At 43.3% G+C, this 60,948-nt stretch overlaps 4 protein-coding genes and 1 non-coding gene across 9 annotated transcripts; 2 read left to right on the top strand and 3 right to left on the bottom strand.

The window, feature by feature from the left end:
- Nucleotides 1-488: 488 nt before the first annotated feature.
- LOC147988619 (uncharacterized) lies at nucleotides 489-9,519 on the top strand. Of its 4 annotated transcripts, none has more exons than XR_015617410.1 (5): nucleotides 489-937; nucleotides 1,063-1,198; nucleotides 1,683-1,848; nucleotides 5,212-5,659; nucleotides 9,148-9,519. XR_015617410.1 is itself a non-coding variant. In XM_087544941.1 (5 exons), the coding sequence occupies exon 5, from the start codon at nucleotides 6,576-6,578 to the stop codon at nucleotides 7,518-7,520; it is 945 nt and encodes a 314-aa protein (XP_087401067.1). In that variant the 5' UTR covers nucleotides 489-937; nucleotides 1,063-1,198; nucleotides 1,683-1,848; nucleotides 5,212-5,456; nucleotides 5,535-6,575; the 3' UTR covers nucleotides 7,521-9,141. The 4 variants fall into 4 exon arrangements, 3 of the variants coding, with proteins under 3 accessions (XP_087401067.1, XP_087401077.1, XP_087401073.1); XM_087544941.1 differs by lacking the exon at nucleotides 9,148-9,519 and having other exon boundaries at nucleotides 5,212-5,456; nucleotides 5,535-9,141; XM_087544951.1 differs by lacking the exon at nucleotides 9,148-9,519 and having other exon boundaries at nucleotides 5,589-9,141.
- A 143-nt stretch (nucleotides 9,520-9,662) lies between these two features.
- On the bottom strand, nucleotides 9,663-11,811 carry LOC125543683 (Major facilitator superfamily protein). Its single transcript, XM_048707119.2, has 2 exons — nucleotides 11,655-11,811; nucleotides 9,663-11,556 (listed from the first exon to the last, which is right to left on the bottom strand). Exons 1-2 carry the CDS (start codon nucleotides 11,655-11,657, stop codon nucleotides 9,811-9,813), a joined length of 1,749 nt encoding a protein of 582 aa, XP_048563076.1. The 5' UTR covers nucleotides 11,658-11,811; the 3' UTR covers nucleotides 9,663-9,810.
- Nucleotides 11,812-23,583: 11,772 nt separating this feature from the next.
- LOC125543668 (receptor-like cytoplasmic kinase 176) lies at nucleotides 23,584-27,100 on the bottom strand. Of its 2 annotated transcripts, XM_048707105.2 has the most exons (6): nucleotides 26,540-27,095; nucleotides 25,219-25,535; nucleotides 24,994-25,129; nucleotides 24,776-24,918; nucleotides 24,559-24,682; nucleotides 23,584-24,266 (listed from the first exon to the last, which is right to left on the bottom strand). In XM_048707105.2, exons 1-6 carry the CDS (start codon nucleotides 26,595-26,597, stop codon nucleotides 23,833-23,835), a joined length of 1,212 nt encoding a protein of 403 aa, XP_048563062.1. In that variant the 5' UTR covers nucleotides 26,598-27,095; the 3' UTR covers nucleotides 23,584-23,832. The 2 variants fall into 2 exon arrangements, with proteins under 2 accessions (XP_048563062.1, XP_048563054.1); XM_048707097.2 differs by having other exon boundaries at nucleotides 24,776-25,129; nucleotides 26,540-27,100.
- Nucleotides 27,101-31,242: 4,142 nt separating this feature from the next.
- Nucleotides 31,243-31,316, top strand: TRNAV-CAC (transfer RNA valine (anticodon CAC)). Its single transcript has one exon. It is a non-coding gene; the product is annotated as a tRNA-Val (tRNA).
- Nucleotides 31,317-48,540: 17,224 nt separating this feature from the next.
- Nucleotides 48,541-49,961, bottom strand: LOC125542404 (senescence-specific cysteine protease SAG12). The gene is made up of 2 exons (XM_048705475.2): nucleotides 49,410-49,961; nucleotides 48,541-49,336 (listed from the first exon to the last, which is right to left on the bottom strand). The coding sequence occupies exons 1-2, from the start codon at nucleotides 49,930-49,932 to the stop codon at nucleotides 48,741-48,743; spliced, it is 1,119 nt and encodes a 372-aa protein (XP_048561432.2). The 5' UTR covers nucleotides 49,933-49,961; the 3' UTR covers nucleotides 48,541-48,740.
- Between the last annotated feature and the right edge of the window lie 10,987 nt (nucleotides 49,962-60,948).

The raw sequence follows: 60,948 nt of genomic DNA, 5'->3' as shown, positions 1-60,948 counted from the left end.
TTGTTTTCAAAGTTAAAAAAATAATAATTCCCGTAAAATATCATGAATGTTGTTTTTAGCTTGATTCACATGATATTTGAGTAAGTATAATAAAAAACTTCTTCATTAGCTTATATACACATCTTGCACAAGCAACGTGTAACGGAGCTTCATGTCGAAGGACTTAAAATGTGCAACGGAAAATACTCATGGTGTTAACCGGACGAACTAATTCTTTATCATTCCACTAGAGCATAAAAAAACATAATAGCCAGACATATTTCTGCATTTCCTAAATTAGTACTCCCTCCGTAAACTAATATAAGAGCGTTTAGAACACTATTTTAGTGATCTAAACGTTCTTATATTAGTTTACAAAGGGAGTACTATTTTAAATATAGTGATAACAAAAATAAATATTGGTACTTTGAATGTCGAAGGTTTTGTAGTACATTTCTTGGAACGTTACAAAATTTCTGTGGTTTCCAGTTTTTCCCCTCGCTCACTCACCCACTCACTCAGTCGCCTCTTCACGCTCATTCCCCTCGCTCACCCACTCCACCAAATCCCTAGCCCGCGGCGGCGACGCACCTCCCCCTCACTCGCGTCGGCGAATCAACCGCGTCGCCGCCCTTCTCCTCAGGCGTCGCCGCCGGGCCTTCTCGTCTGCGTCGCCTCTCCCTCTTGCCCGCATCCTCTGCGTCACAGTCGAGCCAAAGTTGGATATTTTAGCGAGGTCGAGTAGGAGCGTGAGAAGCGCGGGCACGGCGGCCTTGTCCTGCTCGAGGAAGGCGGCGACGGATGCTAGCGCTCCTCGCCGCCATCGACCTGCAAGGAGGAGCGCCGTGTTGGACGCTGCCATCTCCGACGCTGCTGGTACTCCTCCGCCGCTACGAGTGCCCCGTCACCTGCGCCCAGGTCAAGCGCGAAGTCGAGCTCCCCATGCTTGACCTGCAAGGTTATCATCCTTAATTTTCCCCACACCTTTCCAATCTCTGGAGCCTAGGATTCGGGGAAAGGCAAGGAGAGATTTTGGAGCTGATTGTGATTGTGATTGTTGATGTGGATGGAATATGGATGTAGATGTAATGTGGTCAAGAACTGCTCTCTGCCGCGGGAGTAGATTGGAAAGGCTGCTGCTGCTCCTGTACAATGCGGTTGCTGCTGCTCCTGTACAATGCGGCTGCTACTGCCACTACCACTCGCCGATTCGGGCATGGTAAAGACCACTCGGTTGCACTACTCCATGTGTAGATGACTGAACTTGGGTGTGAGCATTTTGATGCCTCTGAATTTAGTAAACTCAGTACTCACAGGAGTACACTTTCAGTACTTAGGAGTACATTCCCCCTAGAGTATTTTGTACTACAGGAGTACTTTCAGTACTGTAGGAGTACTTGTATTGTTTCTTAGAGTATTTGCTTGGAGTAAATATTGTAGTTTAACTGAAATCAACATTTCTGAAAATCATGTTTATCAATGGGTTGTAAGTACTGAAATCAACATCTCTGAAATCATGTTTGTCATGTTGTAGTATTCTTTTTGTCAGGATTTTAGTACTCTTGCTTGGCTCAAACCAAACTGATTCTACTGTAATACTCATGCTGTAGTATTATTTTTATCATGCTGGAGAACTTTGATTGATCTAGTGGGCTCAAACCATACTGATTTTTAGAGTATACTCCATGTTACTTCCATTTCAGAGCACATTCTTGGAGTGGATCTGCATTTCAAAAAGTTAACAAGTGGGAGTACATGGAGTACTACATTTTAAGTCGAGGAGAAGATGGTAACTGCTCCGTGATGATGCCACCAGCACCTACGACTTCCTCGACCACCACCACCATGATGACGACTTCCTCAAACGTGGTGAGTACTCCTCCAATGCTTGTACTCTTATCAATGTTTACTGCTGTGATCATGGAGTAGTTAGCTGCTGTTATCATGGCAGGAGTAATGCACCATTAGTTGGTAAGAAATAATGTCAGTATGAAACCTCTCGACATTAACTGTTTTTTTTTGTGAGGAACAGTACATGGTTTCAACTTTATTTGCCCCATTCCATGTTCTGAAATCATTACCAAATCATACGAAGCATGATAACAATGTTCAAGCTGATTTGGTGAATCCGTAGATTACATCTTACTGTGTGTTCCCAAAATATTCAGCATTGCAAAACAAAGAAATATTAAATACAAGTTTCACTATGGATGATAGTGTGAAACAATATATCATATTTTCTTTTTCCTGGGAGCATCATGGACCAACTTGTCAATGTAACCTCGGTTGTATACTACATCTACATCCCTGTCAATGAACATGTGCACTATTGAACTATCTATGCATCTACATCTCTATGAAGATACATATACTACTGCATCTTGGATGGATACTATTGTCAGTTTACTCGCATGAGCCATTCAAGGAAAGTAGTCTCTCAGTTCTAGTGTACCTAGATGTACGATGAAACGAACTTGTGAACCAAAGCAATTTGAGTTGACAACCGGACAGAGGAAGCGGGCAAGAGATGATTTATTTATGGGCGATGATGATTTGCTACAAATACATATACTGCTACCTTCCATGCATGTCAGTATCTGATGCTACCACTTGATTCCCTGAAGATTGAAGAACCACCCCCTACCATTAACAAATCATTTCATATAAACTACTGTACCTAGCAATGTAAAAAATACAAAAAGGATAAAATCACTAACCTGTCATAGAAAAAATGGCACACTCCTGGCCGTCCTGCATGTTTTGGCTTCAATTTCCCTCGCCTTGCATGTCACTGCGTCCTTAAAAAAAAACACATTGATAATTATAATTAAGAACTTCGCCTACAACAAAACAAAACCAGCAGAAACTCATCGCTTTCATTGTCTTCAAGACCCTCATTGTCCTCTAATAATATAGTTTGAGAGAAGTCCACATTACCCCTCGAACTTGTCTTTGGCTTCACTTTACAAACCTCAGAATTGTGTTCGTTCAAGTTTCATCCTTCAACTTTATAAACCGTTATAAGGGGTCTGCTTCAGTATACCCAACCTTCTCTTATTTTATTTATTAGAACATGCCGATGTTACATTATTCTGAACTTCCCATCTTATTTATTAGAACATGCCGATGCCACTGAAAATTATGATTACTATATCCGCACAGCCTCATACCTGGACTACTTGGGTAATTCTCATCAACATTTCGTATGAAAGGCGCATCAAACCCTACCTGATTCCCCTTGTACGTATGATCAACAAAAAAGCCGTAAGCTGTATACAGAAACAAAGATGAACACCCATAAGCATAAACTGTTTCGTATGAAAGGCACATCGGGCAGTACCATTTGAATTTTCTGGTACATATGCACCATAAACATGTGTGAGATTACTCGCCGCCGGCAACGAAGCAACTTGATGCACACCCACCCGTAGCAAACTTGTTCCATCTGATTTGTTCTTGCCTGGATCAATACAAAGCCAATGATATATAGGCAACAAAGTATGCAGGCAACATTCTCAACATTGAGTAGCTATATCGTCAACATTTTCCTTTTCCCTTTTATCCTCAGCTACCTAAATACCCAGATAGAACTCTGCTTGCCCAACAGCTCCACATGCTCTGACTTCTTCTGTCTTTTTAGCTTCTCCTTGTTCCTCCAGCTCTCGGCTTCTCAACTTCTAAGATCTTTCTTTCATCTGTACATCATCACATGTGCGCTATAGGTGTGCCTAAAGATGCATTTTATTGCCACTAACAAAATGGTGAGCTATTCTAAAAACAGGCACACCATGATAATTAAGGTAAAACAAGGTTGAGTCTCATGGGCAGTACTACAGACAAATAGGAGTCCTTGTTTCCTGTAAGAGGTTCATATGAAAAGTTAAGGCAATGATAATTAGTAAGACTGACGCTCCGAATTAAAGCCGATTGGATGAGGTAATTCGTCAAAGAAGTACAATGCAAAGCTGAAACAATGCAAGTGAATTAAAAGAGGGGCTGATGGAAATTGAGCTTCAAGCGGCGACATCCTTCGTGGCATATGTAATACAACCGATTCAGTTCAAATATGTATTTATTATGTTAGCATGAAGGGTAAAACGAAAGGGGACAAACTAATCTTATGTTTAAGCATACAAAAAAAGTAAAATCTAAATAGTGATGTGATCACTTCCTTTTAAACAGCTGTTACGATCAGGTCAGAAGATTGAAAAACTATAATATTTATAACAATGGAATAGAGGGGCTACTACATTACACACTTATGTTTCTACTCATTCAGTTGAGGAAAATCCATGATGCACAAAACAAGATCAATTTCATCCATCTGATTGTTAATGACCACAAAATGACATGATACAAAAGAAAATAGCATGTGCATTTAATAGAAAGTGCTTGTGCATTGCTACTGGCAATAATGGAGATAACTGAATACCATGTGAATTTAACGCAAAATGAAGGTTCCAACCAAAGATTCGAAATACCCATCACCTCCATGACATGATAATTTAGAATGACATATGAGTGAATATCACCAAAAGGAGGACCTCCTATGGTGTAGGAGGCTTAAATCTGGTATATCAAGATCAAAGTCTTCTCACCATAATGGAGATAACTGAATACCATGTGCATTTAATAACACAAAATGAAGGTTCCGACCAAAGATTCGAAATAACGAGAATCTCCATCACATGATAATTTAAAATAACATATGTGAATGTATTTGTACTATAAAGTTATTCAATGTGCCATGTGATAGGAAAGAGAGAAAATATGCCTAGGTAGGTTCTTACTACAATTGTTGCTCCTGCTACTAATTACCAGTTACTTCAATCAATAGCTAAAAAGTATTTTAACGTTTTTCTCTGCCCTAAAAAGTATTTTAATGTTTTTCTCTGCCCCTGCTCTTGGATTTGATTGCAGACTTGATTAGCCTTACCGAATCTTAGAGTTGCTTCGCCAAGGCGTGTCGTTTTTCGCCTTACCATTGCATTCAACAAAATATTTTCCTATCACTCCCTTTAGCTGATGGTTCATCCCCACATAAGATGTACCTGATGCTCCCTGGAAAACCACATTTGTGTATCTTCTATTACATACATGAGATTCTCTAATGCGTGTTTAGGCAGGAGCTAGCATATTAGGAATGAAACATACAAGCCCAGTGAACACTGGATTCACGCACAACCACAGGAAATCCCTCCAAACTAAACTAACCTATGAATCCCGCTTCAGCGAGGCAGGTGAGGAGGAGGGTTACCAGAGGCTGGAGGAAAATGAGAGCAGGGACTGCCCACCGAGCATCCCCATCGCTGGCGAGCCGAGCATCCCCAGCCGGTAGCAAGGGACAAGGGAGCAGTAGGCACTACGTACCTCCATTATTATAGTTAAATGTCATGTCTGGACTGACCTTTCCTTCTTCCTGGGCAGCCAACACTTTGTAGTTGGAAATACTATCAGTTTACACTCCTGATGAAGTGGTAAAAATACATAATTGAGAAATAGATTTACCCTGATAATTGCTTGCACTGCACACTTCCTTACATTTGAATTTGCAGATGATTCTTCAAATGGGAGATGTTCCAAAATTTAGTGATTACCTGATGTTTCAGATGATGATCAGGATGATTGACAAGGAAGAAATGTTCCACAGGCTTGCTATCTGATTCATCGGGGTCTGGTGGTATGTTCCGTACAAGAACCTACAATAAAAACACATTGATGACTCAGAATCAAAAGAATAATCAGAGAACCATTAATCTAGATAAGATCATTGTTGTATGCAGCATTCTTTTTTCTAGCAAAGGGATCTAAACCGAGCTCATGTATAAGTTGCAATCACAAAGGGATCCCATGGCCTCAATCCTCATCTCCATCTCTCTATCCTGATCTGATTCTCTCCGTCTTGAACCAAATAGAGAAAAGAGGGGAGATGAACCTGAGGGAGGAAGGCGATCGCATGGTGGCGAACGCAGGAGGAACCGGAGGACGGGAGCATGGTGGTTGATGCCTAGGGTTTAGCGCAGGTCGTGGCGGCGTCTCCTCTGGGAGGTCGGCGGCGTGCGAAGGCGAAGGCGTACCTCAGCAGAGGTGTCCAGATGGCGACCCAGAGGTCCACAACGATGGCGGCGCCGCCTCCACGACCCCTCGGAGCCGGCAAAGGGATCCGCGGCTAGCGCCTGGGATCTGCCAGGCGGCGGCGTTCGCGTCGCGAATAGATCCAGGGGTCGTCGCTCCTTCACCTCGTACGTGCGGGCGATAGGTTCAGGTCTTTTTGTCGCTGGTTAATTTTCGTAGGTCTTTTATCGTTGGTTAACCTTCGTAGGTCTTTTTACGGTCGTACGTGCATGGGTGGGGGTTGGGGTCTCAGCACGAGGTTTTTTCGGTTTGTGGTGGCTAAGTCAGAGGTGGGAGGATGTACCAAAAAAAACCATAGGAGGTGGGACTAAAAAAAACCTGGAAGCGAGACTACCAACTGCTCCATTAGGAATAGAGATTGTCTTTCTGACTGTTAGGGCATCTCCAGCCGGCCCCCCAGGAAGCCCCCCAGGAGCTTTTTTTCAGCGCCGGCGGTCAAAAACGCTCCCAGCCACACCCCCATGGGCTCGTTTTGCGCCGGTATTAGCCAAAAACACGGCCGGCGCTCGCGAGAGAAACCCAACAACCTGGGGGTCGGCCGGGGCGCCGGCACTACTTTTTTGCATGCGAAACCCCACACGTCGGCCTCTATCTCCACATCTCTCTCTCTCCCCCGTCGCTTTCTCCGCCCCCACCTCCCCTCTCCCCGTCCACTCTTCTCTCTCTCCCCGGCCAAGCACTCCTTGCTGCGCTCCCGCCCGCAGCGTCGCCTCCGCGCCCGGCCGCAGCTCCCGCCCGCAGCTTCGCCTCCGCGCCCGGCCACAGCTCCCGCCCGCAGCGTCGCCTCTGGAGCTACGTGGGACGGCGCAGTCGACGCCGCCACCAACCGCTGCGCCATGGATCCCGACGCCGAGATCGCCTTCGACTTCCCGCCCTACCTCTGCCAGTACAAGAGCGGCCGCGTGCACCGCCCGGGCGGCGACGCCTTCGCCCCCACCGGCACCGACCCACTCACCGGCGTCGTCTCCAAGGACATCCACTCCAGCCCCGCCCGCGCGCGCGTCTACCTCCCGCCCGACGCCTCCGCTGCCACCGCCGCGGCCCCCGGCAAGCTCCCCGTCGTCGTCTACTTCCACGGCGGCGGCTTCGTGGTCGGCTCCCCGGCCCGCCCCTCCGGCAACGCGCTGCGGGGCGCGCTCCCGCCCGGCCTCCTCCGGCTGCGCCGCCTCGAGGCGTTCAACGGCAGCCACCCGGTGCTCCCCGGCGCCGTGAACCTCATGGCGTACGACGCGTCTGGCAACGGCTTCGAAGGCCCCGTGGACGCCGCGGCGGTCTGCGCGTCCTCGCCGGGCTCGTGCGTCGCGCTGGAGCCGTCCTCGCGCGGTGCCTCGGCGACGTCGGGAAGGAGCGGGTGGGGTGGGGGGGGGGGGGGGCAACGACTGGAAGAGATTGGAGCCCCAGAGTAAAATTCTCGCCGGCAGCCCCCCAGGAGGCGAGAAAAATGCCTCCTGGGGAGGCCAACGGCTTGAGATGCCCTTAGCCCTTACGCCTTTTGTGTGTGATTTCTCTCATGTATATTCCTAATCTTTAATGCAAAGGCAGAGCACCTGCCATTAGCCCTCAAAAAAAGCATGCTGTGAACTTGTTCATCTACGAGGCTTCTCACAACTCAAAAGGGTGGGGAGAAAAGGTAAGTGTATGTCGATATATAGATAGCACGGCCTTGTCATGATCAGATCGGATCAGATTAGTGTGAGAGCAAATCACCAAAAGCAATGGTGGTAGAGGTTGACATCCTTGTATGCATGTGAGTGACTCCACCGGGCCCAGCAGCTGCTACTCTTCTTCCTTGCTCATCATCTGGTGATTGTCTGACTGGTGTACATGTACGTGTTGACCAACTTGTGGGGCAACAAGAGCTATCTTATCTACACACGCTGAACTTAATTATGTTTTGTATGACCCAGCTGAGCATTAGGTGTTGGTTGCTAGAGATGGATCGACGATAAATTTTTTTAGAGTAATAAGGGCAGGAGTAGCATGGTTTCTGCTGCTCGGTTTCCCTCCTTTTCAGCTGGAAATTATAATCTCTAGCCTATCAGATGTCATTGTTGGTATTTATCCATAGGGACCATAAGACTCAAAGGTGATGTTAATTGTAATTAGATCAAGGGTCAATGGGAAGAGACTTAAATATTACATTGCTGGTGATCCAGTATGAGTGGAGGTAAATGTTTTGCACTTGATCACCCTCGAGAAATATTTTATCTATCTGTTTCTATCTATCATCTATAACACTATGCTCCCTAGTTTTTAAGGCCTCACAATCAATTGAGGTCTCTATCTTAAAATTGTGTCATCCGATTTTGACCGGGCCAACAATTTCTCAAGGAGCTCTCATTTTCAATTCTTGTAACTAGCATGGTGACCTGCCCATTTGGGCGGCTAGATTATATACATGTTCAATATCAATGGATACAATTATCTCAAATTTCAGCAATTTTGACATGCTTTTGAAAGCACGAGTTTGACCATTATTTATATATGAATATACCTTGATAAAATGTAAACAATTACTATGCGAAATAATCCATCTAAGTAAAATTATATACATCAACACCAATAGGTAACTAGAATACTAAAGCATGAATAGTTTGTTGCAATACTTATCAAATATCTTTTAGTGAAAATTTTCAACTAAGAGTTATAACCTTGTGCTATCATTATCCACCCGCGTCATCATTTCTAGTACTATTTTAAAATACATTATTTTATGTATGCTGTCGTCTCTGTGTATATAGATGCTACACTCATAAACATCTTATGTTGTCGCTTGCCCATCTAATTTATTGTATTCATTGCTACATATTCACTGAAATTTGATAATCCTATACTCTAGCTCATTACTGCAGCTTATATACATGTTGATCTTCATTACTGCAGCTTATATACATGTTGATCGTGCACATGTTGTCTAAGTCAAGTTGCATTCTTAGGAGCTACTAAGATGATGTATTATGCACTTGTAACGCTATCACAACACCAAGTTACTTAATTTGGATCCTAGAGTAACTCACGGGTACCCATATGTAGGCAACCAGGAAGAAGGACAATTTGCCGTTAAGACTGTTCACAATCGGCAATTTGCAGCTGAGATTGTCCACAATCCACGGTTGCTCATGGATATGAAACCCGACTCTACGCCAGGATTGGATGGGTCACTGGTCACCGTCTTTCAAAAGTTTTGGAAGATATCAAGTTGGTGGTCATGCCAATGTTCAAGGATATGTTTCGTCTTAACTTCAGTGTGATAACCATGATCCTCAAGATGTTATGGGGCAATATAAAACGGTAGTGATAACTAGTGAATGCCAGTTGGGAGAGGGATGGCATGCCAACATTTTTCTGTGGCAACTTTATCAAGTAGGAGGTGACAAATGCTGTTGTTTGAAAAAAATCTTACCAGAAATTGACATGTGTTTGAAGAAACAGACCACGCCATACGACTAAACTGAAATGACCAACCGTTCGTCGGATATTGCGACCCTATAATAAAACGGAAACAAAAACATATCTCACTCTTTCCACGGTCCAGAAACATTGGAGAAGATTCTTAGTAATTTTCTTCTTATTTTCAATGATAAACTGAAACAAACAAGTTCTTCACATACGGACGTACATGGAAGCTGCATGCATGGACACCCAGACCGGATGGACCTATATGCACATCCAGTAATGAACGATAACCTGCACCGGCTAGCATTTCTCGTCGGCTGCTGTCGCGGGATGTGGTTGCTCCGCCTTGCTGCTGGCGGCCGGCGTGGCCCACATGGCGCATAGGAGGTAGGCGGCTAGGTTGAGGGTACCAAGCACGGCGAGGAGCCAGTAGAAGTAATTGAGGCGGCTGTGATTGATGGTGTCACCGAGCCATGTGGTGGCGCCCCTAACGAGAGAGACGAGGGCGCTGCTGAGGAAGAAGCCGAGGGAGAGCGTGGTGAGGAAGAGACCGGTGCTCATGGTCTTCATGCTCTTGGGCGATCGCGTGATGAAGAAGTCCAGCTGCCCCGTGTAGATGAAGGCCTCGCCCGCGCCCACCAGCAGGAACTGCGGAATCAGCATGAATACACTGATCGGCAGAGTGGTCCCATTCGTGGCCGTGGAGGCGACGGTGAGACGCTTCTTCTCGCAGATGGCGGCAGCGACCATGCCGATGATGGAGAGGACCAGGCCGATGCCGATCTTCTCCAGGTTGGTGAACCCCGGCCGGCCAGTGAGGTTTCGGCATAGCGGGATGAACACGCGGTCATAGACGGCAAGGGTCAGCATGATGGCGCCAACGAAGAAGACAGTGAGCGACGCGGCTGGGATCTCGAAGCGGCCGATGCGCCGGTCCATGGTGGTCGCCTGCTCCACCGAGAAGGTGATCATCTGCGCATAGATGGTCCAGAACAAGATCGTCGTCGCCCACACCGGCATCAGCCTCGCCACCATCTTCACCTCCTCCACGCGGGACACCGAGCACAACTTCCACGGGTTCGGTGCGGGCCGCCCGTCCGGCCCCACCTCGTTGTCCTCCTCACCGGCCATCACGGCCGCGCTGTCCAAGCACCGGAACTGGTCGGTGTGATGGATCCTCGCGTGCTCGGGGCGGTCCTCATAGAGCGTGGCGGCGGTGAGCGGCTGCTTGAGGCCGCGCTTGCGGGCAGCGGCGACGAGGACCTGGAGGATGTGCACGACCGGGCTCCCGGAGCTCCGTTTGTAGCGGTACCTCTTGGTGCCCGAGAGGAAGACGGCGATGGCCACGAGCATGGCGCCAGAGCAGAGGCCGTAGGCCCAGCTCCGGCCGACATGGTCCTGGATGTAGACGAGGACGGTGACGGCGAGAAGTGTGCCCAGGCTGATGAAGAAGAAGAAACGGTCGAAGAAGTATCCCATGGCGGCGCGCTCGCGCTCGTCGCGCTCGTCGAACTGGTCGGTGCCGAAGCCGGAGACGCTGGACTTGAGCCCGCCGGTGCCGAGCGCGATGAGGTAGAGGCACACGTACAGCACGCCCATCTGCAGACCCGTGGCGTCCTCGCACGGTGCTGCGCCCCCGCAGGGTGGCGGGCGGAGATGGCGTATGGTCGTCGACACAGCGAGGAGTCCGGTGCCAAGCGCCTGGACGAGCGCAAAGATGGCGATGGTGAGGTAGCGGCCGAGGAAGGCGTCGGCGAGGAAGCCGCCGAGGAAGCAGAGGAGGAAGGAGGTGCCCATGAAGTCGGTGACGACGTTGGCGGACTCGGCGCTGGGCAGGTGCATGGTGTCCGTGAGGTACGTCACCAGGTTCACCGCGATGCCCATGGTGGCCAGCCGCTCGCATAGCTCGATCCCGACCACGGATGCCGCTCCCAGCCAGCTGCCGGTGTTGGACCTGTTGGCCGGGCAACCCCGGTAGTCGACCGCATCCTGAACCAGGTTGCCGTCCTCGCTCCACGATGACCTCTCAATCTCCATTTTTCCTCCCTGCACCACACCACACGTACAAACACACAGTTAATGAGACACATTTAAAATGCAAGAACATGCACAGATTAGTACATCAATCGGTCTCAATCACGAACCATTTGTGCTAGCTAGCTTGAGGTCGAAGGAAGAAGGACAAGATGGATGGATCGATCCTTCAGGAGAATATACCAGTGGAAGAAGAAGACGACTGCTAGTGCTGGTTAGTTCTTGCTTGCTGGATCGACGACCTCGCAATGTCCCATTTATAGGCGGGAGGAGGTGTACATACTACACGATCACAAGCGATGGAGACTGGAGAGGGACGTGCACTACAAGCCTGGAGCTTTCTCTCCATCTCTCCTGGTGGCAGCCAATGGTGGTCACACATAATAATGTATATCTCAGTATTATCATATTCAGGTGCTAGATGGTCGCAGGAGGAGAAACTGCTGATCCCTGAGACGTGGAAACTAAGGGAAGTGAACTGAGATGAGAAGAGGGAGTTCAGCTCGCAAGGAATGTTCTAGGAGCTTCAACAGCATCTGCAATGGGGCCCTTCCTTCCCACTAACGATCACAATAATGCAGATAAGATTAGCTAGCAACGGAGGAGAAAGAGAGGGCACTTGCAAAGGCACCTACCTCCACCTGAGTGTGAAGATCAGGACTAGGGACAAAGCAAAGGATCATGGTGTTGATCTGTCCACCTTTTTGATTTTTCACATGCAATTAATTCTTTAGGCTTATATCTGTCCATTCGGTCTGATATTGGTTGGTAATGTCCTCGGTTGTCGATCAACTTACTCCCTCCGTCACAGTTTAGAAGGCACAGTTAAATTTACGTGCGTTTCCACAATAGACAAGGTTTAGGACGCATTGCATTTATTTCTAGTAGCTAATTAGTACTCCGATATACAATTTCTATATGCATGCGTAGTGTGAATACTATTTTTTAGCTCATCTCACAACCAATAGATAACCACCTAGGTCCCAGAGAATTTTCAAGCGCGCCTTCTAAACCGTGACGGAGGAAGTATATAGTTTTAAACATACCAAATCTTTTAGACAAATAAAAGACAAGGGCCACTTTGTAAGGCTTGTTTGCCTCAAAACATTTATAAAAGGCATAAATAAGAATGTAGAAATATGATATTAGCCCTGCTGACTTCCCCTCCGGGACTTTCGAAAGTCTGTGGTGTGAGTATCAGGTACTCCCGTAGCATCTAAGCTTAGGTGCTCCAACACGAGCTCGGCCGTTGGATCTGAGATCCAACGGTCACGGTCAGAGCCTTGGACTTGGCTGTGATTACATGACTCCTGAAGGGTGTTTTTTTAGAATATTTTGGCGCTCCCGTAGCACCTAACCTCATCCGTTGGTTCTAAGATCCAACAATTCCTGTAGTGAAAGAAACTTCATGGGCACCTGTTTAAGCAAGACATCTCTTGTACCTTTGATTCATTGTTCTAATTCGTATTTTAGCTGCTCGCCGCTCAGGGTTTTGGTAGCCATCGGAATGGTTGGATTGTTGCCTTGTTACCACTGCAAGCACAAGAATAATGGTAAACAGATATCTCTCTGACTGCATCAACCACAAGCGAGGGCTTAGATAGGGCCACAGACCCGTTCTCTCCCATGCGTTTCATGTTGGTTATGCATTGTTTAGCCAGGTTGCTCAACTTGGGGTAGTCCAAGCAAATTATTTCCAAGCTTGGCTAACAGTTGATAAAGCGTAGAACTGCTCTTTATGCTGACTGTTGTTAGGGAAACAACTTTCGACTAGGGTATTTCTTAGTAGTGTGGTTAGTGAAATGTAGGCAAAAGGGGTGTGCACGGCAGCCTTATAGCCAAGGTTGCCATACACCTAAAAAAGTGACACAACAATGTTTTTTTGAATAGGTTCAGGCGCCTCATGGAGCTTGACCTACCTTCTATGAGGAGACACGACGATGTACATACTCTTAATTTGCATTATGATGGTGTGCACAGTCAAGCATGTCCTTTGTTAATTGGTAGACCATGCAAGTTCGTGGACCAGAAAAATCCAGTTTTTTTTCTAAAGGGTGGACTAAAGTGAATGTCTGGTTCAAGTTGTTGTACTGCGAGTGCAATTATCTCAAGTTTGATTGAAAGCTCCATCTGTTTTCTATTTTTGTAAGGACTCATTTTCATTCACGTTTTGGGTATCATGTTCTTTTTAAACTATAGAATAATTAATGAACTAGCATGAATTAACGATGAGATGAATGAGGATTGAGGAAATATATCACATATAATTGTGCTTGCATGCCATGTTTCATGCAATATTTATAAGTTTTCAAAAGAGGTGGAAGAAAATCATCGGTTATATTGTATCTTGTGCACAACAAAATTACATCAATGTATATCAACATTTGTGGCAAAGAACAAATGGTGTGTGAATAGCATATAGTACTGTTCACTTATGTATTTTCATTCTCGCGAAGGTCACATATAGTCATTTTTTTGGTGAAATTTACAGGTGCACAATACAACATAACCTATATATGTCCATGATTTATTTCAGATTTTTCTGAAAACTCATAAGAGCCACATGCAATATGAGGTAAAATTTGCATTTCCCTATCTCATGCAAATATGTACATCTTTTAGTTGTATATGGATCGATGAGTTAATGATACTCTCCCTTCAGATCAATGATCGTCTTCTTCCTCTAGCCATATATCGACCAATCGGTTCTTTTGCAGGGAGAGAGATCCCCCATCATGAATGAGAAAAGTAGCCTCCCTTTGCATCTCCTCCTCTAGTTTGCACCCCCACCTTTTGCACAAGCCTAACCCTTCTTTTCCTCCTTACACCTGGTCCTCTATTTTCCTGTCTATATAGTACAGGCCCATGTAAATACATGTACATATGGGCAGAACTATTTCAACTTTTCTATTCATGCGAAAAGGATCGATCGGCCGGTATCTTTTCTTGTCAAAACTCAATGAAAAAAGTAGCTAGGGAATCTTTCCCTTCTGATGCTGACAAGTTGACAAATTCAAGCCCTTCAATACAGACACTAAATCCTAACCATTCATCACTGACATAGTATCATAGATTCATAAATAGTAATATATATATAGCCTCATAGGCTTGACCAAAAGGCTAACTCGATAAAGAAATGCTGACAAATAAACGTAATGGGAGTTCAATACTCCTGGTGAGCCCCACGTGGGAAATATGGTGGAGAATCTCCATTAACTTTTCAGTGTCAAGCAGTTCACTAAAAATGTTAAATTGTTGACAAAATTCTCTAGATCATACAATTATTAGCACACACAGTCATGCCCGTTTCTCTGAAATCATATATTGGTAATAATATATGCACATATGCATTAGCTTTTTTTCGAAGCCTACTAGTATATGATTTGTTTCTTTGATATAAACAGTAATGCCTAACATTAAAAAGTTGCCATCAAGGACGTGTTTATCGCACAATATTGCGGATGCACAAATTAGTGGAAGTAGGCGCCACTTGGTGGCCGTTATGTACTTGTCGGTAACTACCTACCTGCCTGCCTACTATCTATATGTATATAGGTTGCAAAGCATGTGAAGACCCATGAACAGTTGCACTGATCCGATCTATATTTGCATACCTTCCTGTTTCCAAAAACAATATGATGGGCCTATTATATGATTTGGACCTGACTTATCATTCATTTAAATGCAGAAGCTCAGATAAGATATATGGGAGCCAGGAATATAACTGTTGAAACCATAGGCTGTGATCATGGACACGTGTATTAGTTAGGCAATGAAGATGCATGCGTATGGTAGCGGGTGGGGGCATATATCAATTGATCTGGTTAAGTCCTTTTCCCTCTCAGTAGTCAGCGCTCCGGCCGGGAGCTTGGAACCCAGTTGACCTATCTCATCTCACCACTTGTCTGCCATACAGGATGAGGCTAGCTAGTAAAGGAACATGGCAACGGCATGAGCAGAATCAGAACAGGAGATTGGAAAGTTCAGTTTCTGGTGCTCCATTCGGCTAGTAAAGGGAAGCATTAGTGATCTAAAGAAAGCAAGCTCGTGCCAGCTGGTCCCAAGTACCTCGGTAAAGTCATATTGTGAGCCATCGCTTGGGCTGATTGCATTATTGGCAGACGAACTACCATGTGGTATATTCTTTCAGTCTCCTTCACAGCAACTTTGAGCTTTTCCCCGCCAAACAAAGGGACAGCTAATTTGAGCTTTTATCAGATCAATGGCACCTTTAGTTGACAACTCCAAATGACTAGTCACAACTGCCTGATGAGCATGCAGTGAACTTGCTCTGGGAGACTTCTCACTACTCGAAGAGTGGGGAGAAAAGGTAAGTGCATGTGGATAGATGGCACCTCCTTGTCAGGATCAGATCAGATCATTGTGGGAGCAAATCACCAAAAGCTATGGTGGTCGAGGCTCATTGGGTCAGAACAAAAGAAAAGAAATATATTTGCACATATTTGACATGCATATGCTTGTAGTTGACATCTCTGTGTGCATATGATTGACTCTATCTGATTATTCCACCGGGCCCAGCAGCTGCTACTCTTCTTCCTTCCTCATCAGCTGGTGATTGTCTGGCTGGTGTACATGTATGTGTTGGCCAATTTGTGGGGCAAGAGTTATCTCTTATCTACACACACTAAACTTAATTATGTTATGTATGACCCAGCTGAGCATTAGGTGTTGGTAGCTAGAGATGGGGGGGAAAGTAGAGGGATAAGGCAGGAGCAGCATGGTGCTCCAGCATGCCTCTGCTGCTCGGTTCCCCTCCTTTTCAGATGGAAATTGTAATCTCGAGCTTATCATATGCATACACACCATGTGCGAGATAGATCATGAGATCCATTCGAAGTATGTACCTGAGGCTCCTGTTCATTGACGTGTCTGTGCCCCACTGGACCATACCTAGTTACCTACCGACATATTTGTCCTGCATGCCTATGGTCACCATACCACTGCTGGTATTTATCCATCAGGGCCATAAGACTCGAAGGTGATGTTAATGGTAAATCAAGGGTTGTCAATGGGAAGAGACTTAAATATCTTTTTTTTCGAATGTTGGCAGTAGATCTACCAAATTCATAGATCAGAAGAAATAAGGTTGGTCCTGTTTATGAGAGAAACCGGACCCAAAAATCATACAAACGGCGCCTTTCAGCAAACAGCACACACAACCTCACGAGTCACGGGTCCCTCTGACCGGATCCACCTCCAGGACAATGTCCCCAAGAGAGAACTCAACGCCGAATAGTGTCGCCATCGTCCGATCTAAACTAGATCAAGGCTTTCCCCCGGAGCACGTCAGGAAAGGCAAGGTGAGAGCAGCTACATCGATGCCTCCAACAAGGGAGCGACGCCTGAAAGCGCCGCCATCGACGACTCCGGCCGCAACCGGAGTACGACTTTCGCTGGCAGTCTCACCTGCATAGCCCGAACCCAGGATCCGATCAGCCTACACACCGAACCACTATCCCTGCCTCCACGGCCAACCGCACCTCCCGGCAAGCTCGCCATGCTTCCAACCTTGCATCCGCATCCCCCACTGGACGGAGAATGCAACCCCTAGCGGCGCCATTCGTCTCCCATCGGAAGGATGCAACCTAGCACAACGCCATTCATCTCCCCAAGGATGCAACGCCTACCGGCCATTCAAATCCCGACGAAGGATGCAACAACCGCAGCGAGGCCATTCCTCTCCCTCCAGCCACACCATCTCGTCCTCCCACCCGAAGCAGCGTCGAGCTTACCGAACCACCAACAGGAGGATGCAACACTGAACAAGGGTGCCATTCATCTCCCACAACTTATCCTGCGTTGCTAGTGGCCGGCAGCAACGCCGACTGACGGCACCCTCGCAAGCGCCAGCTCCCAACTCGCGTGGGCCCAGATCTGACCCACGCGCCCACGGCGGCGCCAACCGCCCAAACCCGAGGCAGCGCTCCCTAGCGCCTGGCCAGCAGCACCACAGCATCCACCCCTACACACCAGATCCGGGCCACCCGAGCCAGGGCGCGACATCAAGGCGCCAGATTCGGATCCCCGGCGCACGAGCACGACCCTCCCAGTGCAGCCATGCCGCTCCTCCAGACACGGTCGCCTCACCTCAACGCGCGCCCTCGAGATGCCAGATCCGTGTGGGCTCGAGACCTCGCGCGCCTGCGCTGCGACCAGCGCAGCAACGCCACCGCTGAGCCGCCTCGCCAGCATGCCGCGCCTCCCTGAGCTCCCGAACTCCACACATCGGGTCGAACTCCCACCAAGGCGAGCAGCCCGCACTGCCCAGCCCCAAAAGGAGGGAACACCCCCCGCCACCGCCGAGCTGCGTGGGCTTTGCCCGGCGGCTCCCGCCGACGGCGGCGAGGGAAGGGGGAACGGTGGGTGTGTGTTGGCGGCGGCAACTGGGGTTACTCCCGGGCCGCCCGCGGGAGCAGCACGGGAGGGAGCTTACACTGTTTTCGGACTTAAATATCATACATATTGCTGGTGATCCAGTATGAGTGGAAGTAAATGTGTTGCACTTGATCATCCTGAGGAATATTCTATCTATCTATCATATACTAGAAGCATAATACGGTGTTCCTTTCGAGGCATCACGTTGATACGCATCATTATATTTCAATGATTGGATCTATAACTTAATGGTAACGATCTATCCAGAATCACGGGCAGTTTGGTTTGTGATTACGTTCTAAACACTGATGCAAAATGGTATTATTAAGCTCCACGCCTCCACCTATCGCACACCTTAGCGTCGTGATGCAGGTTATCACACGTATCACACACGTTACAAAAATCAAATTAGGTGCCTGAGAGTCAAATGTGTGCGATGGCTGATCCATCGGGCATGATTTTGAAAAGAGTCATGTGTGATAACGGGCACAGAGTTAGGTTGTCCGTCCTATGTGTGATAACTCATGATAGCGCAAACGCTTACATCACCACAATAGTGCGGGCTACATGGCACACGATCAAAATCAATGAATTGTGTGCGATGATGGGGAAACAGCGCACTTGTTACAAAACAGGGGCACCACGTGTGAAGTGCCGCTCATGGTTGGCTCCATCCAAATCGTGTGCGATAACTTATGATAGCGCATACAATTGTGTTGGGATTATTATATACTCTACTAGGCACACGATTGTGTTAAAGTAATTGTGTGCGATGAAAGGAAACATCACATACATTTGGTTGTGGAGCATCATGTGTAAAGCATTATGGATTACACACTAATTACGAACAGATGACTAGATTTCATAGTCTTACAAGTCCAGACCAAACTAGAGTTCAATTCTGCTAAGAACATATATATAGAGCAAGTCCAGACCAAACTAGAGTTCAATCATACTATAGTAGCTTTAGAACCTTATGGTACTAGCCTTAGGCCGCGTTCGGTTTCCCTCGACTCCATGGCTCCGCTCCCGGAGCGGTAGTTAAAATCCTTGGAGCCAGCAAACAGCTGCTCCGCAGATTCTAGAATTTGAAGGAGTTGGTGGACTGCCGAACATGCCCTTAGTGTTGCTAGTATCACCGTCATGAACAAGTTCAACATTATTTTCCACCCACCGCTCACATATGGCAGCTGCACCACAATCCCAGTAATATAGTTACACATCCTTCAAGGGCGCCTTGATCTTCAGTTCCCTCATTAGCACCTCCGCGTCCTCGGGCGGGATGACGTGAGACTTGTTGTCTGCCTGATCCTTCTATGGTGCTCCGTCCAATGGTAGCATCCTAACTCCCCGACCTCCGTTGCCATGATCAAAGGAGAGGTCCCCCCCCCATGACGCACGGTCTTTTGGGAGGTTCTCAGGACACCTCGCGCTATTAGTGGGTTCGGTTCAGTTCCGCAAGGAGAGAAAGGGTATTGATGGCATCAGCAGGACCGAGGGTCACTGACACGTCTTGTCACATCGAAGCTTTGAATGGCCGCATCGTGACGCCTGACGACGCCTCGGGTATGGAACTCTTTCGACCTCCCCCTGCTTTATTTAAGGGGGTTCGGGAAGAAGCGGTAGGGTCCGTCACATCTCTTCCCCAACTTCCCCCATAGGAGTTTGCATCTCCTTCGCCGCGTCCTCCGCACTCAAGCACCACCGCCATGCATTTCCACGGCTCACCTCGAGCTCTCATGGAGCCATCTTCCCCTTTGTCCCCGAGCCTCACACCGGGAGTTCCATCAGTAATGGTTATCCCCACATCGGCCTCGCCACCAGCCGAATTGAGGGGGCAGCCGGACACAATCATTCTGCATTCTAAGCTAGGCACAGGCGACATTAGATGCGGCATGTGGGCCGATTCCCAGCGTTGAACTTGCCGACGCCGGGGAGGAGAAGAAGCTGCGGAGGAGGACGTCGTGGATGGGGAAGAGTCCTCTGAAACGGCGAGGGCTCCATAGGTGACCTCCAGCGAGGAAAGAGGGGCGAGGAAGCCCGTCATTTGGAGATGCTCCTCCTTCTCCCTCGACGAGATGGAGAGGTTGCAAGGTTTGGTTGTCTTCCCCCATGATCTTCAGTGGCGCTAACCCGAGAAGGAGAGTACCCCACAACTTTTAGAGGGCGTGGGTGATGATCTTTAGCCCCCTTTTCAAGAGGGGATTCTCTCTCACGGTCCACCCCTTCCTTCGTGGGTTGCTCTAGTATTATGAGCTGGAGATCCACAACCTGAATCCCCACAGTGTCCTTCAGGTGATCGAGTTCATCGTGCTCTATGAAGGCTTCTTGGGGGTCAAGCCCGACTTTGCTTTTATGGGAAGCTCTATTTTTCACTAAGCTTTACTTCTCCAAGGAAGAGCTCTCTCAAGTCAGATGCCCTTGCTTCACCAGGAGGAGCATCAAGGGGGCGTCGTAGATCATCGCCCCTTCCTCAAACATGGGTTGGCACAGCCTACAGTTCTACTGCGCCAATGCAGGCCCTGATGGCGTGATGGCGTTCAGCACTAGGGAGCCATCAACCTAGGAGGAGATCCTTTCTCAGGTGGACCTAAAAGCGACCCGGGCTCTAGAGCCTCTCATCTCGGCCTTGGTGAGCAAAGGGCGCTTGGGAAGGGGGATCATGGATGAGTTCATCAAGAGTCGGATCTAGCCTGTGCACTTGAGATGTCAACCCATGTGGGCGCTGACCACCTTGGGTGACATCCCATGGTGCCTCGGCAAGGAGGTGCTAGGCAGGGCTCACAGCCTTGCGAATCATGTCAAAGGTGCGCCAGACCAGCAACCGTGAGCCGCCTATGATGGCACGCGCCTTCCTGGCTTGTGCCAGCTTTTTGTCTTCCACGTGCGCTAACTCTTTCCTCCCATTGGTTTGCTTGTTTTATGTTCCTTACTTCCTTTGCATCTCAGCTTTCCATTTCCTGGCAGTTGGGAGGCTTGCTAGTCAACCATGTACGTGAGCACCTCCAGGACAAGGGGCCCTCAGTACTCTATTAGTGTGCCCTCCGAGGAGCCGATGACAGGGAACGTGGACCCCTCCTCTGAGGCGAGAACGGCTGAGATCTTGTGCCCGGGCTCCCTTCTTTGTGCTCAACAGCCGAAAATTCCTTCCCTCAAGGGAAAAGCCACAGCCGCTCTGGAGAAGACAAAGGCCGTCGAAAGGTCCCTGGAGAGAAGAGGTCTGACTCATCCCCTGGTTTGGACGCCTCATACGATGTCCACTAGAACAGAAATGTGTGCGTTGCCGCGCCCATCTGTCTTAAGGGTAGAAGTTTAAATTATTAGAGAAAATTAGAATGATAGAAGTATTTGGTAATTTCAAGGGGGAAATTATAACACCCTGAAGTTGCTGGTGGGGCATATGTGAGTAGGTTGTGGGTGAGAGTGAGATATACAATGTATGCCCAATGCTTCTCCTATTCTGATTTGGATTGTTTGACTATTCTATTATTTTCTTCTATCTCTTATCTAATCACATGTTCCTCGACTTATTATTCTGTAGCGTCTCTAATCAGATGATATGGCATGCAGGCGTTTGTGCAAGGTCTCTGGCACCAAGCACCTAGTGTCAATTTTTATTAAGTTGTTCGAGTGCTATTTTATACGATTGTAACAAACCAAGAACGAAGAAGATAGTAATTACACTAAGCTTGAACATACCACTGGAATATATATTTTTCTAAATGACTGAACATCGGCATTTCCATCCTTGCAAAACAAAGCAAAGCCTGGTCTTCAGAGTACTCTCCGTTTAACCTAATAATATGAATACCATCATCAAGATTAACATGATACTCTCCGTACACCTTATAATATGAATACCATCATCGATATTTCATTGTTCCATTCAAGGCATATAAATGCCCGACTGGGGATGCAATGTACAGGTGGTGCATAAAACAAAATTGTAGAAGCAAAATCAGCTGTTACAATTCTAATAAAGTTCTTTGAGTGATACCTTGTAGGATTGTAACAAATCAAGAACGAGGAACAAAGTAATTACACCAAGCTTGAACATACCATTGGAATTTCTGGATAACTGAGCACTGGTATTTCCATATTTGCAAGACAAAGGACGTCTCCTCTTTGGAGTAATCTCTGCCCACCTAATAATATGAATACCATCACCAAAATTAATGTGATACTGGCGTGCCCACTACACATACAGACTCAGAGAACACTGTATCTAACAACAAGTACGTACCTAATGGGAAATTACTGAGCATATCTGTAGAGCATCGGCATGCTCAATCGGCCACCTTGTTCTCGGATAAATTCCTGTCAGAATAGTAACTTGGGCATTAACATCGATACCAATGCCATTGTGTTAAAAAGGCTTTCTTGGTATGAAACAGATGAGCGTACCAAAATCTGTGTTGTACCTACCGGAGAAGCACCATGGCCCACTTGTGTGCTTTTTAAATTTTCTCTCAATTGTATTTTGCACGACTGGAAAATCAAGAAGAAAGACAAAGTAAAATCTTGGAAAAGAATCCATGAAGCTGACAGATGGTGTTTACTCTCAGTAACTATATCATGAGGAAACACAATTGATAATCTCTCCATTGCATTAGTGCCTGCAATAATAGTAATATAAATCATGACGGGGGCTAACATTGTCCAGAAGGATGTTTTCATATGGTTTTGCAACTAGTATAGTTCATCATCAAAACATTCGTTGTTATGGTGAGTATTAACCTGGTCGATCGGACGCCAGAATACTATTTAGCTGATTACCTCCGTGAAGAGCACATGTCAAATTTTACCATCCAACAGGAACAGAGAAGATGAGATCTATCTATCAGCTTTGCTAGTCAGTTAATGAAGTACAGCAGTCTGAAATCTATCTATCAAAGTATAGTACTCCCTCCGTAAATTAATATAAAAGCATTTAGATCACTACTTTAGTAATCTAAATGCTCTTATATTAATTTACAGAGGGAGTACTATTTTACTGAAGAATAAAAACGCGCACCTAAAGGAACGGGAGGAGCCGGGGCTGATCTTGGCGGCGCCCCGGCGATCGCCCGCGGATCGGAGGAGCCTGACGGCGGCGGGGATCGGAGCTCGGTGGGGATTGCAGGCTGAGGAGGAGGAGCGGCTCGCGGCGTGAGGGGCTCGATTTGGCGCGGCAGAGCCATCCACCGGCGCCGGCGTCGACCGAGGAGGAGGAGGAGCGGCAGTTGGGCCGGAGGGGAGCGATGGCGAGCTCTGTTTTGGCGGCTGAGCTGCTGCGTGCTCTGCCTTGGGCCGCCGCCATACGCTTGCCCAGACAATTTGGCTGAAACCCCTAAAAAAACAAGGATAATTTGGCCGAACCCACCAAGTAAATAAAAAAGATCAATGTGGCCAACCGTTTAAAATTACAGAAGGTGACATTCTCTGGAACATATACTACTACTATACTAGCACTATATGATTATGATATCAACAAAATGGTCAACATCCCTGTCATTGTTCATTCACATTTGATAAATGAAGTGTCAAATATGTTCTTACATAGTAATATACACTGTTCATCTTCATATTCTAAGGGTTTGGTTTAACAGGGTGCATGCATCTAAATCAGATGATGTAAACAAAGCCTCTGGGCGTCATGAGTCAGAACCAAAGCAACCAGGCATTGACAAAAATAACTACATACAGACACTAGAAGCTACAACCGGATAGATACAAGCTGTACATACCAACACTAGAAGCTGCAAAGGTACAACCCTACAACACAGGCACAAAACATTCACAAATCCGCTGCCTCTTCGCAGATCACCACTCTAAAACCCTATTATACCATACATACATTACACCTCAACGCATCTCTCTAGTAGATTATGCTATGTGATCCCACTCGACCGGTCAAACCGGTCTCGACGAAGCGGGCCTGTTGTTGTTCCCCTTGGTCGACGATGGTCTCGAGCCGGTCAGGCTCCGGTTGCTGCTCGGCTTCCTCTGCAGCTGTGGGCGAGGGCTGTTACCTCCCTCCTTGGCGTCGTGGAGCTGCTCCAACGCCACGACGACCTGCTCCATGCTCGGCCTGTTCCTCGAGTCCACCGAGAGGCACTGCAGCGCCAGCGACGCCGCCTTCTGGGCCTTGGCGAGGGAGTACTGCCCGCCCAGACGGGGGTCCAGGACGCGGAAGATGCGCCGCTTGCTCGTCAGGTACGGCCGCGCCCACTCCACCAGGTTGTGCTCGCCGGTCGGCCGGTTCTTGTCCACCGCGCGCCGCCCCGACAGCATCTCCAGGAGGACCACGCCGAAGCTGTACACGTCGCTCTTCGTGGTCAGGTGGCCTGATCATGGAAATGTTGTAGCAGGAAAATTAGTTTAAGTTCGGCATGATGGTTGATGACGCAACCGGAGTGACGATGCAAGCACGTTTCAGGTAGATGTGTTCAGATTTTCAGCAACATATTTGGGCACATGAGGATTGAAAGGTTGTAACCGAAAAATTAGTTAAGTTTGGCATCTTGATTGATGACGCAACCAGAGTGACAACGCAATCACGATTCAGGCACGTGTGGTTAGATTTTCAGCAAGATATCTGTGCAGCTGAGGATTCTGAAAGTGGAATGACCAAGCTACCTGTTGCAAGGTATTCTGGTGCAGCATACCCATATGTCCCCATCACCCTTGTGGACACATGGCTCTTGTCACCGGTCGGTCCGTCCTTCGCCAGGCCAAAATCTGAGAGCTTTGCGTCGTAGTTCTGAAGAAGAAATTGCGTGACTGTCAGATCGACTGATAGAGATATTTTTCGGACACAAAGTAAAAGATCCTTCAAGGCTGTGGATATATATACCGCATCTAGGAGGATATTTGAGGTTTTGAAATCACGGTAGATGACTTTGGCCTTGTCACTGTGGAGAAACGCGAGCCCCTTAGCTGCTCCATGGGCAATTTTCATCCGAAGGTTCCAGGAGAGCGGCTGGAAATGTGTACTCCCTGAATGTTCAGACACTTTAGAAAACTGTAGAATAACACCCAGCGAATAGGGAAAGTAAAAGGCCAGGCACTTACTCCTAAAGAGATGATTCTCCAAACTCCCACGAGGCATGAACTCGTAGACGAGAAGCCGCTGTTCGTCTTCAACACAGTACCCAACGAGCTTTACAAGATTCGGGTGCGATAGTTGTCCAAGGTAATTCACTTCAGCCTGCGTCCCAAAGGAAGAGCATGTCAGACACAATGCAAAACTGAAATGAACAAGAAATCCCATCTCCAGCAGGCAAAATTGTCACTAACCAGCCATTCCCTATGGCCCTGATAGCTTTCCTGATTAAGCTTCTTCACAGCAATGACCATCCCGGTGCCAGGCTTGGTTGGGGTGAGGGTCTTCTCATCGATCCACCCCTTGAAGACTGACCCGAACCCTCCCTCGCCTAGCACACTGTCCGGCCGGAAGTTTCTCGTGGCGGTCCTCAGCTCATTGAAAGAGAAGGCCTTGACATTCGCTGACTCCAGAATCTCACCCTCGCTCCGTGGCACTGACGCCGCGGAGGCATAGCTGCTGGAGCTGCTCAAGGCCGCCCCATTCCTACTAGCATACTTGGAATTCGTCCCTGGTCATTATAGGATGATGGTTCAGACTTTCAGAGATTATTCAATCACATTTCAGCATAAATAAGTTGATGTCCCTTATCATTTATCCTATCTGCCTAACATTGAACAGAAAATAGGTTCATCATGGATAAGTTAGGTCGGACTAAATATGCATTTCGCTCTCTAGTTTCGCTTAGAAAAGAAGACTGAACATCCAAAACAGGACAGTCAATAACTTTGAATGGAAGCACGTGGATTTAGCCAAAAGTAGCATCAAAATTTGAGCTTTCCTCTCAGTCTGATTTGAACTGGGCACTCAGAAAAATCAGAGGAAAAGTCAGATGAAGTTAACAGAAGCATGCACATCCGAAGCTTCCTCTCCCCTAGGCCCAGAACGGACAGGCATGATTCCTTACACATGAAGCAGCCCAAGAGGAAGAGTCCAAGCTCGCGACAGATTTTTCCAAAGGATGGACTGAATTTTCCTATAGGAGACAAATTAAGTTTGTGCTGCACTGAATTTAGTGTTCCCAAATATTAAACGGAACGAAATCAGCATCACCCAGTTCTAGTTTTAGTTCCGGAAAAAAGTGAAGAGATGCAAAGTAGTTCTCGTAGAGAGTTAACACAGACCAGTGATTTATTGGGTGGTATTCTACTTGATATTTGGGAGGAACCGGATTAAGTTACTACAGTAGTTAACTGAACCTGCTGTTTACCCAATGTTGAAGCAGTTGGATTGGACCGAAATGGAATCAGCATGACCGAAGGCTGGTTTCGGGGAGGAGAGAAGAGATGCAGAGCACGAAGTCGGCACAAACCAAACCACCAGATTAGAGAGACAGAGAGAAAGAGAAATGGTTTGTTGAGCACTTGTTTTTCATTCGGGATTTGTTTATTGGACCCTATGGGCACAGATTAGTTATGAACTAGTCGTACTGCTAGTATATACTGTAGTAGTGGTAAAAAGATTTGTGAAATAGCATGAGGAGGCGGAGGGAGGGAGGAAGACGCAGGAACGCACCTGTAGGGGAGGAGGAGGAGCTGTCGGAGCTGATCTTGGCGCCCCAGCAGTTCCCCATGGCGACTGGCTCGCTCGCCGGACCGGCCCTCGAATGGAGCCGCCGGAGATGAACCGGCCCGTCAATCAGCGAACCCGAATCAAGCGAGCAGACCTCCCAAATCAGCCGGACCGAACCACGGCGCGCCCAAATCAGAACCCCTTTCCTCCCCTGCTTCCAGAGCAAGAAAGAGAGAGAGAGAAAGAAGAGAGAGAAAGAGAGGGGGGGGAATCGGAACTCCTCCAGCCAGGAGGAGTCTGGCGGTGGAAAGTATATCTGCCTTTGCGTGCGTCCCCCTCCGCCCCTCCTTTTCCCCGTGCGCCGGCCGGCCCCCCGCCTCCAACTTCCTCCACCACCACCGCCACCCAGCGAGCGGGGGAAAGGCAGAAAGCGAGCGGGCGGGCGGGCGATGGGACAGTGCGGGCAGGCAGAGGGAGGGAGGAAGGAAGGAAGGGGAACCCGATACACTACCGCTAGCACGGGTGGTGGGGCAGGCGGCTTCTAGAAGGAGGTGGAGGGAGCCATTGATGGGGCCGAAAAGGCCAGGGAAAGGGAGGGGCGGCGCGGGCGGGGTGGTGGTTGGGGTTGGCCTCTGCTCGCCCGCGTCGACACGAGCGCAAGCGGGCCCCGCGTTCTATTTTTTTCGGCCTGGTCCGGCTGCGTGGAGTCGAGAGGGGCACGCACGGGCGCGGGAACCTGGCCAGCCGCGCTTATCCGCGGGGCAAAAGATCAAACCAACGCAAAACTTACCGCCATCGTATTATCTACAAGTGCTTAAACAATGCCAAAATGTACGATGTGCCCGTATTATTATTATTTTTTGAGAATGCCGGTGTGTTTTCTTGTATACTACTCCCTCGGTTCCTAAATATTTGTCTTTCTAGAGATTTCGAATGGTCACCACATACGGATGTATATAGACATATTTTGAAGTATAGATTCACTCATTTCGCTCCGTATGTAGTCATCATTTAAAACCTCTAAAAAGACAAATATTTAGAAACAGAGGGAGTAGTACTCAAAAAAACATGGCGATAAGTGTCGAGTCCAGATGGACAGGTGCCAGCCAATCAAGCTTATCATCATCAATGGGGAAAAAAACAAACTTATCGCCACAATATGTATGGTACTCCTTTCAATCCATAATAAGTGTTGAAGTTTTGAACTGTGGCAGAACTTTAGTTCAAAAATGTGACAGTTATTTTGAATCTAATCAGAGATACTGTGAAACGAATGTTAATGAAATCATGGCTAACTGCTTGTGCGCCAGTATGTTTTCTACTCTGATTATACATTTGATGGTCCAGCATCGAGAGTGGTTCCACGGATAAAAGCGAATATTATCCTGAAAAAGGAGAATATTCAAATCCAAACGGTCAATTTCGGCTGCCGCGCTATTGCCACGCCAGATCGCCGTCCGTACAACGCCTCCGTATTTGTTTATGTGGGCGGTACGTGGGTGCGACAATATTAGCGGTTACGGCGATATCCGTACACCGGTCGCCTACTTTTTCTTTATCTTATTTGTTTCTAGCTAGCCGGGAAAACGTCTCAAGCAGTGGACCTTGTCGCGATCGAGATCAACAAAATAATGCATCGCCATTCGCGGACGAGGCACGATTCATGCACCCAAGATTTTCTTTTTATAACATTTATTTAGGTATATATATCTGGCCAATACAGTTTTGTGGCTGGTAACCAAATTGTCAAATCAATGGCGTATGTGTATGTCCTCTAGTATTGTTGTGCTTGGCTGAGAAAATACAATGTGCTTGGCTGAGAAAACCGTATGTATGTGCACGTGGGAGTATTTTATACGTAGATGGCCGTCACGAGTACGACAGATACCAAGTGCAATTGGTTCCCCGTCACCATACGCAGTCCGTACATACACGGATCGTCTCGTACGTCTACTTGTTTTTTTCCGAGGGAAACTAGTCTCGTTTTCTCATTTCTCGGCGTGTATTTCTGTTGTCAAACTTTATGCATGTGACCGGCCGGTAGGATATATGCCATGTACAGTATATGCAAGCATGTGTGTTTGTTTTCAAGTGGATCGCGTCACGATCGATCAAGATCGACAAAGCAAAGGTTTCACATACATGTATCGGCAACATTCATGCACTTTTTTCAAGTGGGAGGAGGAGGAGGAGGAGCATTCATGCATGGGGCACGATTCATGGATCACCAAAGGTACGGTGTGCATGTGTTTTGACCTGGCTGCGTGGGAAGGGACACGGGTGCGTGCGTGCACACCTCACAAATTCGTGGCCGGAAGAAAACCGATATGCAACTTGTGGCTATTATGTACTAGTACGTACCAAGTTGTCAAATCAATTGTGTGTCTTGTAGTAACTGCCATTGTTTTGGGGTCTTCTGTTTGGCTGACAGAATACGATGTGAACATGGAGCTGCTGGCCCCTCCGCGATTTTGACCGGTACATGTACGTATGCAAGTAGGGGCATTATACAAGTATAGGAGTATATATATGGCCGTCACGAGTACGACATGTACTCCTTTCTTTTTTTTAGTCTACATATAAGATTTGATCAAAGTCAAGCTTTGTAGAATATGACTAACTTTATATTAAAAAATGTAAACATTTACAATATGAAATCAATGCACAACGTTTGTTCATACTATATAGTTTTAGTATTGTAGATGTTTATATTTTATTATATAAATTTGGTCAAACTTTGTGTAGTTTGGCTTTGACCAAATCTTATATGCGGAGTAAAAAGAAATGAAGGGAGTATTCTAGTCTAGTCGTTAATGCACTGTCCGTGCAGTACAGTGATCGTCTCCTTTTCCCCTTTGTTTATAGCTGCGAAATTATGAATGAGACACATATTAACATGTAAAAAGGATAAATTAAACATCTTGTTTCTGATTTCTTGGTGTGCATTCTCTTGGTCAAACTTTGTGCATGCATGTGACCGGCCGGTAAATTGTGATGGTAGATATCATGTACTGTATGTATACCTGCAAAAAATAAAGGATATCATGTGGTATATGTACGTATATTCGGTTTTTTCAGGCAAGTGGATCGCGACCGACACAACAGATAATGATTTTAGACACATCACCATATTCACTGTGCATATGTTTTGACCTGGCCACGTCGGAGACGGGTCACGGCTGCGTGCATGTGTTTTTTCTTATTGTGTGCTGGCAGATATTAGAGGAAAATACGTTCGCAATTGTCAAATCAATCTACTAGTACTATGTCTCGTGTACGTAATTAATTGCTACTCCTCCGTATATATACACTCCCACGACGCTAATCGTAGCAGTAGTTTGGCTGAGAAGACCCACTGGTCTAGTGCATACTGTTTATATTCTCGTACTAGGGAACTGCGTCGCATCTTCAACAGTTGTGAGATAGGTGTTGGTAAATTTGCCATCTAGGACATAGTGTTTATGTGGCATGTATTAAATGTGAAGAGAGAGCAAAGTTGTATGTAGATTAACCAACAACCTTTGCACAAGCTCCAAGATGAAATAGAGAGCAATCACATTTATTGTCTCACCATCTATTGGATAGTTTACATACAACCCATTGGAGTAGTTGTATGATAACTTGTTGGTTGATGACATGGACAATTTACCAACAAGACTAACATACAACCTGTTGAAGATGCCCTTAGGGCATCTCCAACAGTTGTAAGATAGGTGTTGGTAAATTTGCCACCTAGGACATACTGATGATGTGGCATATAATAAATGTAGAGAGAGAGCAAAGTTGTATGTAGTTTGACCAACAACCTTTGCACAAGGTCCTAGGTGAAATAGAGAGCAATCACATTTAATTATTTTCTTATCATCTATTGGATAGCTTACATATAATTCATTGAAGTAGTTGTATGATAGCTTGTTGGTTGATGACATGGACATTCTACCAACAAGACTAACATACAACTTGTTGGAGATGCCCTTAGCTCATCGTGGCCTTTCTCCCGGCTAAACGCCGTCCGAGGTGCCTCATGTCCTTGTCGTGACCATAAACTTCTCTCACTGAGTGTTTATGTTTTTTTATAAGAGCTTTCAAATAAGATTTATTTTAAATATGTTTTAACGAGTTTTTTAAACTTCGTTAAGTTTCAGCTGTCGAAACTTGATAAGAGCAAACGACCGAATCATAAGTTTCGGAAACTAAAACTTCAAACTTGGTCTACGCTTATGTGAAATCCAGCATCTTTCAGGGCAAACGGACGGTTGGCACGGGTGGGCAGGTGCATGCCCCTTAGAATTTCCGTACTACATTCGCGTTGCATGAACTCCTAGCCTCCTCCACACCACCACCTCACCGCCCTGCAAGCTCCGAGCCCCTTCACGCCATACAGCTTGGGGTTGTGATATAGGAGCCCCTTCACCCACCAGGCTTCCACGTACTTATATTCAATAAATATTTTTAATTGCATCTATTTAAAATATTATTAATTCAAGTATTCATGTTCACATAGTCAAGAAACTCCCACAACAATGCGCAAGGTATTATCTATAGTACGCAGATAAAATAAAAACAAGAGAGAGTGTGTTAATAATCCACAGAATATATTGAGGTTTAAGCCTTTATAACACCTAAAAGCTTATCAAGGAAATTATTCGTAACAGCCACTTAAGCAAGTTTAACTAAATAATTAATTGGCTTTAAGATAACAACTTGTCTGGGTGGTGTAGTTGGTTATCACGTTAGTCTCACACACTAAAGGTCCCCAGTTCGAACCTGGGCTTAGACATCTTTCTTTTTTACGTTTTTTGGAAAGCATTATTAGTTTTTTTTTTGCGGGATAAAGCATTATTAGTTTTTTTTTGCGGGGTAAAGTATTATTAGTTTTTATCTCTGGTAAGGGAGAAACTACGGGGCCTTTGGTGGCGCGATAAAAACCTTATTATGTTTCTTCATGTATTTTTCTTTTGCGTGGAGTTTTTTCATGTATTTTGACTTTGTTTTGACAGTGTTTAGTAGTTTCAGCTGGCATGCAGTGCAAGGTGCTTACGTACGTACCTGTAGCTTTCACCACTGGGGTTTGCTATGTCGGCACGTCTCCACTGTGCGCTTGCAACTAGTAATAGTAGGTTATTTAAGCGGAGCGGCCACCTTTTCGCACGGTGTTCCACTAGCAGTCTAGCAGACCAGTTACCTAGTCACTATTGTCTAAAAAAGAACTAGTTAGTCACTATTGTCTGATTTTTTTTCCCAAAGTCACATTCTAAAGTTTCACAAAATTCTGTAAAAGATTCCACTTGCTCAAATGGATGTATACCATATGTGCGTACAGATTGCCGATGATATAGGTTAACTAGCGGACTACGCAATAGATGGCAAATTTGTGATTTTGAAAACGGAGAACAGTACACTCGCTTTCACTGTTAAAAATCCAGGAAATTGTCATGTTTCTGTAGCTCACATGTTAACTTATTTCATCATGAAACTTTATACATTTGTAGTATACATCCATATGAACATGTAGTTTGTTTCTAGAATTCCTTGAAACTTTGAGATGAGGTTTTAGTTTTTTTTTCAAAACAATTGAGGTCCTAAATTCCACCCTCGGACTTTCCGCCTTTAGTTTCCTACTATAGGTTATCCATTTTAGTATTATTAATATATATTTCCATACTTTTTGCTCTATAGTTTTCTAAAAGAAATTTTAGATGAATAGGTAGACCTGTTCCCCAGTTTATTGTATATTTTCCATACACCATATATTAAAAAGCTGTTCACTATATATTAAACATGTTCAATGCATAGAACCATGTTCGGTATGTATTAAAAAAATATCAAATATTTTTATTTATTGCATAGAAATAAAAAGGAAAACCCCCAAAAAATGGTAAAAGGGGAAGAAAACATAAACCAAAAATATATAAAACCCCAAAACAAAAATAAAAAATAAAATAGAAATGGTTGGGGAAAAATAATATCCACCAACAGACAATAACAACAGCCAAAAAATTGAAAACTATACTGAAATTTATAAATAGTTCCTGGATTTCAACAAATGTTCACAGATTTAAAAATCTGTTCCGAATTCAGAAAATATTCATGATCTTGAAAAATGTTTCTGAATTTTAAATTTTGGTTATGACTTTGAGAAAACGTTCCAATGTTTTAAAAAATGTTCAGGAATTTAATTTTTCTCTTGATTTTATAAATTGTTCACGGTTTGGAATATATATTTGAATTGAATTTTTTTCGTGATTTAAAGAATTTTCAGGGATAAATATTTATTTGTGAATTTTCCAAAAGCATTCCTGGATTTCAAATAATGATAACGAATTTTAAAATATGTAACAGAGTTAGAAAAATGCTACCTGATTAATAAAATTATTCATGTATTTACAAAATATATAAATTCAAAAAATATTCATGAGTTTAATAAAATGTTCCCAAATTTTATAATTTGATTGCGAATTTACATATTATTCGAGGATTTAAAAGAAAGTCCATGAATTTTAAAAATCCAACTTTAAATATTGTTCATGTATTCAGAAATAGAATAGAAATAAATAGAAAAAATTAGAAAACGAAAAGAACCCGACAAGTAACAACAGGGACGCCCTCCATCTCTACCTCACCTGCTGGGTATGGGAGGAAATAAACAATATTCCTTATCTAATCCATTGACTTCCCTCCCATCCCTGTAGAAGTGTCAGTCCCCCTTGAGGGGGCCTACTAGGGGTGTCTAGGACAGATTGGTGGTTTGCATCCGTGGTTCCCACAAAGAAGCCAAGGCTGAGAAAACCAAGCTAACAATTTGTGAAGGGAGATCGAGGTTTCCAAACGGACCGACCGTTGCTCGGAATAGAGTAGTTCCAATCGTGAGAGTGGTTCCATTTTCTTTTTTTTTTGCATTTTCAAAAGTTTTTTCTCTATGGGAAGGGCACCTTCCCACGATCAGTGAACGGCAAAAAACAAAATGCAGAAAAACTAACGAACGACCTAGTCCATTTGGTTCCTGTTCACCGCCCCGCGCGCTGACATGCCTCGGCTGTAGCGAGCGGCGACCGAGCGATAGCCCACAAAAATCCCTATAATGTGTCAAGAACAACGCGCAGGATCTTACGGTTTTGTTTTCTTCACTTACATGTGCTTATTCACGTACAAGTGCCCACCACCCTCACGTGATACCGATAGAAGCAAAAAAAACCTCCCTAAAGCACAGGTGCTTTATATATGTAGTATTTTTCCTTTCGAAACCATTTTTAAGAACAAATTGCAAATTCCAAAAAATATTAAAAATATCAAAAAGTGTGAATTAAAAATACTTCATCAAATTAAATAAAAATCATGAATGTAATAAAAAGTTCAATAATTCAAACAAAATGTTCATGCGTTCGAAAAAACTCATGAAATCGGAAATGGTGTGTATGAAATTAAATAAATTTTCATGAATCAAAATGTTTCTGGATTAAAAAAATCACAAATGTTAAAAAGTTTTGCGAACTAATACATTTCATGAATTACAAAAAACTGGGGAAAAGGCGAATAATTTCCAAATTTTCCGAACTTTTTTCGAAAATACGAAAAATAAAATTTAAATCACAAAATATCAAAAATCATAAACCATTCTTTGAAGTTTTGATTTTTTTGAAATTGTTAACAATTTTAAAAATTATGAACATTTCCTGAAGTATGCAAACAATTTGGAAAATGTGAACATTTCTTGAAGTTTGTGAACATTTTCTAAATTGTGATTTGTTTTACTTATGATTTTTATGGGAAACATGAGAAGTTGTTTTGAAAAACATGAACTATCTACTACCCCTATAAAAGCACGAAAGAGCGGAGAACCAATTAATCTCATCCATCAAATCCTGTGATCTGATGGTCTACATCACTCCATGATACTAAACACATTTTATGCCTTAATTACCCACCATGCCATTAGTCGCTAACCTCTCCTGCCTCTTTTCTTTACACAAGAAAAAGGAAAACTGCCTCCCGCTATCCTCTCCCGAACACGCCGCCTAAGCAGTTTGCCAGCCGTCACCGCCCCACGCCTCACACGCCGCCTCTTCTCTCTTTCCCCTCAACGACTTGACGCGCCGGCGGACCGGGAGGCAAATATTTTCCTTGTTTTTCTCCGCAACCGACCGCTTCCACCTGCAGCCATTGCCATCCCACGACACCCCGTCGTGCCCTACATCTCGCCGTCGTTGATGAGCCCCCCTGCAGGCACCGCCACGCCGCGACGGCTCACCATGCCCTGCATCTCGTCGCGACCCACATCTGGCGCACCGTCCGTGTCACGGCGTCCTCCCATCTCGCCGCTTCTGCGATGCCCTGCATCCGCCAGCTGCTCTCCGTCCACCTGAAGGTCCCCCGACCCCCGCCCCGGAAGGCCTCTTCATCCCCTCCCAACAACCAACATGATGTGCATCTCAACTGACCACCCCGCAGCCCCTTCTGAGATTGCTTCTCCCATTGAGAGTGGAACTGTTCTATGAAATTTGAGATGTATATACATTCAGATGAATGTAGTTTCATCCATTGTTGAAAGAAATGTGATATCCAATTTTAGGTTTTGTGAAGCCATGATCAGCTAGGGATTGGATAGCAGAAGCATAGCATGTATAAGATCTGAACACTGAAGACTTGCAATGCAGCTCAATGGTATGCCTTCCTCAGTTCCTTGTAATCTTTGAAGCCTAAATTCTGAACTGTTTTTTATGCAAGCCTAAATGTTCTTACGTGTTACTGCTTTTGTACAAGACAGCATGAGTACAACGTCTACAAAAGTATTTTTGGACTGTTTTGTGTGCATCGGGCAACACATACTTTAAGCTGTTGCCATTGCCCTTCACCCCCCACTCTGCTGCCGCAGCCGGTCAGGCCCTCGCCACCAAGCCGACGAACTTTGATCAGGTTTTTCTTTACCTTAACTTTCAGAGGTTGGCTGGGTGTAGGAAGCTAGCTCATGGGACCAACAAGCAAATGAATCGCACATACTCTGTAGCAAACAAATGAATCTGAGTTTACAAAGCATGAACCTTCAATTGGATGGACTGATGAAGCACGAGGGAGAAACATGTGGTTGTGTCCAGACTCCAAAGAGGGCAAAATAGTTCAATAATTTCCGAAATTGATGGTATTGCTTGAGATATGATGCTTGCACACAAGAGAAGTTCATGCTTGTGATTGCAAAATCAGTGTATATGTAAATATCTTGTCCTGGCTTCATGAATTGGCTGGGATTTTTGGAAAGTCTCACTTCGACAGGACAACTATGGTCTTGATTATATGTATTTTGACTTTCCCACTTTTCTTTTGAGCAGGCTACTTCAATTTTAGGTGAGCTGGCAGGGATCACAAGCATCGGTGTTACATTCCTGAATCTCACATACACAGGTAAGTAATATTATCCCTCACATAAAGTCTTGTTAGTGCATGTATGGAGTTTTGCTCACTTTCTTTCTAGCTAGCTGCTGAATTCATTTCTTTCCATGGCACCGTATAGTTTATACCTCAGAGAGGTCATTTTAGTTCATGATGTTCTGGTGTAGCTACCATTAGCTCAACTGGAGCAGAGCAACATTTAATAGGAATTCCACCATAAATATTTACCCAGATACAACATTCTTCTTTGGAATTTGAGTTTTTTCAGAAGGTTTAGGATCTAAGGATGAACTATCAGTGGTACATTTAATAGGAATTCCACCATAAATATTTACCCAGATTCAACATTCTTCTTTGGAATTTGAGTTTTTTCAGAAGGTTTAGGATCTAAGGATGAACTATCAGTGGTACTGATTATACAACGAGTTTGTACAAAATATTCGCTGGTGTTGGGTGTTTTGAGCTGATTAGGTGTGGAAGGCGATCATGCCCTGTCGGTTGCGCTGGGTTTAGGTGCCATTGACATATAAGTAAGCAGTCCTCTGGACCAGTTTGTTTTCATGCCTTTAAGTGTTCGAGGAATCGCCTCTCAAGGAGGCGGTTATTTGTGTTGAAGGGATGGGAAGGTAATTCCTGCCGGAGGAGCAAGAGGCGATCCGGCTAACATGTTGTATATTTGGGGTAGTGTGGGGGATCTTCAGGATAAGATTAGTTTCAAATATGGCTATTCTTGGCACCGCTATCTGTTGATGTTTGCAGCCAAACCAAGATCTATGGTTCTCCACTGATCTAAGGTAACACGTAGGTTCGCCACTGATCTAAGATCCTTTTATTCACATTTTCACATTTTCTTTTTTTATATGCAAAAACAATACTTGTTTCACTGAATCCAGGCAAGACTTGAGACTTTACTTGTTTTACTTGAGACTTGCTGATGGCGGCCCTGCTTCGTGTCTGGCTCACTGACATTATCCAGTCACTTTGAAGTTTTAACAATCTCAATTTGTGGCTCGCTGATATTAACAAGTCACTTTTAGCAATCACGCTGTTTTCTGTTCTGCTCTGCTCTGATTGTATTGCCCTTGTTACAACTCTCGTACAACCATGTTTTTTCAATGGTGGATGGCTGGAATTGGAACCATTTTCTGTAGACAAAATGGTGGTGCCATGGCGCATGGAATTAGAAGAATTTTGTGCTTATTTTCTATTCAGAACGGAAGCAACTTTTTTTCTTGATCATAGAGAGAAAGGATGCAACTTCGTTTTGGCCTTTTGGGTGATACAAAGTTCATACTCTCGAGTATTTCCATGGTCATTTTCTACTAATACATATAGAGATTGCCTTCAGCAAGTGAAAGATATAATATTTTTAGATGACCTCATTTTTCAATTCTGATATATCTATAATCCTTTTTAATTATCAGTATTGTATCGGAATATAAATTGCATGTTGTGAGCCAGATACATGGAAATTAAATTTTTATCTATTGATGCTGACACTCCTTCATCTGAGAAATGCTTCTTACTCCGAATTCTGAAGTCTCAATGTACATATTGTTCCAATGTTTGATCATTGCATATGCTTATTCATCTCTTTTCATCTGTTGCAAGTTCTTTAACACTTGTGCTTTCACAACCAGATGAGGAAGAATAATCCAGATGAAGTTCCAACAACGTCTATGGATCGTTCCCCATTTATATGGGTTATTTCGCCGCACGAAGAAAGGAATTTTTGACCCATCCATGTATCCTGGCCCACTGTTTGCATTTTGCTTACACCACATACCCTAGAGATTATGTACACTATGCAGCACATGATTATAGTGCTGAACTGCTGATGATATTAGTGGGGTCCAAACATTCTTTTATAGAAGCAAATAAGTAATGAAATGTATGAATACGACTATAATAAGCCTATGTACCACTGATAATTACAGAAAACAGATTTAAGGTGTTTAGGACAAATGTGTTTAGTTCCAAAGGCACTGGTATAACAAAAAAGCTTGAAGTTTCACCTTAATGCAACTAAACATTAGTCTATACTTATGAAAACAATAGCAGGCATTGATGATTATTATTGCCTCTACAGATGCATTGATGATTATTATTGCCTCTACAGATAGTCAGATTTTGAAGGCTCTGTGCTTAAAATCTCACGGGATTTTCTCGTTCTTGGATCCAAGTGCCAGATGTCCTAGCAGTGGAGTGAAAAAAATGTGTCTACCTGTAGAATGCATGCAGCAAGGGGAGCACTTTTAGTTATTGCTAGATTTATTTTCTGAAAGCTGAAGAGAGATAGTACTAAGCAGGTTAATCACTGTACATGCCAACATTCTCGGCCGTTTGGACAATATTGATTTTTCTGAGAGGTCGTCACAACATGGCACTCACCTAGGTGGATTGGGACGCAAACTTGAAGTTACATCCAATTACCATTTGGAATGACTAAGAGTTCATGATTCTTACATTTACATGATACCTCAATCCTTACTTTTACAGAAAACGTTAATTCAGCCACCAAATTACACATTGAGTTGTGAGGAATTTAGAAATTAGTAGTACTTAACACCATTTGGAAAATTGGAAGTGGCTCATCATTAGGCATTTTCGAGGTACTTCCATGAATTAACATATGATATTTTTTCTCTTGGTTGTTTTTTTGTTTAAGAGAAATTCATTACCATAAGCATGACAAATGTATGATGAATACATAGTGTTTTAAGGGCTACCTGAATTGTTATTCTTGTGCTTTCAAGCTTTTTTTATGAGTTCAGATTGAGTATATCCATCGTTGAAGTATAACAAACAATCAGGCACACAACATCTTCTAAAGCCTTCATATATTTTTATAGCTTTGCCGGATCAGTTCAGTCACACCATGATACGCAATTGATTGTTGATCTTTGGGGGGGGGGGGGGGGTTCAAATATTTGACCAGTACTATTTTTATTGTTGGTGAAGATTAAAATGTTTCTTTTTTCAAGGAAAAGATTAGCATGTTTCTTACTCGTCCTATGTGATGTAAGTTCTTTTTTTTTTCAAACTTAGAATTACTTCGACAAGCTTACGGGGAAATGAGCTTGACAAGATATCTCGATTCATTGGGTTTATTATGAACGTCCTTTTCACTAAAATTATTTCAGCCCCCCTTTTTAGTCAAATTTTGACCCCCCCCCCCCCCCCAAAATGGAAGTGTCAAAATAAATGATTTTCTAAATCAGCACTAATATACCAGTCACTCCAGGAAATTTCAGACATTTTTGCCGAAAATAAATAAGCATACAAAAAAAATCATTTTCAGACCATTTTTGGTTTTGAACAAAAAATGTAATAGCCCAATTTTTTATTGTAAAATCATCACTATTATACTTGTATTATTAGTTCAATCAATTTTTTTTTGTATAACTCTCCCATATGTTTGTAATATTAGTCGAGACGTGCATTTGCACGTGCAAGCTTACTAGTTTGTTAAAACAGAAATAATTTTCTAAAATGCAGAACAACTTTTGGAAATTCGAACAATTTTTAAAGGTTTTGAACATTATTGAATTTCGTGAAATGTTGAAGAAATAAAAAGAGAAGAACAGGAGAACACGAAAATATAAAAAAAACAGAATAAAAACACCGTGAAATCCAGTAAAGATCCATATTACTCTCCCCGTCTCAAATTATTTGTCGCCAAGTAATTCGTGGCGGAGGGTATCGTCTTACATTTTTCTAGATTGGAATGTATCTAGGCATGTTTTAGTGATATGAATCCGAGAGAGTGAAAAAGGAAATTAAAACGACTCATAAATTTCCAAAAACGGCAGGGAAGCTTCCAAAACCTTCCCAAAACTGTTCGCAACCAAATTGAATAGGGGATTGGACGCTTATAGCTTGCAGCGGACAATACACAAGATTTATGCTCTATTTCCCTACCTGATCGATCGCGGGGCGCGGCTATGTATCGCTCAAAGCGAGCAATATCACTTGCGTCCCTTGCTGCTAGATAGGCCTGGGCCAAAGCATGAGTGTCCCAGTTAGCGAGCATATGTTCGTCTTTTTGTGTTGTTTGTTCTTCATTTTAATTTTTTAAAATTCAAGAATTTGAAAAACAGAGCTCTTCAAATATAAAGTTGCTCACAAAAATGAAAACGTTCACAAATTTCTAAAATATTAAAAAATTGCAAAAAATGTTCACGGTTTGGAAAATCTATGCGAATTCAAAAAAAATCTGTATTTTGAAAAAAAGTTTAAGAATTTTTTTAAATGTTTATGAATTTGAAAAGAAAAAGAAGGATAGGATAAGGAAAAGAAAAACCAAAAACAATATCGAGAAAAACTGATGAAAAAAAAAACTTTTGAAACCTTCCCAAAACCGTACCGAAAGTTCCAGATGGTTCCTAAAACCGACCGAGGCAAACTGCTAGACGGCCCATTTATAGACTCTACTGAGCGACCGCCCTTCAGAAAGAGTAAATACATTTCCCTCAAAAAAAAGGAAAGAGTAATACTCCCTTCGTTCCGAATTACTTGTCGCAGGTATGGATGTATCTAGATATATTTTAGTTCTAGATACATCTATTTCTGTGACGAGTAATTTGGAACGGAGGGAGTACATAGCATTTGCGTCGACCGCCCTTATATATATGGCATGTTTGGCAACTCCGGGCTGATCTGCCTGCTCCGGCCTTGTAGCTGCGAAGCCTATACACATTTCTCTATCTCCGCTGGTCTAAAAAACCATAACCTATGCCCATATTCCTGAAATAAAACCTGCTACTGTAAGCTGTAGTCTGACGTGAAGCATTGCCTCCAATTGCCAACTAGTTGTAAACGACAAAGGAGCGGGTGGCATCTATGTGTTAGTTACTGAAGAGATCGAAGCCAGAAGATGCATCTTGAACGAAGGAAATCGAATGAAGAGGCTCACAACTTAGCTCCATATGCTCTTTCTTCTATGTTCACGGGGTGAGCGTATGTGTGTTCATGTGAGCGTTTTTATTATTATTGTGTTAAAATAACATCAGTAATTCTAGCGCACTGGCTATGTAGAATATTGTCCGTATAGCTAAGATCCATCATATAATCAACAGTTATGAATGTTAAGCATACATGGATGAAACGTATGTAGCAAATCAATTTTGCCGGCCGGCCGTTCTAAAAATTAAAAACATGCTTATAACCTGCCTGGAGTATATTGTTTTGAATCTAGGAATTGTTAATAGGGAATTACACATTTATATAATGCTAACACTAGCTTGCAGATACTTTGTCAAGATATAACCGTACTAAATGTAGCACTGCTGTTTGACTACACAAAGAGCGTTTATGTATTGAGTAAATCTTGCCCCTAGATTGTAATTGAGAGAATTCCTTATTTTACACCGTCTTATATTTTTGTTCCCTATTTGACATCAAAAAATGTTTTTTTCCTACGTAACACTTAGTATAAATTTTATGTTCTTTATGAGACTTCTGTCTATGCGAACCAACCTGCGATTGGATGGTTAATTAGGAGGACAGTGATATCCCCAGCCCACCAGAATTAATTAGGATGTGCGTGCGTGAATTCATAGGGATGCATGTATGCCCGTGTATGTGAGCGGCTTCGATTGTACCATGTTCTAAAAAAAGACTTCAGTCAATTTTAAGCCTTAACTGTGTTAAATGACGTCTGAAAAGACCATTTTGCACCTCATGTGCTTTGTGACCAAATTCTTATTAGATGCTAATAATAATATTAAAAAAATGTGTCCAACCGGCTTGGTTTGCTCTGTACAACTACGTAGATTTTTTTTATTTTGAGGGCTCCTATACTTTATTAATTTAGAACAATAATCAAAAGGATACAAAGTGGGTCATGAGGGGAGAAAAGCCACAAGTGGTGACCCCGCGGAAGCGGGACAGAGAACTTTACGTAGCTGACTAGTTGCATGTGTCAATGCGGGCATGCAGCTACATAGCTTATTAGAGACATGTTTGGTTGCCCGCATTGAGCGCAACTAGGCCCGGGCGGAAAGAAATTGGATTGTTTGGTTGCCTGCATTCACTGTTTGAACTGAATCACATGGACTTTAAAGCTTCCCCAGCAAAGTCCGCTAGGAACAACAAAATCAACAGCTTCCAGCAAGCCAGACTTGGCGATGCAGGGGAGGGGAACGGATCGTCGAGCTCATGCGACCACAGAAATGACACGAGCCCACGCGCATCTCCAAAATAGTGTTGGAAGGAATTGTGGTCACCTTCCGCCGATTCTGTCGCTCTATATAGCCAGCTTCACCTCGCTGCCCAAACTCCCACCATCACCCCGCCTTTGAGCTTTTCCTCCCACGCGGATCGACACTAACGAGTAGGTAAGCGGCGCATCTTCTCTGGATGACCGTACACTGCGTGGGAGACTCATGTCCTCCTCTTCTCTGACCTGCCTGCGCCTCCTTCGAGCTATTCGATCACCCCCTTCTTTGTACTCGTTCTAGCTAGATCTGTGAACATGCATGTGTCATATCTGTGACCATATTGTAGCATTGTACCTTCTGATATGTGGTAATGTGATGTTTTGGTAGCTAGTGGTGATGAATTTGTAGCATGCTAGGGGATGTATCCATGTCGGCAAAGATTGATAGCTAGTTGTGACTGATTGGTAGCATGCTTGTTGGTGTATGGTCGTGTGTTGAACTCCATGGTGGATTGGTAGGATGCTAGTTGATGCGTGGTACTCATATCGTGTTGTGTTGAATTAGATGGTTTGATAGTGTGTGCTATGCTTACTGTCCATGTGTGTGCTACGATTGTGGGACATGAGCACCCAAGAGTTTAGTCAGGCCATTGTCCTATCCGAGAGCCAATTTCTGTCGTCCTATGTCGAGGACGGCCAACCTCCCATCGAGGATCAGATGCCTCCTGATTTAGATATAGTGGTAAGATGAACTTGCTATGTCGTACGATCATGCATGCTTTCTTCTATTATTACATGTCTAGTATGCTCAATTGTTTGTTGCTTGAATTGTTGCTCTCCTGCCATGTTAGGACGAGTATTATGTGATGTTCCGAGGAAGGGTTTGAGGGATTTATAGTTCATGGAAAGCATGCAATGAAGAAGTAACGGGTTACAAAAACAGTTGTTCCAGAGGGTTTAAGAGTAGGTAGGCGACATGCTTACTCCAAGGTCGTGATCAAGCAGGCATGTGTTCAAGCTGCTATAGAAGGTTTAAGAGTGGGCAGTGTTGAAATTGGTAAGTCGGATCTACAGTTTGGGATCAAGAACTTCATCATGATCATGCAGTTCGTCGTGATTATAGTGCCGTTTTATTGGTGTGATCGATGATCGTGTAAAGTGTAGCTGGTAAGCTCACCACGTAGGTAAAGCCGACCTCGCTGCATGTACGCAACCAAACACCGTGTAGTTGCATCACCCCAACCACACCAAACATCATACCAAAACTGCTCCACTAATGCAGGCAAGCAAACAATGTGTAAATGGTGGGTTTTTTCCTTATTTGGTGTCGACCAAACCCAACGGAGAGACACATACAATATAAACAAAATCGACGCTGGTAAACACGCATTTGCTCACCCTTGTAAAACAAAACCAAACAGTGAAGCAAGAAAGAGAAATCAACTGGCTCGTCGACCGGCCTGGGGCTATCAAATAGCTTTTCGTGTGCATGGAGTTGTGCTAGTGCTACAGCCAGAATCGATCAAGTCGATTCATTTTTTTAGGGATTATGGTTGAAGCCTCTGTCTGGTTGTCCACGGGGAAGGAGAAGGCAAGGTATACGACTGCAACAACATCGGCTATTCTCCTCGCGTAGGTGAATGCACCAAGGGAGAAGGAGCCTCAATATTTTTTAGGGATTTATTTGGGTATTTCTTTTGGATTACTGTTCACGTGAATGCATAGTGCTGATGTACTAATTTTATTGTTCCGCTTTATTCAGGTGTATTATTCTGGGTTTGCGGATTTACCCTTTTTGTTGTTCCAGTTTATTCGAGTGTATGGTTCTGGGTTACAATTCAGGTACTGTTTCGGTTTTATGATATGGGTAGGTTAATGTTTTCGATTTTATTCAGGCGTTCTTTCATTTCACTGGTTTTTACTGTTCCAGGTTATTCGAATTTTTTGTTTTGGTTTATTTGGTTATTGTTTTGGTTAGCAGTTCTGGGTTTATTCGGATACTGTTCCAGTTTTTGTTCCGGTGATTGTTGATGTACTGTTCACTAATATCGTAGTGTAAAAATGGACAGTAATCGACCAAGAACTTATTTTTCACACGGATTACTATTCATGCAAATATATTGTTCCGGTTTATTGTTTTGTGCCTCGGCAACACTATCATCGGAAAGGATCGGGAGACAATCAAGGCGGCTCTGCATTGGTATGCCGGTGGGGAAAAATGATGTGTAGAAAATCCTAAGTCTTAACCCTTTATATAAGGACGTGAGGGTCGAGGATGGGGAGAGAAATAATGTGTAAAAAAATCTCAAATTCTTTTCCAAGTAGGTGAAATTTAATGCACTTTATGGGACGAGGCGATTTGACGCCCAGGCTCAGTTGCACCCATGATGAACGGAAAATTTAAAAATAATATTAGAAAAATTCAAAAAATACCAATTGTTTTTTGCATGGAAGATAATTTGGTGTGTGAGATGCGTTTCAAATTTCAGATCATTTGGACATTTGAGTAGTTCTCGACAAAAATAGACAAATTTGGGGTCTATGAAAAAGTTTACTGTTCATGTATTGTTCCGATCCATTTTTTTTGTTGAGAGCTACTCGGTCGCGAGAACTTATGGGTTTCACCTCTAGCCTATCCCGACTTGTTTGGGACTAAAGCTTTGTTGTTGTTGTTGTTGTTGTTGTTGTTGTTGTTGTTGTTGTTGTTGTTGTTGTTGTTGTTGCTGAGAGCTACCCATACATCCAAAGGATCTGAAATTTGGAGCGATCCTCACGCACCAAATTATGTTCCATGCAAAAAAAATTGGAATTTTTTAAATTTATAATACCTAAATAGTTCATCCCCACTAATATATTTCTCTTAACATGCAGACTATCCACATCACTAATCAACATGCAACCATCCACCTCACTCCACCTCAGTAGTCTAGCCACATCATCAATTCCAAATACCCTTTTTATTTCCTGTGATTTAATTTCTCCTTTGCACGCTTCCTCTTCCGTCCTGTAACATCCAGATAGTTGAAGAGCCATCATCATCCATCAGCAGATGGGAAAAAGTGGAGTCCCATCTCCCTCCAGTACGCCTCTTCCCATCTCTCTCCATGGAAATCTCGCGCCGCTAGGCTTCCGCCAGGAAGAGGAGTAGCCCATCAGGGGAAAAACTCTCTGCAGTCCCGATCGAGATCCCCTGCCGCAACTCCTCCATGCCATCTTACTGGATGGAGTTTGAGGCTGCGAGGTCAACTCGCCGCCGCCAATGGTGCGCCGCTGCTGCGAGTCTATGTTACCCCACCCGGTGTCCGACGACCCAACCCCAACATATGCCCCTAGGTCTGGCATCTCCGGCAGCCCGACTTTTGTTACCTGAAGCGGGATTGCAGGCAACCGAGCGACCGGGTGCCCGTCTGCGGCCATGTCTTCGATTGAAGCGCACTAGATGTGGCTAGAAGTCCAAAAGTCTACAATATCTTCTCTCCCTACCGGGCAATGGGTCTAGCTTCGATCTTCTAGGTCCCAACTTCATCTCCTACCCTCGGCAGCCTCACTCGATCCCTATTTTAGGATGATGTTTAACACCATGCAGTACTTAGCCAAAGCTAAGTTTCAATTGCAGCCCATAGCACAAGAGAAACGACGATCTACTCCTCTCCTCATGGGATTTTCAGGAACAATTACGAGTTTGCCGTTGCAGTGCAGGAACTGACTTACACAAATCCCTGTCAAAGTCGTTAGATCCACACCATGCATAGCCAGTTCTAGAAAATCTTAGGTTCATGTAAGGAACCTCTTATGCATGCACGCCTGCAGCATCACGACTATATTTGATTAGTTGTTTCTTTTGTAGATTCGTAAGTTCTCTCAGATATGAAGTGAGGTAGGTAGACTTTCCGCAGATTACATGTTTGATCTGAATTCCCAAACCTAGGGCAATTAAGGTGCTCTTAATATGTTGAATCATCTGTATGAATTTGGTAAGATCGATGGATTCAGTACCGGCCTAATTTTTTGGCAATGCTGGTAAGTGATGCTCATGATCCATGTACTCCTGTTGTTTGGTTATTGTATTACCGTGTTCTTTTGGATCTATGTGCGTGGGTCGAGGTTGAACCCCCCCCCCCCCCCACCCACCCACGAAGGTGTGGTAAATTTGCTCCTTTTCTTCATCTATACTTTTTCTCTCATAAATCACGGCCTGTACATTTAGTTTTGTATTTACAGAGTTTTATCTTTCTCTCTCTCTCTCTCTCTCTCATAAATCATGATTATATGCATGTACATCTTACTCATCGTACTGAGTCATTTGTTGTTGTATTTTTTGCAGAATTTGGTGTGTAGTTAAACTGAACACATGTGCCCCTGAAGGTCTGATTGCCAAGTGTACAATACCATCGTCGCATGTCTGATTTCCTGTAGTGTAAGTTCAGTTGACTGCTTGGATTGGCAACCATAGCTTTCTTCTTGAGTTATTCGACAGTCAATATTTCAATTTGCTAACTGTACACATGTCCCTGAACGTCTACTTATAGTCCTCTGTTAACAGTTCAAGCAGCAACCTCCTTCCTTTCAGACCTTAGACTTATACAGAAACTACACGCAGATTTTGTTGGCTGTGTTTTATGTCTACAATTTAGGTATATTCTCAGTTAGGTTATGCAATGCTCTGATAAAAGTTATCATTTCACTCTTCCTCTGGAATATAGCAAATCATGTTTGCTGATTCAATTGGGCAAGTTTTGCAGAGTTTACCTATGAGCATATGAATGCATATGAGAAATCTTATCTTCAATTGGTAGTATTCTAACCTCCTGCATATAAGTGGGGCCTCTCAACTGCAGCTACAAAAAATGCATGCTGTTGTCTGTAGCACCTGGAAACACTAGATATTTGGAGGGAGTACTCAGGTACGATTTATCATTACATTTCAGATTTAGTTAATATAATTTACAAAGTATTAATATAATATCATGTCTTATTTTATCAACAATTTCCTGTCAAATAAAATTATGTCCCCAAGAAACCAACTCTTTATACCTGTGCATTCGAGAAGTAATTTTGAGCTCTCTTATTATGTTTTTGCCAACTTAGCTCCGGAGTCGAATCATCTCTTTTGCATAATTTGAAGGTCTATGTTTCAGGTGCTATAACTAAGTTTGATTAGATTTGCTTAGCCTCCATTTCCTTTGTTACACGAAAATAGAACACAACTGGTAGGGAACGATTCTGATTTACAATCAAGATATCTAAATATGATAAATTTTTTTTGCAGGTATACATTTAAATGTGGTGCGAGGCAGCTGCTCTGCCCTGTATATTATCTTATTCCATTTCCCATTGCACTATGATGCTGTTGTTGCTCTCTTTTTTCTAAACTCAAGTCCATCAATATGAATCTATACGTTTGCAAGTTGAATCACCTAAAAAAACTTCTACATATTTCGCAGCAACGCGCGGGGCATCATCTAGTTTGTTTAGTATTTGTTGTGAATTTTCTCTTCACCGGGTGTAGATGAGCCTGAGCTCAGAGAAATGAATATTCACACTTTATGTACATAATTTGGGCTGTGGGTATCCCTTTATATTCAATCTCAATTATTGTATTTAAAATCTACGAAGTATATATTTTTCTTTGAATGAAATGGAATATATATTTTAAGCATATGTGAACGAACTTGGCGGCTTGTTTAATTGCTTCATGTTTCAGTATATAGTAGATAACTTATTGTTAGGGCATGTACAATGATTCTATCTTAGGAATGCCACGTAGGATAAATGATGAGGTGGAGGAGAGAGAAATCATAAGAAAAAGGCTTGTCTTCTCTTAGCACAATATGTCTCACCACATTTTTCTGAATAACCAGTTATTGAAGATAAGGCTAATAGATGATCCATTGTAGACATGCTTTTTTGTCATCTCTAAATTACATGTAAGACTTAAGATAAAACTATTTTATCAACCATTGTACATGCCCTGTCAAAACATACACATCATAGCACACGTAGAACCAGACACACGCATATATATATATATATATATATAGTGTTACTATTCATCACCCAGATGTAGAATAAGTTATTCTTCACCCGAGGTAATCTTACGATCATTTCATAATTAAATTACGTTTGAAATTCAAATAGTTACATTCTTATTGATACACTACATAAAATTTGACATAAAAAAAATAAAAATATAGGTCAAGAAAATTTGCCGTTTATGTGTATTTTAGACTATATTTTTACGTTTGTAATTTTATATAACATAAAATATTTTTTACGGCGATTATATATTTTCTTACCGTCCCTTTTTGCATTGGAAATAAAACAAAACTTACGGAACGTAAAATTATGGTGCATTGATGGTAAAATAGAGGGGGGTGAAGAATAACTATTCCTCGCTCAGTATATATATATATATATATATATATATATATATATATATATAGAGAGAGAGAGAGAGAGAGAGAGAGAACTATATCGTATCATATATAGATATGGTGCCAAAGTAATTTAGCGTAGATCCAGCAATCCAGGTATCCGTGGCATCGTTGTTCGCATAGCCAGCATGTGCGTGCACATGCATGGATGCAGCTTATTTAGTTTGCACATTACGCTACGCGTCATATGTATACCCAGCGCGCAGACTATATGCCGATATACTAACTACATGACGGGGTAGGCACCGTACATGGCGATGCCACACAGCCCGCGGGGCCCGTCGGCTCCCCTGCGCACGAAGAAGAAGCCCTTCTGACCCCAGGTCTGTCCCCACGAGTTCTTGGCGATCCAGTACTCTTCTCCGGCGCCGGTGACTCCGTAGCCGACGATCGTCACCACGTGGTTCTGGCTGGTGGTGCACGGCCCCCTGTACACGCCGGACTTGTAGTTCTGCAGGACGGGGCCGCTCCCGTCGATCTGGACGGTCACCGGCCTCCCGAGCACGGCCAGCGCCAGCGCGCTCTCACTGCTCCCCGGCTGCACCTCCTGGACGCCGGTGATCTTGCCGATGCGTCGGGCGGCGTCGTGCACCGCACATCTGCCTCGCTTGGCCATGTAGGGGTACTCGGCCTCCGTGAGGAGGCCCCCTTTTGATTTGATCCATGCGAGTGCGCTCTTGGGCCACCCGTAGCCGCATGGCGAGCTGAACACGCCCGTGCTGCAGTCCACCAGCTCCTGCACGGACAGGTCAACCAGCTCCCCGCCCTTTATCTTGTTCAAGCTCTCCACCGTCGCCGCTGCAGCAAATGCCCAGCAGCATCCTACAGCAATGTTGTGTAACAAGGTGGTTTCAGTTGTGTAACCACACGTATGCATGCCATATAAACTGCTTACCACATGCTCCTTGTTGCTTAGCAGGCGTGACGACACCATGTTCCCTCCAGTCGAACTGCCGGGGAGGGTCAGAGGCAGTCATCGTCAAATTACGATCCTCCTCGATGGCGTTCTTGGATGATGCCGCCCCCTCGGCAACATCTCCAGCTAAAGTAGTGATGAGACCACCACCATCACCGGCTCCACCATAAGCGCCACCGACATACCGCGCCATGAACTCCTCGTTAGTGAGGTCGGTGAACTCGTTCTCGCCGAGCTCATAGCCGAGCCTCTCGGCGTCCCTGTTGGAGGCGTCGATGAAGTCCACGTTGCGACGGTACACCTCAAACCGCCGCAGCTTCTCAGCGGCACTATGGTACGTCCGGCCATGCGCTGACATCCACCGGTGGAACCTACCCAGCATCAGCAGGTCATGGTCGTCTCCATCGCCGGACGTAGCACGGGAGGAGGGCAATGTGGTGCTGGACAGGGTGACTAGGAGGACGAGGAGAGCCAACGAGCGGAAGAGGGGAGCCATGCCCATGTGTTGATGCAAGAACACTTGATTTTGGTGATGGTGGCGAGGGTTCTCAGTTCCGTGGGTCGTTTATATAGTGGGGGATATTAAGCTGAGGAGGCTGTGGCCGCCGAGATGCGAATTATTTGCTCGGCATGCATGATGTGGACTGAGGAGCTACACCTCACATCATGCTACTATTAGGCATTGGTGTCATTAATTATGTGATGTTTGCTCACATGCTATGCTCGTACGTGGCATGACTATATAATTTTTATCCGGGTATATCTACGGCTACCGATAACATTATTAATTTGTTTACACATATACACATTGAGGAAAATCAGGAGGCAATGATGTTAGTATGTGATGATTGCTCTCCATGGCATGGCTATGTGATTTTTATTCGTGTCTATCTACGGCCACCCATAACTTTATAAGTTTGTTCACACATATACAAATCTCAAAAATCTTTAGCAGATCGTAGCAATTTTGACTTCTTTCTTCTTCTCAAAGTTAGAAAACTGATGAATTCTTGCACAGAAATCTAACACCAGATTGACAATTCTCTCCCTCGCAAAAAAGAAGAAGAAAAGATTGACGATTCTCTGTATGGTTTTCACCCTAAAGAATTCTAAATTGTATGAGAATTAGCAAACATGGCACAGCTGTATAATTTCTATTTGGGCCTATCTGCGGCTGCCGATAACATTATTAATTTGTTTACACATATACAAATCAAGAAAAATTAGGAGGCAATGGTGTTAGTATATGATGATTGCTCTCCATTGCCCATGGCATGGCTATGTGATTTTATATGTGTCTATCTACGGCCACCCATAACTTTATAAAATTGTCTATATATGTACAAATTTAGAAAATGTCCGTGGGTTGTAACAATTTGATTTTTTTAAAGTTAAAAAACTGATGAAATATTGCACAAAACTCAACACCAGATTGACGATTCTCTGAATGGCTTGCACTCCAAAGAATTCTCAATCGTACTACCTCCGTCTGGTTTTATTAGTCCTCATTGTATTTTGGGCCAAACTTTAAGCACATATTAGGCTAGCAAAATGTTAATGCATGTCACTAAAAATTATACTGTTGAATGCGTATTTTAATATGGTTTTCATTGATGTTATATTTACTACACACAACTTATATGTTATTACTTAAATTTATGGTCAAAATATGATCATAAATACGAAGAGACTAGTAAACCCGGATGGAGTGAGAATTACTAGTAGCAAACATGGTTTTCTTTCTATTTTATTCCCTCATGGAACATGCCCATGAACAAGCGGACCCATGCATTTGAAAGAAACTGTATCACACTGATTAAGCTAAGATATACTGGATTTTTCATTTGACGTGTCTCCATCATTGGTGCCCCTTCGAGGTTCCAAGCGGTGCCATATATATAATCGTGTGACCAGCTAAATTACAGGCATGGACCTAGAGCTTTTTTTGATAGCTTATTTATTGAGTTTTTAGCTAGCTAGCAGTAGATTTTATGAGGAAATTTCCTATATATAATATAAGATTGTCAAAATATGCATATATTACCATTCATGCCGCCTTTGGGTGACTATTGTTGTTGTTGTCTTTCTTGCGTTGTGTGCGTCTTTTATTCACACTTCACCTTGGGCTATATCAATTACTAGCAGAATACCCGTGCATTATCACGGGCTTTTAAATTTTACAACTAGTTTCTTTCATTTATCATCCCCTCATCTTTGGCAAATCTGCGGTCCTTGGATTAGAAACACAACATTAGAAAGTTTTATTGAAGATGATCATCAACATAAACCAACAATAATGAAGAACATGATTACCTACTTGGTCCGTCATGCACTTCTGCAGAGAAGCCCCTCAACTTTTTAGAATCAACCCACGGTCCACTCAAATTCCATACATCCCCAAAAAAATTGTAACTCAAACTGCTCCGCTTGCACATGAAAAAATACATGGCTGAAGTGGAGGCCAGCCGTGGCCAACAAGAACTCAAACTCCTATCCGATCTCGACTTCATGCTCTTGACTTTCCTCACCGTAACCTCGAGCAACGGTCAACATCCATCCACGCATCCATCCCTACCTCCTGTTGCCGCCTGCATTGTTCTTGCTCGTCGAGGGAGGGCCACAAACTCCTCTACGACGGCCACAGACAGATCCCCGGGGAGGTCACAATCTTTCACGGGCACCAAACCAAGCATGACACCCTCCACATCCATCCAATCCCAGCCCAAACAGCGTCAAGACCCTCCATCGGTCCACGAATCAGGCTTGTTGCATCAAGGTCCATTGCAACGAGTCTGTAGTCGACATCTTTACTTTGGCTATCCGTGCGGCAACACCATCGGATCTTGCTTGCTTTTACATCAGCATGTGTGGGCGAGCAATGGCCTTCGGTGTCCGAGCGACCGAAGTATAATGCCTGGACAATTAAATAATCCGGTGGAAGAGCTTTGTAGGGGAGACGAGATGAAGTGGACTAGGATTACATCAGCATGATAATGAACTCTGATTTGATGGTCTACAGAATTGATTGGCTGAAGAAGGTAAAGGTGTTGGGTGTGGTAATTAAAGACATACTGAATGGTATGCTTCATTGTGATTGATTTGTATCTGTTTTTTTGTTGAATTCAATTTCAGTTCATGTTCCCAGTGCTCTTTATGGACTGTTGGTCCTTATACATTCTTGATACTGAGAAGAATATTGTGATGGTACTTGATCCAATAGAGACAGACCGACATATGAGATAAAGAGGAACCACAGAGACATTGGCTAGGAAATTCCAGCTTAGACTTTGCCGGCTTTTCAATGACATGTTTGGTGCAGGGTTGGTCGAGACTATCGGGTGGAAATTTCTGTACCACTTGGTGGCGCAGCACCAACCATGCAGGAGGTGAGTTTATTTGTATGAAGCATAGAAACAGAGAAGTTCTTTTGCCTGCACTGACAGTAATAACCATGTGCCATGCTCGTAGGGAGGATAGCGTCGTGTATGTCATGCACTATATCCTGTAGTTCACCGGTCTGTACCTTCGATTGACTCTTACCCCATTATGAAATGGCACTTGTATTTGTCTGGAAAAGTTTGAATGCACAAGATGATTGGTGCACTTGTATTTCTCTCATGTTTTTTCAACAGGCACAACTTGAGCACCTAAGGATGAAAATTGCATAAGAGATTGTGACCATGAAGGGGAACAAGGGAGATATCCCAGATTTTCTGTACAAGGAGATCCTTGACTGATGCGAAGGAGTAGTGGTTCAGACTTCGTGCGGCCCATGAAGATCTTTTGGTTGTGTGTGTGCTTGTCCGTGGAATTGCCCCGGTTACGTTGATGGGGCTTTTTGCAGCACATCCACCACCGCCCCTCCCCCAGCTTGTGGGTGAAAAACTATGGACCTGTATTGAATTTGTTATTCGAGGCCTAAATAGACTAAGTGAAAGTATGTATGTGTGGTTGTATGGACAGATTACCGTCTATCTGAGTTCGCAATGTTATATTTAGTCTTCATACCCGTGTTTAAGGGGCAAAAATCCCTGACTGAATTTGAAAGTGCCATCGCTATGGGTGACAGAAATTGGACTATTTCTTTGCAGCAATTGCCGCGCATGTTTGGCGCAAACTTTGATGAGTTGTCTGAATCCCTAGTGGTGTTGATTTGTGTCTTGCTTTAGATATGCCATCTGAATTCCCAATGTTATACTACCTCCATTTTTATATACAAGGCCACTATCAAAATTATAATTTGCAGCTATACAAGGCCACTAACATCAACTAGTAGAGCGCCCGTGCGTTGCCACGGGCCCACAAATGAATCTACCACAGGCCCCTCAACTTCAGCTCTTTGATCATTTGTGTAATAATTCGCTATGTTGTCACCCCACTTCATATCTAACAGATGAATACCAGACACTTGGCTTTGGCTCTACATTGCCACCCAGCTCAAATTCGCATATGTTTTCTTTAAGTTCGCCATATTGCCATAAGCATTCCCTCATCTCTAACTTTGAATGTCTTCCAACATTCGTCATCATGCACTCCCTATACAAAGTTCTGACAAATTAAATAAGGTCCCTGTACAATTTTGCAATGTTATACATCAAAAAACCTAAATTGCTTTCATTATTTTCCTGTTTAAGCATTGCATGAGATACGATAGCTCCACTCATACGAACCCTCCTACCTCAGTATTAGAATCACCCCATACAAAGAAAAATATCTAGAATCATATCACATGCACATAATGATCAAGGCGTATCACTTTTGTTGTTGAATTAGGTGTTGTGCAAACAATTTGTTTCCGCTTTTGGCCACTACAAATCACATGAAACAAGTTCTTCTCACTTGAATTGATGACTCATCCATCATATTTGTATTTTGTTATGTAACTGATTTCATGCATCATCGTCCCTCTAGCTGGTTACTATGACACAACTTCATAACGGGCATCTAGTCCCTGCTCTCTGCACTACACTGTTTCTCTCACATGCTCATGCTCCTTGCCTCTCCCATGGACACCACAACTTTCACCAAGTAGGGGATCCCTATGATGTAAAAATCCTTCATAGAAAACAAAATAAATATCAGATGTGTATATTTTGCTATCTCAACCATTTACAATCCCTGGAATGATTCTCCCCATTTCTCCTACAACCTACATTACCAAACTTTGTCGTCGTTCAGCAACAATACATGACCTTGTTTCTTTGATACGCACCCAAAACAATTAAAAACTCTGCTAATGAGATTCTTCGTATTTATCATAACACGGTTAATCAAAATAGAAGAACTAATAACCCTCACTAAAATAAGGAACAAAATATAGTGCCCTACTGTCAGTGGCAACGTAGGCAGCCTCAACTTGCAGCCACTGATGCAAACCCACAATCCAAGGAAAAAACCATGACTTCATGCAAAAATCGTAATAAGTATTGTCTTGTTGTATAAAGAATATTTTCTTTCGAGAGAGACTTATAGTACTTGACATGAAGAACATGGACTTGTCCTCTTGACACCATTGATATATTATTAAATAGCTACAGAATAACAGGACACATACACGTGTTTATCTTTTCAGAGCATGCACACATACGACATTTCCTACATGTAAGTTCTGAAGTATCCTTCGTTGAAATGTTGCCATCGCTGATAGAAGTATCCATCACTGAAATGTAAGTTTTGAAGTATCCTTCACAGCCTGCACATACATGACTTTTTCAGAGCATGCACACAGACACCACATCAGGTTGGCCACCTTAAATGTTGACTTCGCTGAAAGAAGTAACCTGGAAGATATGGACAAAACTATTCATAAAAAATAGATTGTTTTTCATTACAATAACAATTAGCATATCCATGTAAGCATGTATTGAGATTAATTATGAAAGGAGGCTAATTATCATAGTTCTAGTGGTGGTTAAATTTTGGCCTTCACAAGAGATATGAATTACCATGTGAATGGTATCCAAAAAGGGAATGCTAGTGAAAATGGGCAGATCAAACGATCTCATAATTTCACATCGTCAACTAGCCTACTAAATCATTTTACATAAGGATGAATTGATGAATGGACTGGTTATTAGTTACATGATTGCATTGAAACAGTAGGACAAGCCCCATGATCTTATTGATCTGCTTCGAGGAGTCTTGACTGCAATCCGGACCGTGCTAATTATGCTGCTAAGCGAGGCATGGCAGCGGAGTCATTCCTAGAGAGCTTCCAGCACAGCAAGACCTGATGCAACACCTGCTCATAGTGGTCATGGGTAAGAAGGTTCTTGAATAACTTTGGGTCCTTGCGTACTTGAAAAATGAAACGACATCAAAATCAACACAATTTTACACAATATTGAAATATTGCCAATCCTTCTCTCTGTCGGAGCAAAAACATGTCAAGTATTTGCGCACAACTATATGCAACAACTGAAAATGTTTGGGGAGAAACCAACAAACCTGTTATAGATGGGATAGTTGAGATCTCTCCCCTGTGCCTTGATTTCAATTCTCGACCATCAACTACTTCACACTTGGGCGTGTCAGCTGTTTTCTATTTGACAAGAAGGGAAATCATTTCTTCTGTAATACAAGCAATATAATGAAGGATTATTAACTGTAACATTGTACTTCTTTAAAAAGAAATGAAAAGGCGGCATTTTATCCGAAAGTGGCAGCATGCAGAGAAGATAGGCAGTCAGGTAAGTGAGATGCCAGTGCCTCCTGGGTTAGTTATGTACTTCAATTTGTAAGTAATTAATAGTTCAAAAGTCCAGAGCCAAAACTACCCCTTGAATTAAGCATCATTTTCTCAGAAAATTTGAAGTTGCACAAAACTTGTTCGTTCTGGTTAGACATATCAGTTGAATCCAGAGCTCACAAAAATTATATACATAGCTGGCTGGTTGACATATATGACATCATTGTTCACAATTTATTTGGCAAATGAATTGATTTTCAAGCATTATTGACATGGATGAGAGACCTAGTTTCTAGAGCTGCAACAGATCATTATCAGAAAAAGGATAATATACTAACATGGATGGTTATTCATATTGCTAGAAAGGTTCAAATACATAGTTCGGACTTATATCAGTAAGATCCTTAGTAAAAAATTATTGTGTGCATAAACTAATGCATTTAGGAAGTAAATACAGAACTTAAAAACTATTTGGTGCAACATTGTTATTTCTTTGTTGAGCAAAAACAGAGGTGTTGCAGAACCACACAATTTTAAATGCGTCTTCTAAATTGAATGGTCGTTCAACGGGCCATGTGAAAAGTTAAAACATGCTAGACAAAGAGATTGATTTGTTCCATGAAATTACTACTTGTGTGGTGGTATCCCAAGAAACAACATATGATGCCTTACAATTTTCTACTTTATACCCATGTATAATCGATTCTACTATATCTCATAAATAGTATAACTATTTACTATCTGGTGGAAGTCACATACTCCCTCCGTCCCAAAATAAACTATCTCAATTTAGTACAACTTTGTACTAAAGTTAGTACTCCCTCCATTCCTAAATATAAGTCTTTGTAGAGATTTCATTATAAACCACATACGGATGTATATAGATGCATTTTAGAGTGTAGATTCACTCATTTTGCTACATATGTAGTCCATAGTGAAATTCCTACGAAGACTTATATTTAGAAACGGAGGGAGTACAAAGTTAAGAGACACTTATTTTGGGACGGAGGGAGTAATACCAAAAAATTAACACAAGCTGCCTTAAGTATATTACATTTTCAGAAAAGCATATTTGAAAATAAGGTGCATCTAGTACTTAGCATGGCGCTACTTCACTACAAGTCTGCAATATGCTACAAATAGGCATACTGAACGCTAGGTATTTAATGTGCACAAAGCAGAAAATAATTGAAATGCTCTGGACACTTACTGATTATGATCAACACCAGCTATAAAGCTCATTGTAAAATGTGCTCTTGTTAAATCTGGAACTAAGTTCTGTGTACGCATTTAACAACATAACCTTAAGGGCTTAAATTAACAAGAAGAAAAAATAACAAACTTTGCTGATCCATAACATATATGTACTATATAGCAGTTGCCAGCCAACTCTTGTTGATCCTACCTATTACATGACCCTGTTTGCAATTGACTAAGCGTACTGAAGTAGCCCACTTCAGAAAATAAGCTGGCATTGCATGAATGGTCATGCTAAAACCAGCTCGATGCATTTCACCAAAAGATTCAATGGCTTGAGAATAAAATGTGGTTGCCCTAACTATCAGAGAACCTCTTAGCCAAGATTCAACTGAATTAGCTATACCCAGACCTGTAGCATCCAATGGTTGTTGAGAAAATAGTTCTCAACTGAATTGTATGCCTCCATTGAAACAAGTTCAGATCTTTAAGAACATCCCATTGTGCACACAACCTGGTACCACCGAATTGTAGAACATGAAAACAACTACATCACATAATTGAGCATGTGCACTCACCAGACCTTAATGGGCTATAGAGTCAAAGGTCAGATACTAAACGAAGCATACCTTAGGATGTGTTTGGTTTGAGGGCCAGGCTAGGGTGGTTGAGGGCATCCCCAACCAGCTGGCTAGGGATAGGCCTTTTTCAGGTTGGTTGGAAGGGTGGAGTTATCCCATATTTTTTTTGGTTCAAAAGATGAAACGTGGTTGAGGATAGCCATTGTAGTGTTTGGTTCGAGGGATAAATGAAGGATAAGGGTTGTGGTAACCTTTTTGACTTGAGATGGTGAGATTACCCTCATAATTTGCAATTTTTCAATGGAAGGAAAAAAACATGTTATGTACAGTCATAATTTCGAAAAACTATACTGTTTCATAATAGACCAAAACAAAAAGTGTGCAAGAACATGGCTACTTGTTGCTCAACAGTCAAGTGTATTGTGTCCTTTAGCAAGTTGCGATCCCTAAAGATTTGACAAAACCTAAAGAAAGGTTCTCTCCGAAGCCTAATCATGTTCAGACAAGTTGTGTCATTCTTCCATATTTTGTTGTCAAAATACTATCTTCTCATCCTATCTCTCTCATCAAATGGGGCATACGTAATTGCCTCTCTTCTTTTTCTTTTTCTGGATTGAACAACCAATGCTATCATGTTGACAAACCACTGGACTGCAGACCGCATAGATTAACATCTTTGTTTTTCTGTCCATCTACAATGCAATTACAAATGATACTTTAACATGTGAACAAGAATAATTCAATAGCACACAATCTGTCTACAAGAAGCCAATTATTCAGAGGTAAATCAACGTTCTCTTCTAGTGTCAAATATTTCAGAAAAAGAAACAAGGGGTAGGCAGTGGGGTGTGTGTTTTACCTCGGATTGAAGGAGTTGTGCTGCTAGATGTGCTCACGGCTGCGTTTTGACTTTCGGTTTGAGATTTTTTTCGCCCCAGGCCGAGATAGCTGAATTTCGGCCAAAATTTGACCAAACTTTAACTGAAATTTGACTAAACTTTGACCAAAATTTGTCAAATTGGACCAATTTCGGTCGAAGATATATTTCGCCCTAGGCCGAGATGGCCGAAATTCGGCCGAAATCTGGTTTTTTCGGCCGAAAATCAAAACACAGGCTCACGGTGATCTCAAATATCCTGCAACAGTAGATAAAATACATCAGTTCCTGCAAAAAAAGATAATATACATCAGTCTACACTACTAGGGAAAACCCTAGCAGTAGCGCTGGTTTTGTGCTCACTAGTAGCGCGGGTAGGCGCGCTACTAATAAGGCGCTACAACTATTGCTTAGCAATAACGCGTGCCCGCACGCACTACTGCTAGGACAAATAGCTGCATCGTTTGTTCACTCCCACGCTACTGCTAATGTAACTACTGGCAGCGTGTTTTCTCTCCATCGCTACTAGTATTCTTTTTATTTTTTTATTTTTAGTGTATTTATGCGCCATCGTACAAATATTGGTACAATACCAGTTATGAGGTTTACATCATTATGTCCATAACAGTGTGTCAAATGAAGGTGGATTAGGTTCAAATGGAGGCAATATATGGTGCATGTCAAAAGTATACTACTAATCCAAACTTGATCTAGTTTGGACTAGTAGTACTTTCGATGTGCACCACATGTTGCCTCCACTTGAATCTAATCCGCCAACACAAGCTATTTAATCATCATCATAGTCATTACCACCAACAATATTTATTTAATCACCACTAACACTAGCTAATAATAATCATCATAGTCATTACCACCAAGACTAGCTGTTTTATCATCATAGTAATAGTGTAGCACATCATCATCCTCAAACTCATTTCTAGCTAGCTAATCACTCCTGCTGCTCTCTCTTAGGTAAAATAACACAAAACATGTGTAGCTCTCCTCCTTGATCAAGTTGGAGCATGCAGATGAACTGGTCTCCTAATCATGGGTAGCGCATCTGTTTGTTGCCCCCTGGTACTTCTCTGCGCTTCTCCATCACACATTTGGTCCAGTCTTGCACTATTAAGCATCCGTCGCTAATCTTGAATGCACTAAAGTAATCTGTAGGATATCTTGGCCGTAAGCTAATAATACTCATGGTACCTTTAGTCTCGATCCCATAAGGCACAACATTCATCGGGAGTCCCTGTTGAAGAACGTCGTATGGTAACATACTTAGCAATGAAGTTTAGCTTCAAAAATAATGTATGGAAAAGATACACTGAGGACAAATAGTAAAAATCTTACCATCCTTCCTAAATAGATGTGACCATAGTTCATCACGAACACTATTGGTCGCACGTTTTCAGTACTAACATTTCTAAATGCAGGAAGAAAATTTGTCTTGACAGTATCAAGATCCTCAAGCCATGAAACATAATGACTTAGCTCATCGCAGTTTAGTTCAGCCTCAGGACAGTAGTAGATCCTGTCTACCAAGCGCTGGACATGTTTGCTTGCACCGAAATAAGCTGACAATACAAATTAGTTGTCAACTATTTTTGAATAAACAATATCAAAGACATAAATATGGTTGAGAAACTTACATAATGGTATAACTGGAGGCGTCTGCACATCGACCCAGATGTCGGTATTACCTTCAATATCATCTTCCGAACGAATATCAAAGGTGATAACCATATCAGGCTCAAATGCATAAGTCTTGCATAGTGCTCGCCATATTTTGCATCCAAAATAGGTGTAGTCGTCTGAATTGTATAATTATGTATGGAAAATATAACCATGCTCGGTCTTCAAGTAAACTTTCTTTTCCTCCATAGTACGACTGAAACCTATCTTATCCAATACAAAAATTATTGCATGGCAGGGGATACGCTAGTAGAATAGTAAAAAAAAGACTTGTCATGCTTAATGTCATGCTTAAATTATAAGTTGAAGCAAATGAAGCAAATGTCATGCTTAATTACAAAAAAGGACTTGTCGTTGTGACTTACTGTATCCACTTCGAAGTTCTCGTCCAGCTTGATGCTGAAGCGCCTATCATCATCTAGGAAGATTCCGTCGCATAGGCCGCGCTCGTCTTCGCAGTATTTGCAAATACCGAAATCCTTT

The sequence above is a fragment of the Triticum urartu genome, chromosome 1A (assembly GCF_056163025.1).
Source record: "Triticum urartu cultivar PI428250 chromosome 1A, HENAU_Tu73, whole genome shotgun sequence".
Lineage (NCBI taxonomy): Eukaryota > Viridiplantae > Streptophyta > Magnoliopsida > Poales > Poaceae > Triticum > Triticum urartu.
Note: the sequence above shows the minus strand (reverse complement) of the source record. Positions and strands in the feature narration are given on the sequence as shown.

Coding starts and splice junctions, on each gene's coding strand:
- LOC147988619 (XM_087544947.1), top strand. CDS start 6,576: ATGGGCTCGTTTTGCGCCGGTATTAGCCAAAAACACGGCCGGCGCTCG.
- LOC125543668 (XM_048707097.2), bottom strand. CDS start 26,597: ATGGGGAACTGCTGGGGCGCCAAGATCAGCTCCGACAGCTCCTCCTCC. Junction 24,683..24,775: donor CAAATATCCTCCTAGATGCG/GTATATATATCC, acceptor TTTCTTCTTCAG/AACTACGACGCAAAGCTCTC. Junction 24,267..24,558: donor ACCAGAATACCTTGCAACAG/GTAGCTTGGTCA, acceptor TTCCATGATCAG/GCCACCTGACCACGAAGAGC.
- LOC125542404 (XM_048705475.2), bottom strand. CDS start 49,932: ATGGGCATGGCTCCCCTCTTCCGCTCGTTGGCTCTCCTCGTCCTCCTA. Junction 49,337..49,409: donor TAAGCAACAAGGAGCATGTG/GTAAGCAGTTTA, acceptor ACATTGCTGTAG/GATGCTGCTGGGCATTTGCT.